The 72,089-nt window shown below is 36.9% G+C and overlaps 3 protein-coding genes across 3 annotated transcripts; 1 reads left to right on the forward strand and 2 right to left on the reverse strand.

Moving 5' to 3' along the window:
- Positions 1 to 20,737: 20,737 nt before the first annotated feature.
- LOC104224823 (cytochrome b561 and DOMON domain-containing protein At5g47530-like) lies at positions 20,738 to 23,697 on the reverse strand. The gene is made up of 3 exons (XM_009776529.2): positions 22,829 to 23,697; positions 21,984 to 22,238; positions 20,738 to 21,315 (listed from the first exon to the last, which is right to left on the reverse strand). The coding sequence occupies exons 1-3, from the start codon at positions 23,453 to 23,455 to the stop codon at positions 20,998 to 21,000; spliced, it is 1,200 nt and encodes a 399-aa protein (XP_009774831.1). The 5' UTR covers positions 23,456 to 23,697; the 3' UTR covers positions 20,738 to 20,997.
- A 16,553-nt stretch (positions 23,698 to 40,250) lies between these two features.
- LOC104224825 (cytochrome b561 and DOMON domain-containing protein At5g47530-like) lies at positions 40,251 to 40,949 on the forward strand. Its single transcript, XM_009776532.2, has one exon. The coding sequence runs from the start codon at positions 40,318 to 40,320 to the stop codon at positions 40,876 to 40,878; it is 561 nt and encodes a 186-aa protein (XP_009774834.1). The 5' UTR covers positions 40,251 to 40,317; the 3' UTR covers positions 40,879 to 40,949.
- A 164-nt stretch (positions 40,950 to 41,113) lies between these two features.
- LOC104224824 (GCN5-related N-acetyltransferase 9) lies at positions 41,114 to 45,923 on the reverse strand. The gene is made up of 6 exons (XM_009776531.2): positions 45,631 to 45,923; positions 44,481 to 44,552; positions 43,919 to 44,006; positions 41,987 to 42,119; positions 41,816 to 41,854; positions 41,114 to 41,496 (listed from the first exon to the last, which is right to left on the reverse strand). The coding sequence occupies exons 1-6, from the start codon at positions 45,803 to 45,805 to the stop codon at positions 41,416 to 41,418; spliced, it is 588 nt and encodes a 195-aa protein (XP_009774833.1). The 5' UTR covers positions 45,806 to 45,923; the 3' UTR covers positions 41,114 to 41,415.
- Positions 45,924 to 72,089: the final 26,166 nt, after the last annotated feature.

The raw sequence follows: 72,089 nt of genomic DNA on the forward strand, positions 1-72,089 counted from the left end.
ACACACATACGAGAGAGAAAAACATACAAAAATCAGAAATTGTTTTCTTCCTGCTGTTTGTTCGATTCTCAGTTTGTTCAACCTGTTCAATCAGTTCTGTTTTCTTTCAAGTATCAGCTAAGTTTATTGGTTGGTTCGTATCGGTTGTTTCTCTTGGAACTGGATTGTCTGGATTTCTGTTTCTATACTACTGGTTATTGCTGTCATTCTGCCATTTTCCATCGGCTCTAGCTGTCTCCTGCACTGGGATTTGTTCTATTTGTTACCTGCTGTCACTGCTGATGTTTGGTATTGCTTCTATTGCTCTAACTGACCCCCTTGCTTCTTCTTTTGTATCCAACATCCAGGTACATACTAGAACTTTGCATCTGATGTAACAATGAAAGCATGAAATAAAAGATATGCGGGAGTTTAATCATTCGTTGCTGCAGTTACAGTTTTTACGAATGTTATTAGATTTGTGTAACTTGTTTAGTTTGTAATTCAATAAAGAAACACATTAGGTAGCCTTGTACTTAATTGCAGCTTAGTTTGTTTTAAATTATGATTTCAGTTGTTTAGTGGGTTGTATGATAAGGAATGCATGAGTGTTTTGGCACACAGATAATTAGATAACTTCTCGGCTATATTCTGCATGTATAGAGCAGAATGCCTTAATCTCGCCAGATATAATGTAGTTTTATTGGATCTTTTTAGGCAGTTCACATGATCACGTTCAAACCCTGTTAGTAACAGTTTCCGAAAAGTTAATTCTACTGACCTGGTTTAAATAAGTGAGTTTCAAATTCGGATTTGAAGAACATTTAACATAGGCTTTTTAGCAGTTTTATTAATCTTGTATATTAATTTCCTCTAGCAATTTAACAACATGTTCATCCATGAAATAAGGCACAAAACAATTCATGCCTCATAAACAACTAATCAGATAATCAAATAAGAATCCGAAGTTGGTCAAGCATGTAATTAGCACGCATTCCTCCTTCTTTCATTTTATTAGAGACGAACACAATAGAAATGTAGTCACTGTAGGTTTATCCTTTTAAATAAAATGAGACGAGCCTCGACAAACAAAATGCACCAGCTGCGGGGCCCTCTAAATGTATACATTAAAATTTAGAATTCGGGACAGGCCGTTTAGCGAATTTTGCGGCCTTCCTAAAATAACAACACGCTAGTTGTTTTAGGCACGACTTAATTAGATTAAATTCTTAAACTCGGGTGCACATTGATGTGACCCAGATCCAAATCTCAACGGAGTCGAAATGTATTAATAACCACGGGTGCATTGATTGTGACGTGGTTCGAGATGCATTTTCACGACGTTGCAATTCTATAAAAAATAAATGATAATTGTAAAAGCGGTTTTAAACTTAATAAAAGCACGCAAGTCATAACATGTATTTAAATCAGATATTTAGCCATTATAACAATTTAAGCGACCGTGCTAGAACCACGGGATTCGAGGGTGCCTAACACCTTCCCTCGGGTCAACAGAATTCCTTACTTAGAATTTCTGGTTCGCAGACTTCATTTGGAAAAGTCGAAAATTTCCTCGATTTGGGATTCAAGATAAACCGGTGACTTGGGACACCAAAAACCAAACCTTTCCCAAGTGGCGACTCTGAATTGAATAAATAATCTCATTTCGAATATTGTCACTTAAATTGAAAAAACTCTCTCGCGCATTTTCTACCCTTCGGGGCGGGCACGCAAAGAGGAGGTGTGACAGGCATGCTTCGAGATGATACCGTTATGATTCAGTAACAAAAAGAGCGTGATACCCGCAACGGTCCGGAGATCACGACGTAAATTTCAGAATTGATTGATCTTTAGCAGTTAGACAGTTGTCAAATATGATTTCCTACTGTAATTAGAAGTGTACGTTATTTAGAACTCCCCTATTATATAAAGGGGGTCCCATTCATTTGTAACACACTGTTCACTGATAAGAAAATAAACGTTCATCACTTTCTTGCTTACTATTCATCAGAGTTGCCTTATAATTTGCTATTCTTACTATCCCACATCGAGACTGTCATAGTTCCAGGTCGAGATTTTGGCTGCATACTGGTTTGACTTATTTCATTCTCTGATTTATCTACTTAATTCCTTGATTATCAATTGGTATTGGACAAAATCGCATATCCTTAAAACCACAATATAAGTTTAATTGTTACTCGAATTTTAGGGTAACACATATAAAGAAGGATTGAATCAACTGCAATATATTATAGTATCAGCATTCTTTATGTTTATTTCTTTTTTCAATTTTTACAACTTTTCGGTTGTGTATGGAGGTGGGATGGGTAAGAAGCTGACTGAACCTGGGTGTGCTTCTTTGTTCAACCAGTTTGAAGTGCTATATCATTTGTGTTATATAGCATTTTTTTTTGGGTTAAATGTTGATTTTGTTCTTATTTTGTTTATATTTATTTTATCATAACTATAGCATTGTGAATCTTTGGAAGATACTGTTCTGTACTCAGAATTCGTTACTTTCTTAATTTGCTTTTTAGGGTTGATGAATGATGAATTACATTTTACCAATAGTTGATGATTTTATGTTCTACTGTTACTAGCTCAAATTTTACATTTTCAAGAAAATTTTAGCTTAAATTGTGAATGCTGCAAGTAAAGGTAATGCACAAATTTTCTCCACTTCCTAATGTGGATAGTAAAATTAATTGCCATATGCAAATTATAAATTGAAACGGCTGATATCTAACTTAAATGGTGCCCATATATATTATATTCTTCTGATCCCAAAAGGAAAAACAATGAGTTCAAAGATGCTAAGTTTCAAAAAATTAAGGGAGGTGTGTGTATAGGGTAACATCATTTCATATTAAATACTCGAATAATAGAGCGACACGTGGAATCGGAGACAAACGGAAGATGAAGCAAGTGATAAACAAGATTGAGGACAGCAGCTTCGGTTGGCACAGGGCAGACCCAGAAAGGAATATTGCTAACGAGGACAAACGAATATTTGTCACCCGATGACATTCAATGAAGAATATTCCTCAGTATTAAATACATAATCCGTTATAGAGAATTTTGGCATTCATAGCCTACCGTTATACGTTCATCAATAGCCTATAATTGTCATTTAAAAGGGGCTTGATCCTAGGACCTTGTTCCCTAGGTGTAGCTATAACTAGTGACTTCAACAGTCATTGTAGGACACTGTCACGACCTGGAATTCCTGCTGTCGGGAACGTGATGGCGCCTAACATCCCACTTGCTAGGTAAGCTGACGTTAGAGAATTATTAAGCTAATCCTTATTCAATTCAGTATATAACAGCAAATAAGCTCAAATAAAATACAGCGAGTGCGGAATAATATAAAAACTTCAATATTTGCTACCACCCGGATCTGGAGTCACAATTCACGAACTTCTAGGATTTACTAGAAATAAAAGTCTGGAAGGAATATAACTGTTTGAATGAAAGAAACAGTCAAAACAGAAAGATAGACGGGGACTTCAAGGTCTGCGAACACTGACAGATCTACCTTGAGTCTCCGATGAACCAGTCCGAGCTGCTACACTTCTCGATCAGCTGGGACCAATACCAAAATCTGCACAGGAAGTGCAGAGTGCAGTATCAGTACAATCGACCCCATCTATTGGTAAGTGTCGAGCCTAACCTCGGTGAAGTAGTGACGATGCTAAGACAAGACACCTACAAATAAACCTGTGCAATTTAACAGTATATGTACGAAGATAACGGCAAGTAAAAGCTAGAGATGAAATGTTGGGAGGGGGACATGCTGAGGGGATCACAAGATAAAGAATCACATCAGTAATAAGAACTTGATCAATCAATATGCCTTGAACCAATAAGAACAAGTAAACACAGTAAAGAAAAATGCACGGACCTTCATGCATTAAGACTCACAATATGGTACGGCATCACCCTTCGTGCATTAACACTCACAATATAACACGACATTACCTTTCGTGCATTAACACTTACAATATGGAACGGCATCGCCCTTCGTGCATTAACACTCTCCCTTACTAAAAAAGCAATGAACAAATCACAACAGGGAGATAAAAATAACAAGAACAAGTCTTACCTCAACACTTGGTTCCACAATACCAACCTCAACTTTGAATCAATACTCAATTATTACCAAAGTCCGATAAAATGATAAGAATGATCAACATAACGATTAACTAGTCTAAGCATGGATGATATGATCAAGGAAAGCAACAATTACAAGAATAAGACTCACTCGCATGCTATGACTCGACAACAACACATAGGTACTCGTCACTTCACCTATGCGTTGTGCGCAACATTCAAACACGAAGCAAATAGGCAAATAAGACCTAACTCCTCAAGCCAAGGTTAACCACGACAATTACATCGCTCCAACGGCCAAACTCAAAGCTCAACCACGGCTTTTCCTCTCAAATACGCCTCCGAACCAATGGAATCTAGCAATTACCAACCAAACAATTCAAATAAAGCCTTAGAAAATACCCACAATTGCAAAGGATTCAATTTAGGCCATTATTGAAAAAGTCAACAAAAGTCAACACCTGGGCTCGCTTGGTCCAAACCCGAAATTCGAACCAAAACCTGATTACCCATTCACCCCCGAGCTCGGATATATAATTGGTTTTGGAATCCGACCTCAATTTGAGGTCTAAATCCCCAATTTTAGAAATCCTCAGTTTCTACCCAAAAATCCCCAATTCCACCATGAAAACCTTTGATTTTAGGTTGAAAATTTATGAAATCTAGTAAAAGATTGAAAGGAGATAGGTTAGGATCACTTACCAACGATTTGGGGAAGAAGGAGTCTTGGAAAAATCACCTCTAAGGTTTTAGGTTTAGAAAATTTGAAGAATGGGAGAAAAATTCCGTCCAAAATCATTTTGATCAGTTGCAGTTATCGCATTTGCGACCTGGGGTTCGCAAATACGAGCCCCGCAAATGTGAAGAATCTATCGCAAATGAGAAGGTCTCCCCATTCCTACTTGCATCCCAAATGCGAAGGAAATCTCGCAAATGCGAGCCTGACCCTTTCCGCAAATGCGGCCATGTGATCACAAATGCGATTACTGTCGTCCCCCCTCCCAGTTCGCAAATGCAAAGATGTGTTCACAAATGCAAAAACTATAAGGCCCAACTATTCTTCACAAATGTGAGAAATAGCCCGCAAATGCGTAACCTGCAGAGGTCGCAATTGCGATGCCTGATCTCATATTTACGAGATCAGAGGCCTACACCAGATATTGCAACACCAGCTATGTTCTAAGTCCTATTTTCACTCTGTAGCCTATCCGAAACTCACCCGGGCCCTCAGAGCTCCAAACCAAACATGCACACAAATCTAAAAATATCATACGAACTCGCTCGCGTTCAAATCGCCAAAATAACACCTAGAACTATGAATTGAACACCAAATCAAATGAAATTTTCAAGAAAACTTTGAAAATTCTAATTTCTCGACCGAATGTCCGAATCACATTAAACAAACTCCGTTTCTCACCAAATTTCACAGACAAGACATAAATATGGTATTGGACCTATACTGGATTCCAAAACCAAAATACGGACCCGTTAACTAAGAAGTCAAATATTGGTCGAACATCTCAAATGCATTTAGCCTGTAACTATCAAATTTCGACAAAGTTCGATATCTCAAGCTAGGGACTTCCGATTTCGACTCTAGGCATACGTCCAAGTCCCAAAACATGATACGGACCCATCTGGATTGTCAAAACAAGAATACTAGTCCGTTTACCAAAAAATTGATTGAAGTCAACTCAAATGAAGTTTTAGGCAAATTTTCTCATTTTTAACAGTTTCTAACATAAAAGCTTTCTGGAAAGATGTCGGACTGCGCACGCAAGTCGAGGAAGGACTAAACATGATTTTTTTAAGGCTTTGAATCACATAATTAGGTTTCAAAACACCAGATGACCTATCGGGTCATCACAGACATGAAAATTCAGATAAACTTGTGCTACACATTATTTTAAGCTCAATAATACTTTATTTTTTGTCTATCAATATTCTTATTGCCATCTTCGGAATCCTTGTTCCCCGAACCAAGTTGTTTGTTGTCTTATCTCGATTTCAATGCTAAATTTTGCATTTCATTTAATTTATTTATTATTTTAGGATAAATTGATTCGCTTGTCTATAAATTTAACTATACCGTTTTACGAGTAAACAGCTTGACGCCCACCGTAGGGCTTAGACAGTTGCATAATTAAGTTAATCCTTGCATCTACTACTAATCTGTTTGATTCTTTGTTTCTTCGCAAAAAATCATAAAAGATGGCATAACGATGTCAACATATCGCACAATGTTGAGGCACAAGAAAATCCGTCTCAACACAAAGATTTGATTAGTGACACCCGCAACAAGGAGGACGTAGCCACATCGGTCCATAGCGGGCAATATCCATGACAAGTACATGAGACGACTCTTGATGATGCCGAAGATGAGCACATTGAACAAGAAAAGTACATCATGGGTCATTTCTCACAGCGATTCCATGCGATCACATAATTCAGGCGAGTGTTGTCGGGTTCTTCCACATGAGATTGAGTCAGTCCTACTGAAGATGTTCGGGTAAACCCTCATGAAGGGGCCATGACATGGTATTCACTTTTACCCGAGTGCTCAATAGATTCTTTTGAGATGCTTGCAGATTCTTTCATCAAGGCCCATGCTGGGGCCAGGAAGGTACAGGCCCCAAAGGCCGACATATTCAGAATTGTGCAAGAAGAGACTAAATTGCTGCAGAAGTTCGTGACCAGGGTTCAGAAGGAAAGGATGCTACTACCGGTCGTGCTAGATGAATGGGCAGTTGAGGCATTTAGTAAGGGGTTGAACCCGAGGAGCTTTGACACTTCTTGAAAACTGAAAGAAAGCCTTCTTGAGTTCCAGGCAACTACATGGGCAAATGTCCATAACCTCTACAAATCAAAGATAAGAATAGCAGATAACTTGCTCGGTTTCCCAGCATCAACCAATGGATCGGGAAAAGAACAAGGATAAGTCGAAGGATTATTTTGTCGCAGATCAACGATCTTCTAAGGCCAGTTTTTGCATGACAAAAGGGTTGAAGGACGCGGCAAAGGTTTTTGGTCGGCGAAAAGGTTTGCTACTAATAGGAGAGCTGATCGCAGCAAGAATAACAGATCATTGCAGGACAAAGAGATATCAGGCTCCCGAGATTCCGCCTACCCCAAACTGTTCGAGTATAGTTTTAATGTCAGCATGGTGTAGCCGGTATTATCGATGAGGAATATTAAGGAAGCACGGTTCCCGAGGCTGATGAGATCTAATTAAAGTCATAGGGATCCTAATCTATAGTGTAAGTATCTTGAGACTAACGGCCACCGGACTGGGGACTGTCGACATCTACACGATGAGGTGGCGATGTTGTTGTAAAATGGACATCTCATAGAGTTCTTAAGCGACCGGGCTAAAAATAAATAAGGTCACAACAGGGATAACGCAGAACCCTCGAAGATAGGAGAAGATCCTCCTCGACTAATGATCAACATGATTTTTGGGGGAACAAGATTAATGGTGTAACCTTTTCAGCAACAAAAAAGACAAAGGTATCAGTGACTCATAGTAAAAGACTCCGAGAAGTCGCCGAGGATGATATCACATTCATAGAGGAGGATGCGAATGGACTCCTACTATGACACAACGATGCCTGGTAATTTCTCTTAATGTTTTAGATTTTAAAATTGAACGTGTTTTGGTGGACCCAGGAAGTTAAGCTAATATCATTCAATGAAGAGTGCTGGAATAAGCCAAGCTAACCGGAAGCATCATTCCGGCCACAAAGCTCATCGTTGGGTTCAACTTAGCAAGTGTGACAACCCAAGGAGAGATCCTGCTGCCCACAAATGCCGAAGGGGTCAAGAAGACTACCTTGTTTGAAGTAGTAGATTGTGACATGGTCTACAACATTATTCTTGGCAGACCATGTCTACATGAGATGAAGGTTGTTCTATCAACTTCTGAAATTCTCAACTCTAGAGGGAATTAAATAAATAATAGGAGATCAACCAGCGACAAGGGAGATGAACGTGATCTCGGTTTCTAGCAGTAAAGGGAAGGAACATGTGGCATAGCAATTACAGGGACCGACGTCCGCTCCCAAACCAAATGAAGTTTCAAAGGGGAGGAGCCATCGGAATCTTATCAGGTACCAAGGTATTTTCAAGTACCGGAAGAAATGGACGCAACCAAATCCATGGCAGAAGATCTCGAACAAGTCGCATTGTTTGAGAAGTTCTTAGAGAGGAATTTCCACTTGGGGACAGGATTAAACCCCGAGCTCAGGTCAGGATTTATAGAATTTCTTAAAATTAATGTTGATTGTTTTGCGCGGTCACATGCAGATATGACAGGTATTTCGCTAGAGGTGGTCGTGCACAAGTTAAGACTGGACCCCAACATCCCTCCATTAAGGCAAAAATAGTGTCCGATTGTGAAGTCAGAAACAAGTTTTTCAAAGAAGAGGTGACTCGATTGCTTGATATCGGTTCAATCCGGGAAGTAAAGTATCCCGATTGGCTAGATAACATATTAGTAGTTCCAAAAAAGAATAATAAATTTCACATGTGCGTATATTCTAAAGATATGAATAGTGCATGCCTAAAAGACTTATTCCCATTGCCAAACATTGATCAAATGATTGATGCGATGGTCGGGCACGAGTTGATGAGTTTTCTTGATGCCTATTTCGGGTACAACCAAATCAAAATGAACCCGGAGGATTAGGAAAAGACTTCATTCATAATGAACTTTAACACATATTGCTACAACGTGATGCCTTTCGGGATTTAAAAATGTCGGAGCCACTTATCAGAGGTTCGTGAACAAAATGTTCGAAAAGCAAATAGGGAAAACAATGGAAGTTTACATAGATGATATGATAGTTAAGTCTTTGAACGCAGGTGACCATCTGAAACACCTTCAAGAAACCTTTGACATCCTAAGGAAATACAACATGAAGCTTAACCCCTGAAACGTGTGCATTCGAAGTCAGCTTCGGTAAATATTTGGATTTCCTGGTGTTGAAAGGGAGATTGAAGTCAACCCTAATAAAATTAAATCCATCGAGGACATTCCCAACCAGCTGACAAATGTGAAAGAAGTCCAAAGGTTAACTAGAAGACTGACCACTCTAAGTAGGTTCATTTCCTGGTTCGAGAAAATGCCATCATTTCTTCTCACTTCTGAAGAAGAACAACAACAACTTTGAATGGACTCCGGAATGCCAACAGGCTTCAAAGACCTGAAAATGTGTTTATCAAGCTCTTTGTTACTATCAAAATCGGAGGAAGGAGGACAGTTACTAATTTACTTAGCGGTCTTTGAGGTAGCGGTAAGTGTCGTTCTAGTTCGGGAAGATGAAGGTACACAATATCCTATCTATTACGTTAGCAAATTTTAACGGGAGTGAAAACTCGCTACACGCACCTCGAAAAATTGGCCTTAGCTCTCGTAGTCGCCTCTCGAAAGCTTAGGCCTTATTTTTAATGCCACCTAATAGCCGTGGTGACAACTTTTCCCCTGCAGAATATCCTTCACAAACCTGAATTTTTAGGTCGACTGGCCAAGTGGGCAGTCAAAATTATTGAATTTGACATCGAGTATAAACAGAGGATTGCGATCAAATCGCAAGTTATGGCCGACTTCATGGCTGATTTCAGTCCCAGGCTACTGCCTTTGGCCACCAAAGAAGCGACATAGTGTCAGAAATGACAACAGGAGTCTGGACCTTGTTCATGGACGAAGCTTCCAACGTGAAAGGGTCCGAGATCAGGGTAGTACTAATTATTCCCTTAGGAGAAACCATGAGGCAGGCCATAAAAATTGTCCCTTAAGTAACAATGAAACCGAGTATGGGGCTTTGATTGCAGGACTTGAACTGGCTCAGGGACTAAACTCCGAGGTCATTGAAATCAAATGTGATTCCTAAATAGTGGTAAATCAGGTATACGGGATCTTCGACAGCAAAGAGGAAGGTATGCAACAATATATGGCGAAAGTTCAGAATTTGATTGCATGGTTCAGGAATGGTCAATCACCCACATCTCAAGAGAAGAAAATGCAGAAGTAGACGCACTGGCCAATCTGGGCTTGTCTACGAAAAGGAAGGGATCAGATTCCGATACGGTCATATAGCTCATGCATTCGATATTGGACGTGGATGGTTATTTTGAAGTAATTGCGACCAACTTCGTAGAGGACTAGAGAAATGAAATCATCGACTATCTTGAGCACGTCAAACTTCCCAAAGATCTGAAGGCATCCCGGGCACTCCGCACTAAGGCAGCTCGTTATAGCTTCTGGGGAGGACAGTTATACAGAAAGATATTCCAAGGCCCGTTGGCCCGATGTTTAGGAGCATCCGAGGCTAATTACATCATGAGAGAGGTTCACGAAGGAATCTGTGGAAATTATTCAGGCGCAGATTCATTGATGTTAAAATTAGTTAGGGCAGGATACTATTAGCCTCGGATGGAACAAGTTGTTAAGGCATTCGTTTAGAAATACAACAAGTGTTAACGCCATGCGCCACTAGTGCACCAACCGACAGAGATACTGTACTCGATATTATCTCTGTGCCCATTCATGAAATGGGGGATGGATATGGTCGGTCCACTGTCACTGGCTCCAAGCAAGGTAAGGTTCCTTTTGATTTTAACTAATTACTTCTCTAAGTTAATTGAATCAGGTTCTTATTAGAAAATTGGCGAGCGCGAAGTAGTCGATTTCCTATGGGAGAACATAATTTGCAGGTTCAGAATACCAAATGAGATAGCTCGCGACAACGGGCCATAGTTCATAGGCGCAAACATCACAAAATTCCTTGAGGATTTGAAACTCAAAAGAATCACATCTTCACAATACCATCCGAGCGCAAATGCGGAGTCGAAAAATAAGGTGATTACTCAAAACCTCAAAAAGAGATTGGAAGCAGCCAAAAGCAAATGGCTCGAAGAGTTACCGAGAGTTCTATGGGCATACCAAACAACAGCCAAGTCTAGCATGGGAGAGACACCTTTCTCTCTCGTATACGGAGCAGAAGCCCTGATCCCCGTGGATGTGGGAGAACCTACCATGAGATACTTCCGAGTGGACGAAGAAATAAATAACGAAGCGTAGCTAGTCAAATTGGAGCTGCTTGACGAACGCAGGGACGTGGCGCACATAATGATGGTGGACCGGAAATAAAAAATAGAAAGATACTATAATCAAAGAGCCAATATCCATTGTTTCAAAGTGGAAGACTTGGTCTTAAGGAAAGTGACTCAAAACACATGAGAGCTCAACGCAGGGAAGCTAGGTCCAACGTAGGAAGGCCCCTACCAGGTTCAGCTTTCATCGGGAAAGGATCATATGAACTAGAAAATAAAGATAGAATAAAATTGCCGATCAACTGAAATGTGGCACACCTCAAAAGGTATTATTGCTGATGAACACCGGTTATACTGAAAGTATGTACTGCACTCCTTTTTTCTTCATCTAGTTTTTGTCCCAATTGGGTTTTTCTAGCAAGGTTTTTTAACGAGGCAACAATGAAAAGCATACCACGAAAGAAATGCCATTAGTAGAAATAAGACCTATAAATGACAAGGCATGGAAACGACAAACCACTGCGGGATGGTTAGATAGTTTTTGGCTCAATATCAAAGTTCCTAACGGGAAACAAAGCTTGCTATCGAACCAAAGGTTATTTGCCTGTTCATGAGTGCTCCTTCCCTACAAGCCACTAGGGTTGGTTAGATAATATTTGGCTCGGTAGCAAAGTTCCTAACGGGAAACAAAGCTTGCTATCAGACCAAAGATTATCCAACCATTCACTAGTGGAATGCTCAAAAGAGCAAAACTTCCAGTGTTCTAATTTGCATTATTCGCATTGGAACACTGGGGGGAATGATATGAGAATATTGCAGCTTGATTGCCACAAAAACCGGGACTATGAAATCCGGGAACAAAAATGTCTCTTCGGTACTGGGGACTGCACCAGCCAGTCCTGTAGAAACAAGTTGTACAAATTTATCACAAGTAATGGCAATTTCATTTTCAGCAAAACGAATGCTCATGTACTTTTGGAGACAGAAGGAATAAAATAAAGTCATTTTATTTTTATCTTGTTTCTTGTCTAAATGATGAACTATTTTTATCATTTAAAAGTTAATCAAGTACTTCAAATGCTAGTGCCTAAATGGACAGGAGACGTCCTCTTCAAGAGCACCATAAATATAAGAGGGCCCTCTTTTATGAAATCCTCACAGTAAAGGGTTGGTTCCGAAAGAGTTTATGCCCGGAACCCAAATGTTATCAGGGAAAAAATGCACCCGAAGCCCTGCACAATTCGATGGAAAAAAAATTAAACTTTACATAATGCTTAAACGAAAAGTACTTTTATATATTAAATGTTTCAAGTAGCACAAGTATAAAAGTATGAAAAGAAAACAACAAAGGAAAAAGAAAGAAAAAACTAAACTACTGCATCCCCAGAACTCGGGAAAAGAGAAGCATCTGCGCCACCAGGAGAAGTAGGTGGATATGCTGCCGGCTCGGGGTCTTGGCCTTCATCATTATCCTCTTCAAGTTCCTCCTCAGTTCTTGAGAACTCAGAACCAAAACCAAAAGAGTCATTTGCATTAGGCCGAGCTGGGAGGTGCCTTCGAGTAGTTGACTCCAGCTCTCGGGCCTTGGCGATCTCGGCATCAAAATTAATAACGCTCGCTTTGTCCTCTTCCAAGATTTTTCTCCTCCTGATGTACATAGAATGTGTTTTCTCAATAGTGAGGGAATTCGCTCGACACTGGATTTCTGATTTAAACCAATCAACCTCGGTCGAAAGACTATCCTGCTCGGATCTCGTGGCCCTAAGGTTGAGATCAAGTTTATGGATAGTGTTTATGTGAACCTTATTATGTACCATTACCCTCTTATACTTATCCTCCATCTGGGCACACTTCTCCTCAGCAGCAGCAACCTCTTCAGCTGTAGAGTTCAAGGTTACCTCCAAGTTATTCAATCTCTCAGTGGAGGCAGCCTCGCACTCGGTAGCATCAAGTACAGCATTCTGGATCTCAAACCATTTTGCCTTGGCTTATTGAAACTATACATTTAACTAGGAGGCTTCTTGGCTGAGAGCCATTACTTCCTGCTCACTCTGCTGAAATCGAGCCTACAACTCACCGGCTTCAGCAACTTATGCTTCCAGTACCGGAAGGCGAGCAGCAACTTGGTCCCTCTCGGCCACAATTAATCCCACTCGGATGTAAGCTTTTCTTTATCAGATCAACTTCTGAAGGCCTCGGAAGCATGGAAGTTGGCATGCGAAGCAAAAGCCCAAGTTAAAAATCTTGTCATAACAAATCAAGAGAAAACAGACAGTAAAGAGAACGATAACCATACCGTTGTTGCGTTGTGCATGGCATTATTTATCATACACTCCCCTAAAAGAGAGTGTATTTTCTTCTTGTCTTTCTCTAAAGCTAGCGGCTTTAGGTAATTGGCGAGTTTCACCATCTGGGACAGCAGATGGCACTCGGTAAAAAAAAAGACGGAGACACTCCTCCTCCTCTGGGGATCAGTAGATGGGGCGAATAGTTGTGCCCCAAATTCCCATGATCCAGGGACTAGGGAGGAATGACATCCTCCTTTCGAGTGGCAGCGGCTGGTGGGGGTGATGTAGCAGTTGTTGGTGACGAAGGAATGACCGACATGGAAGGAGATGAAGCTAATGGCATTGTGGGTTGAGAAGCAGTTGTCCAAAGGCAGTGTTGGTTGTAGGTTGCACACCAACTGAAGATGGAAGAGGCCCGGTACTTAGCCTCATAGTACTGGGAGCAGAAACTGAGACTAGAAAGGGAGAATTGGCATTCTCCACTAGGTCATACTCTCCATAGAGCGCTTGGGCATCGTCCTCGGTTAGGGTTATAAGCTCTTCATATTGAGCATTTTGTTGAGCCGATGAAGGTCGTTGTCTCCTTTGTAGAGAAGCCCCTTCATCACTGGCTTGCTCGTCATCATCAATCACCACATTGACTAGGGCTGGCTCGGGAGCGACTTTCTTTGCCTTTTTATTTTTTCCCTCGGCCGAGGAAGAGCATCGTATTTTTGTTGCTTGCTCTCTGGCCGGAACCACCAAGAGGAAGCATTTGCACCGGAATCGGATCTAATGGTGCATGTTCGGGTGAAGGCCTCCTTCAGCAACCTCGCAGCTTCTGTGGGAACAGCCAAAACATCCTCCTCTAGGATGGTAACAGAGCCCTGTGGAAGACCTAAATTCATTGAAAAAAAGAAGTTAACCAATTTTCCTATACAAAAAAAAGATGGGATGAAGACAATATCAGTTTCACGAGTCAACTTACCATGATTTTTGGCCTTCCACCCGTATTTTAGGGCTAGTTCTTTCCACCGGTGGGTCTCAGGCATGATAATATCTAGAATTTTCTGAACCTACTAGTCCAAGCCTTCAACCCTTGGTAGTTTCCATCGAGTTGCTAAATAATGAAAAGAGAAGGATCAGTAATAACATGAAATAACCTTTTTCAGAGAAAAACTAGGCTTTTAACTTACATGTACGAGTCCAGGAGTTCGGGAAAGATAGAGTTGTGGCCGGGATGATATCCCTAGGGCAACAAAAACAAATTGCTCCATCCATCCACGGTCGTTGTCATCATCCATGCTGGTGAGCAAATCATGATGGCCACATTTGCTAAAATTTATTACTCCCCCACGAAAAATCTTGGAGGAGTATAGATTCGTCATGCGAGACAATGTGAGCTCTTCCTTCATCTCTTGACATAGCCACTGTAGACAAGCTATCGTTCACCACACCGAAAGGCCCAGATGTGCCAAACAAATCTGATATTTGTGGCACTACTCCAAAATCATGGGACCAATTTGCATGCTCAAAGAAAACACACCCAAAGTAAATAGGTACGTATAAGTGTACATAAAACCTTTCTTAGGGAAGGTTACTCGCTCCACCAGTTCGGGAGCGATGATGTTCAGATCATGGCAATGACAATCCTCCTATCACAGCATGAATGCTAGAAGGACGGATGGAAGAAGGATACACGCCAACAGCCCATGTACGAGAACTTGTAGAAGGAAACTTCTCTTTGAAGTCCTTGGTTGTGTTGAGTCTTCTGGGAATGATAGTGCTCCTCGTAGGAGGGTTAGCATTAACAATGTTTTCTTTGTTTTTAAAAGAACTTAGTTCTTAGAAAAGGAAGCCATGGTCAACAGAAGGTAATAAGAGTTCTTTGAAGAAGAAGATTAAAGAACAGTAAAAGAAAGTAAGAGTTGAATGCAAAGGAGGTGAGAGAGTTTGAAGAATTGTGAAGTGTAAAATAATAAGAATGAGGTGTATAAGTAAAGAAATAGGCGGCTAAAATCATGTCCATGATTACCTCGAGAACCGGGGAAAATATTACTAAATCATGGAGTGATGCGTGTTTGGGGTATTAAATGTAGAGAGATGTGCGTCTCTTTGAAGTCCTTGGTTGTGTTGAGTCTTCTGGGAATGATAGTGATCCCCGTAGGAGGGTCAGCATCAACGGTGTTTTCTTTGTTTTAAAAAGAACTTGAGTTCTTAGAAGAGGAAGCCATGGTCATCAGAAAGTAATAATAGTTCTTTGAAGAAGAAGATTAAAGAAGAGTGAAAGCAAGAAAGAGTTGAATGAAAAGAAGTTGAGAGAGTTTGAAGAACTGTGAAGTGTAAAAGAAGAAGAATGAGGCATATAAGTAAAGGAATAGGCGGCTAAAATCATGGCCATAATTACCTCGAGAACCGGCAAAAATATTACTAAAACGTGGAGTGACGCATGTTCGAGGTATTAAATGCGGAGAGATGTACATCTAATCAAGCGCCATAAACTTTTCAGAAGGGATAAGAAATTTCTCGTCAAGAAAGGAATCTTTACCAACTTCCCGATAACACAAAAATGTGCCACCGAAAAGCAGGGGGACTATCTATATAGGCATCGGTTCATATTAAATATTTGAATAATAGAGCGACACGTGGAAATGGGGACACACGGAAGATGAAGCAAGTGAAAACCAAGACTGGGAACAGTAGCTTCGATTGGCATCGGGCAGACCCCGAAAGGAATATTGCTAACGAGGATAAACGAATATTTGCCACCCCATGATATTCAATGAAGATTATTCCTCAATATTAAATACACAATCCGTTACATAGAATTTTGGCATTCATAGCATGTCGTTATACATTCATCAATGGCCCCCATAATTGTCATTTAAGAGGGGCTAGGACCTTGCTCCCTAGGTGTAGCTATAATTAGTGACTTCAACAACCATTGTAGGACATGAAAATTCAGACAAACTTATGCTACACATTATTTTAAGCTCAATAATACTTTTTTTTAATTAATTATTCTTATTTTTGTCTTCGGAAGCCTTGCTCCCGGAACCAAGTTATTTGTTGTCTTATCTCGATTTCAATGCTAAGTCTTGTATTTCATTTAATTTATTTATCATTTTGGGATACAATTGATTCGCTTGTCTCTAAACCACGTTATAAATTCAACTATACCATTTTACGGGTAAACAGTGCATAAAAAAATAGGAGGTACCCTCTTTAGCTCCATGTTAAAAATGGGGAAACTATCATCTATGTCCATTTATAAGTATATCATTACAAAAATTGGCCAATTCATAAAATATTACCAATATTAGCCAACTATTACTAATATTAGCCAATTAGCTATTTGTAACAAAAAAGGTCAATTTTTTATTTTCGTTTGGGTGAGTGTTATTAGAATAGATTGGGTACATCTTAAGGAGCTTGCATCTCAGTTTTGGGATGATTTGGTGAAGTTTTGAGGTAGTTTGAATTAAAAATTCGAAGTAAAAACTGAACATGAAAAAAAAATGATACGTGTATCACACTGTGTATCATTTGTGTATCATATATGTATCATAGTTGTATCAATTGTGTATCATATGTATATCTGTGTGTGAGATACATGTGTGATACATGTTTGATACATGTGTCGCAGAAGAATTTTTTGAACTCAATTTAGTTACGAATTTTGATACAAAACCAGTCCAAATCACCTCCAATCTTCCTCAAATTTTGTATATTGACTTATCTATATGTTTTCAATGAATTTCAACTATACCCATTAAAAAGTTCCTTTTTTGCTTAGATTTTTGAAATATTGTATATTTCTTTTGTATTTCATCACTTTATTTGCCACCTAATCCATGAAATTCCTTTCCATCTTGCATCTAATGTTGCTAATCACGCTTAAAAATATGGAAGGAGAATTATGCATGTGATCTTTGAGAGAAAGAACCTTACTTATTTGATTTTTCAACTTTTATATGTGATTGGCTAGTTTTGGTAAGTGTATGATTAATGGCTAGAGGTTGGTAAGTTAAGATTTATTTGGGACATTTGTGTAAGTTTCCCTTAAAAATGCTACGTTTGTGTTTGATGGGGTAGTTAATAAGCCCTTGGGATGGAAGCCCATGGATGGGCTCATCTAATAAAAACTCAACTAACTGAATTAGCCCAATAAAATTAGATTTTACGTAAGGGAAATTTTCGTTCCTATACCATATAGGAAACTATATTACCAAATATGTTCATAGTTTTCATATTACCGTTCATGCTAACAACATTTCTACAAAATATAGACAATGCATTAAATAAGGAATCGTTGTAGCTGTAGGATTTCTTATTTAGGCGCGCTAAAATTGGGGAATTAAATATTTTTCCAGATCTTCTACAACGCAAATCACGCACATTCATAATTATCGACGAATTCGTTTCAAATTTTCCATACTTTGTTTTTGTGATACACTCTGTTTCAACCTTTTTTTCTGATTTCATAAATCAAAAACGACTAAATCTTCTACAATTCTTCTGCAACAAACGCAATTATGTCCAAATTTCAGTAATATAAAGCAAAGGAAAAGAAAGCAGCAATTCCACCATTAAAAACCTTTGAAGCTTTGAATTCAAATTTGGGTTTTCAAAAATCATTATTTGTTTGGATTGGGTGTTGTTGAAAATAATTGGGAATATGATTTGGATTTTATCTCACTTTTGAGGGGTTTTGGTGAAGATTAATTAGACTTGGTTTTGGCTAAATTTCGGATTGAAACTCGAAGAAGAAGAAGAAGAAGAAGAAGAAGAAGAAGAAGAAGAAGAAGAAGAAGAAGAAGAAGAAGAAGAAGAAGAAGAAGAAGACATGACATGACATGACATGACATACATTATATTGCAGAAATTATAGAAAAATTGTAGACTGTTGTTTATTTATTTTTCTTTTATTCATTTACATATTGTATGAAAGTTGAACAACATTGTATAAAAATTATATTTAAGTGGTATTATATTGTAGTTGTATATAACTTAGTATAAATAATGTACGGAAATTGTAGATAATTTATAGATAAGTTGTATAATATATAATTAGTTGTGTGAAAATTATTTTTACTATGTATAAATCAGATACAAAATATACAAAAGACATATTGTATAAATTTTGTATAAAATTTATATGTAAGTTTTATGTTATTGTAGTTGTATTTCACTGGGTGAAAATAATATATGAAAGTTGTAGAAAATTATAGATAAGTTGTATTCCTCTATAACGGGAGATGTTGGCATATCAAGCAACTTTAGTGTTCGAGACGAACATGCATGAAAATAAAGATAAATTTTGTTATGAACAGTTTGTAGAAATTTTGTAGATAATTTGTAGAAACATTGAAATTCTGTATTTTCATATTAATTTTTCAAATGATATGTAGTTTTATTGTAGAATAAATGTAGAAAACAAGCCATTGTGAGTCTTATTTGACTCATTCCTCACATTCAACCTATTCTACAAATTCACGCCTCTTTAAATACAATACAACCATACTTTTTTGAATTTAAAGGTATAGCAATATGTAACTTAAAAAACATCTTCTCCTCTGCACAAGTTAGCTCCAATACAGACGAAGTGGAATAACAAGCTCCCATCAAAAATTTTAACACAAAAACACAAAGCTCAAAAATAACAGTCTATAATTTATTTACAATTTCTGCAATATAATGTATGTCATGTCTTCTTCTTCTTCTTCTTCTGATTCTTCTTCTTCTTCTTCTTCTTCTGATTCTTCTTCTTCTTCTTCTGATTCTTCTTCTTCTTCGAGTTTCAATCTGAAATTCAGCCAAAACCAAGTCTAATCTTCACCAAAACCCCTCAAAATTGAGATATAAACTTCAAACCATATTCCCAATTATTTACAACAACACCCAATCCAAACAAATAATGATTTTTAAAAACCCAAATTTGAATTCAAAGCTTCAAAGCTTTTTAATGACTGTCAATGGTGGAATTGCTGCTCTCTTTTCCTTTCCTCTTATATTACTGAAATTTGGGATTGCGATATAGAGAGAGACGTGGAGAGAACTCTCAATTCTTTGCAACAACATCCAATCCAAACAAACAATGTCTTTTGAAAACCCAAATTCGAATTCAAAGCTTCAAAGCTTTTTAATGGTTGTCAATGGTGGAGGGGTTACAGATTTTCGCTGGTTTTAGAAGAGGAAAACATGGGTGTTTGAAGAGGAAATCATGGGGATTTGGAGAGAGAAACTTGGGGGGAGTGGGAATATATGGTTGAGTAAAATTAGGAGACTAATTAATACCATTAAAATCCTAAAATGGTACATAAATGGTAATTAGGTATATAGAAGGTAATTATATTAAAAGTTAAGCATAGAAGGTAATATAATTTACTATATGGCATAGGAATGTAAAAATTCCTTTACGTAACTCCATTTAATTGGATTTGAATGAATAATCCAATTGTGTTAGCTTATAATATTTATTTAAAATAACATGTCTTAAATTAAAGAATATAATTCAAACTCTTAGGGATTTAAATCCAATAAAATGTAGATACCTAAACAAGCTTTTCCTTGAAGTAAAGTAATGATTTTAGTTGGTGCTCATTCTCCTATCCATAAGTTCTCTAAAGCATTGGCTTATTTATCTTACCGTACCTCCACAGAATGGGAAGGGAACCTCATAATATTTTGGTGCTTTGTAAAGGACTAATATCGCAAATATTGGTAGATAGATCACCTAAATATTGAAAAAGCCTCGTAATTGTTACAGATAAAAACCAACCTCAAATAGGTTTTGGCTGTTTCCCCAACTTTGAAAACCAAATCCAGAACCAACCAAACACTAGAACCTTTGTGTTAACTTTTGTGAAAACTACCTTTGTCTATTTTGTTAATTTAGGAAAATATTTTCGTTTGCTTTTTGAAAACTAAAATCTTTTTTTTTAATTCACTAAACAAGCAATAATATTAAAGAGCCACATGTTCTTCCACTTGTTCTTGAAACAGCCTTGTCAAGTTTGCCACTTGTTATACCAAGTTTGAATTGATTGTTGCTTCAGTTTCGTGCCAGTATATGGTGGTATTTGATTGAAATAAATACTAAATATACTATTTTTTTGTCATTTTATTTTGGTGCTATTTGACTGGATATAATTTTGTAAAAAGAAAGACTTGGGCATATGCTAAAAGTAGCGGTAGAATTTACAGTATTAAATATGTCATGATATTTTTATAATTATAAGTATACCATAAAAATAAATAAAAAATGAGTTGACTAGTTTTCAAATATATGAAAGCATCATTTTGTAAATAACCTAAAAAAAAGAGTGACATAAAATAAAGTTGAGACAGTACGACCAGAAATAGGTGGTATCTCAACACTATATGTATTACACAAGAATAAATTACAACCATATCCATCTGCAAGAGAATCTAAATCTAGCAACCAAAAGTACAATCGAAAACAAAAAATATGATGCTAAACATCATAAACTAACAATAATCTCAACTAAAACATACATAACATGCCTCTTATCTATTAAGAAGGGGAAAAAACAAAAACAAAAAAAAATCATTATAAAACATTTTTATTTTACACCTCCCTGTTTGCATATGCATTAACACCATTTGCCCCATTCCCATTGGGGTACTTGTCAGAAACTGAAGTCTTTTTCCTTTTAATGACAATGAACCAAGTAAAGGCTTCCAATAAAACTGCAATTGCACCTAAGGCAATGATAACCCCAATGTAAGCCCTCTTCCAGTATTTCTGTCCATTTAAGGCATCAAATCCCTCAAACACATTGATGATGCTAAGAATGATTACAGTGTATCCAATAGTATGGTGGTAGATGTTCCAGTAGAGTCTGTACTTGTGGTCTGGCTTTGGCCTCAATAGCAAGGCAAAAACCTATCATACAAAACAGCAATTAAAACTTGGAATTTGTATGTTAATCAAGTAAAAACAGCTTATTTAAGCGTTATTCTCCGGTACGTGTTGTGTTACATTGAAGCCATCTGTAAGTTTTTGCTTTTTTTATTAATAGCGGAGAAATTATTAAGCATTAATGGCACGTTAACTTGTGACGTACTCTTAATTTATACATTACGTGCTGCCCTCTTACCACTAGACCAAAGCCTCGGGGCCTTAACTGGAGTACTATAATTTTAGTAATTATTTTCCCTGTCCCAACATGGTTGCCACTTTTCAGTTTCTGAGAGTTAAACAAGTAAGATTTTTAAAGTTGTTCTTTCATAGTTTTGACATGGAAAAAATTGGAACTTGTAACCATTACTTCTTGTGTAAAAGGGCAGCCGGTGCACTATGCGAGGGTTCCGGGGAATGGCCGGACTACAAGGGGTTATTTCCACGGTTCAAGCCCGTGACCTCCTGATATGGCAGCAACTTTACCAGTTACGCCAAGGCTCCTCTTCTTGTGTAATTTATGAATATCTGAATTTTAATCTCAAACACAGAATGGTCTATGTTTAATTCATTCGGAAAGCTGGTCCAATTAATCTTGTTAAACAAAAAGTGACAAATAAATGGAGACAAAAAATAGTGCAAAATTGACATACCTGAAGAGTTCCAAGGCAGAAGAGAGTAATGCCAATGTTTCTGTGAGTATTGAATTTAATTCCAACAGAATCACTGCCAAGCTTGAGACCAGTGCCCCATCCAGCAACCCCAACAGCATAAGCAGAGGTTTGGCAAGCAACATGTAGGTAAAACCAAGCTGGATTTGCTGACTTGAACACTTTCAAATACCTTGCAAATACAGCACCCATTGGCATCATAACTCCCCAACTAATTGCATTCAGCACTCCATGTGTCTGTCAAAATTTTCAAGATATTCATCAGAAGAGGACATATTTTCTCCACCTATAAGAGCTCAAGTTGTGACATGTTCATGCTTATTACGTTTAAATACAGATAAACAATATCCATTTAGATATTAAGAAAATAATCGGTCTTAATTATTTAGTATTCAGATGTAGTGACAACATTTTAATATTCTATATTCAGATTTAAAAATCTTAATCTTCATAAAAATAAATAGGGTGAACTATAGTTTGTGGCTCGAACTATATGCACATGTTAAAATATTTTGAAACAAACTAAGTTTTGAGAATCATTAAATTCTGCATACTCAACAACAACAATGCTTCAGATCCAGCAAGTTGGAATTGGTTATATAATACTCACCATCCCTCTATGTTGTTCAATTTAAATCCGTCTCAATCCAATATTATAAAAGTATTGAAATTAGTTACTCTAATACTAAAAGTTGTCTCCATTTTCTATTAGCATATAAAAAAATTTACAAGACCAAAAAAGCTCCTAATAAACATTACAACTACAGGAAGTCACATAATTAAAATCCAATTTTTACATTTAAATTAAGAAAGAATTTAGAACTCACATTTCTTCGACGTTGTCTAGAACTGGCTGAATCACCACCAGCAGCGGCAGAGGTCTGTCCACTGGCAAAATCAATAGTTCCCAAACTCCTCACGTTATCACCAATCCGACTATGAATTTGCAAACTCTGACCAGAAACTGCACCATTTTGCCAAACCTGATTAAAACTAGTACTACTCCCACTAGGAAGCTCCAGAGTTGCAAATATAACCATCTCGTTATTTATAAACTCTGCTGCAATTCTAGGCACCCTAAAGCTCAAGGGACCTTCTCTCAGCTGTGTCTGGTAGCTAGAAATAGGTGAAGTGTAGGCATGAATTTGTCCACTTGAATTTCTAAAAGCAACCAAACACTGAGCTCCTAACATATTTGATCCTCCTATATTTAAAGCCCAAGCAACCCAATCAGAATCTGTGACACCACCATGTCTATAAGCAAGATCTACTGTGTGGTTAGCTGAGTGGTAAGTCCAGTGTAGGACAGAGTTGAGAACAGGGAGAGGGTTGCAAGTGGCAAAAATATTGTTGTTGCTGAATCGATGACTTGAACAGTTTTGAGCATAAGTTGAAGTGAAGAGAGTTAACAAGATTGATGAAAACACCAAACTTGTTAAGACCTTATTATCCATTTTTCTGAAGGGACAACAAAAAAAAACAAGATTTGCTTTTTCTTGTTCTGCAGCAACCAAAGAAGATGAAAAAACAAAAAGTTCAAGGATTTGGGTATGTCCCAGATGGTTCAAGAATTGGTTTTTAAGGGAATTTAGTTTCTTGAATCAAGAAAGTGAACTGCTTGATCAAGAAAATGGGGAAGATTGAATAGAACTTTATAGACTAGAAGATACGTGGTAGAGAGTTGGGTTAGTTGACTGTTTCCTATTTGAGAAATTTGGTGACATTTATGTTTGAAACCAAAAGTCTAAATGGAAAGAAAGAAAGTTCAAATGGAAGCAGCCAGGAAGGTCTTTGAAAATACTTCTACTTTTGTATTTAATAATAATTCAAAGATTTATGACTAATCTTTGGTGCTCCAACAACTACCTTGCTTTCACACCTGGAAAGTCATGAATTATTATTTTAAAAATTGGACTTTAAAAGCATTACATATTTCTACTAACAGTTTGGTCATAGAAGATGTGCTTTTGGTTTGTGTCAACTTGTACAAAAACAACAGTTCATTCATCTTGCGAGAGTGGATTTTGTGCCAAATATCTAAACAGAATCAGTACATTCACAATGACCAGATATTAGTACCCTTTCGTATTTTTGTGTATCAACAAAAAAATATGTCAATAATTAATACTTTGTTTGTCACGCTTCTTACCTCTTTCTCCTTTTGTTCTTTTTTTTTTTCTAGAAATATTCAAATCACCACTCACCTCCACAATGTGCATAGATGCTTCTATTATTTCCTAATCTATGCATACATCCTATGGCCCGTACAATACTTTTGGGTATTTAAATCTAATTAAATAGATTAATATTTAATACTAGTGGACAATTGACCGGTGGTGGACCAGTGATTTTTTCTTTGGAAGCACCCCAAACACACGCTAAAGATAAGAATGTCTTTATTATTCTCTTTTCACTCGCTTAATGGACCCTCCAACCAGCTTCCGAATGAACCCAAAAATAATAGTACGTAGTATTTCTTTTTCTTTTCTTTTTTTGAAATGAAATAGGGAGAGACATTAATTGTTATAACAAAACGTACTAGACAATTGTCACGACTTCGGAATTCCCCTCTTCGAGATTTTGATGGCGCCTAACATTTTACTTACTAGGCAAGCGAACGTTAGAACAATTTTTCTTTTTTTTTCAACAATTTAAATTAAATAATGAGAAAGAATTGAAATAACTGTAATAATCCAAAGCAAAGTGCGGAAGCTAAAACAGCTAAAATATCTGATACAACCCTGGACCCCAAGTTACAAGTACACGAGCTACTAGAATAGTACAAACAAGGGTCTGAATTAAACATAAAGTTGTCTAAAGGAAAATATGCAGCTAAATAAAAGGGGGGGGGGGACTTAGGAGTTGCGACGCTGAGCAGTTGTACCTCAAGCCTCCACAAAGCTGGTCAATCCGAGCATGCTAATAACTGCCGCTGGGACCGACTCTAAAATCTGCACAAGAAGTGCAGAGTGTAGTATGAGTACAACCGACCACATGTACTCTGTAAGTGCCGAGCCTAACCTCGACGAAGTAGTGATGAGGCTAAGGCAGGTCACTTACACTACAACTTGTACGCAGTATATATATAAACAGGAGAAAAAAATACAGAACGAAATATAACAGTTAACTGAAGAAAATAGCTAAATCCTCAAAGGAAACCAATACCGATCAGAATTACCAATCCTTAGAGTTCCGTATGAAAAAAACCGAGAACCAACACAGTACAGAGAAATAGAAGCACATAAATTATTACGGCACGCAACCCGATCCCACCATATAACAAAATCAGTATCATAATTCACTCTTATTTCACTGTATCAATCCACTCGTATTTCACCTGTTATGGCGTGCAACCTAATCCCACCATATCAGTATAAATTTACCCTTATTCCACCATATTAATCCACCCTTATTTTACCTTTTGCGGCGTACAACTCAATCCCACCATATCAGTATAAAATATTCAATGAGCACAGTCAAATCAATAATTCAAATCACAAGAACCTCTATGATCGATGAATACAAAGTTGAATTAGAAAGGAAATGTTGTGCAACATAGAAATTCACATATGTAATATTACACGGCATGACAAGTTCAGTAAATAACAACTAGAAAGTGCAAGTAAGCCAATTAAGACAAATAGCAGCGAGTCATGAAAGCATGAAAAAATTTAACATTTTTAACAGGAGAAACAATGATTAACAAGTAGCAAATAAAGCATGAAAGGTATTTAGAGCATATAACAGTTAAGGCAGGGAAAGAGATAACTAAGGAAAAGCAGATAATCAGGGAAACAACTAATTCGGCGGCGTATAAGCACTCGTCACCTCGCATGTACGCTGCAACACATGAAATTCACATAACACATAGTCCGAGGATTCCTAGTTCCCATAAATCAAGGTTAAACTCAACACTTAGCTCACTCCGCAGTCAACTCGGAGCTCTACTTGGGCCTTTCCCCTAAAATCCTCCTCCAAACCACTCGTATCTAACCACAATTGACTCAATAATATCAAATATTTCTAAAGGAATCAATTACAATGCATAAACTTAGAATTCTCACACTTTTTCTCAAAAAGTAAAAAATCGAACCCGGGCTCGCTTGGCTCAACCCGAAATTCAGACCAAAACCCGATTACCCATTTACCTCCGAGCCTGATTATGTAATTTGTTTCAAAATTCGACCTTAATTTGAGGTCTAAATTCTAAGTTTACAAAAATCCCTAATTCTACCCAAACCCCCAATTTCTACCTTGAAAATCCTAGATTTTAGGTTGAAATCTTATGAAATGTAATGAAAGATTGAAAGAAAACAGGTTAGAATCACTTACTAACAAATTGGGGAAGAAAAGCTCTTGGGAAAAATCGCCTCTAGGCTTTTCTAGTTTTGAAAATTTGAAAGAATGAACAAAATCCCGTTTTTCCCTTCTTTTACCGGGCTGCAGTTATCGCAATTGCGACACAAAATTCACAATTGCGATAATCGCCATTGCGATCAATTCTTCGCAAATACGAAAAACCTTTGAGCCTGATATCGTCTCAAATGCAATATTTTTGTTGTAAATGCGAGCCAAGGCCTTCGCAAAAGCGAACTTCTGACTCGCAAATGCGAGTTTGCCTCGGTCTGCTTCCAGTCGCAAATGCGACCATTTGCCCGCAAATGCTACCATTTGCCCGCAAATGCGAACCCTGCCCCCATCGCATTTGTGGACTTCTCTTCGCAAAAGCGAAGTTGACCCAACCCCCTCCCTCTTCGCAAATGCGAGCCTGACTTCGCATTTGCGATCAAGTCCTCGCAAATGCGAGATCTGCATACCTGATGCACCACCAATTTCATTTAAGTTCAAAATCACTTTGTAGCCTATTCGAAACTCATCCGAGTCTTCAAGGCTCCAAACCAAACATGCACACAAGTCCAAAATTATCATACGAACTTGCTCGTGCGATCAAATCGTCAAAATAACACATAGAACTACGAATCGGACACCAAATCAAATGAAATTTTCAAGAAAACTTTGGAATTTCTATTTTAACAACCGGACGTCCGAATCACGTCAAACTAACTCCATTTTCACCAAATTTGACAAACAAGTCATAAATATAGTATGGACCTACAGTCGATTCCGGAACCAAAATACAGACCCGGTATCAACGAATTCAAATATTGGTCAAACCTTTAAAGTCATTAAAACTGTAAACATTCAATTTTTAACAAAAAACGATAACTCAAGCTAGGGACATCCGAAATCGATTCTAGGCATGCGCTCAAGTGCCAAATCACGATACGAATCCACCGGGACCGTCAAAACACGGATCTGGGATCCGTTTTCTCAAAACGTTGACCGAAGTCAACTCAAATAGATTTTTAAGGCAAAATTTCATATTTTATCAATTTTTAACATAGAAGCCTTCCGGAAAAATACCCGAATTGTGCACGCAAATCGAAAAAGGCTAAAATGAGATGTTTGAGGTTTTGCAACACAGAATTAGAATTTAAAACTCTAAATGACCTATTGGTCATCACAACAATAATATTAATTAAAGAGAAATAAACAGTAACAATTAATAACTGGAAAAAATGGTTACGATCTACGGAGCACTAATAGTCAATAATGAGCAAAAACCTACACATGATGCTAGTTGGAGTTGAATCCGTAACTAAAACCTTAGCATAAGTATAATTGTTGAAGTATAGCCAAAGCACATATATCAAATAGATTTACAATAATTAAACGCGATTGAATAAATATAAAAAAGAAAAAAAAAGAAAAATAAGGAGGAGGGGCCTAACTCGTGCATATGTTGAATAGAGTGTCATATAAAAGGATATTTAGTTAGGGTAGTAGCGTCTCATTGATTCTTCTACTAGCTTTTTTTTTAACATTGAAATATTCATACTAAATATAGGCAAGACAAAAAATACACCGAATACCAACCCATACCCATATCTTGAAACCAAAAAATTTGCAACTAGTGACAACTTTGTTCTATTAGTGTTTAAGAGTGAACACATTTTTGACTGGGTAGTGGGTACCTCTCTTAAATTTTTGAAAGTTTGATATTTAACCTTCAAATATATATTATTTCTCCCAAACACTTTTGCCAAAGTTTTTCTACTCCTGTTATATAATAAGTTTCCACTCTTTTCCTCAATTTTGTCATTTATGCATTATTGTATAACTGAAAAAAGAAACTTGAATAGTCAAATATATCTCTTATCAATGAATTTGACAAGAGATAGAGAAAGAAAAGAGTCTATTGCTTAAATAGTAATTCAACTATCCGAAATTACCTGCTAAAGTTATTTTTTTCTTTCGCCTATAACAGCAAAGTCACTTAGCTATGACTTAGCACTCACAAGGTCACTCAACTAGGTTTCTCAAACTTTTAATTTCGAAATACATATTTTACCCTCTAAATTATCAACTTTTGTTTTCTTTTTATTTTTAATCTTTTTAATTATATTAAGGACTTACATATTGAATAAATAAATTTTATTTATAATTTGAAAAATAAAAATAGCATTTAAACATATATAATGTTAGAATAATAAAATATTGAGCATAGTAAAAAAATTAATTAGAACAATTTGTTCGGAATAATAATTTTGAAATTAACAACCAAAACTCAAAAATTTATTTATGAATTGAGAATGTAAGAAAATAAAAACTTTAAAATATATATTCCAGCACGTGCTACTCGAGATCTGAGAACACATAAAATATTATCGTAACCAAGAATCGTACCCCAAACCAAACTAATTAATTTCTAAACTTCAAACTTCTTCCAACTAACTCCGAACGCAGCGAATCATACTTAGACAAATTGGAATGAAATCAAATTTCACACACAAGTCCAATATGACAAAATGTAAAAATGTCAAACGGAGTCTGATAACACCAAGGTCCATCCCAAGTCAAACTTAGAAAACTCTCAAGCCTTCAAAATGCCAAGTTTTAACAATAGGTGCTAAAATGCTCCCGGGCCATCCGAAACTCGATCTGGACATACACCAAAGTCTGAAATTACCTTACAAACCTATTGGCACCTTTATACCCCGATTCTAAGGTCGTTTAATCAAAGTATTGACCTAAGTCAAACTTGACCACCTTATGCCATTATTACAGAACTAAGTGTTCCGAATTCAATCCGAACTCCTCCAAAACCAAACCAACCGCCCCGCAAGTCATAAAACAGGAGAAGCACGTACGGAAAGTCTTAAATAGGAAAACGCGATTCTAAAAAACAAAACGACTGATCGGATCATTACAGGAATCACAATGATACAATAATTATCTTCCATTGAAAAGTACAATTATCTTAATTGTTTACTTTTACATTTACAAGTTAAGAGTTACTTGTAAGTGTCAGACAGTCGTGGGACTGTTAGAGTCTGGAATTTTAGATTGCAAAAGTTGTAACATAAACATTTTTGGCTCATTTATTCTAGTGTTCATGAAAGTTAAATCCTACGGAGTAGGTAGTGATTTTTGTCTTCTGAGTGGGGTCACGTTAAATCATACTATGTCCTTCACTTATTCGTACTTTAGTTTTCACTGCACTTGAAGAGATTTAAGTAAAGAACCAAGAACTTAGATAAATTCTAGGAAGTACTGAAATTAACAGCTTTTAAACCGTAGTTGTGGTGTTTCATTTACATTCTAAATTCTGTTGTACATATTCATCAAAATAACTACAAAAATTTGCCTTTCTAACAAATTAAGATACTCTTTTCTATTAAAAATAAAAATTGCATAGTTAACTGGAAACGGAAAAAGTTCAATTAGACATTAGTAACCGCAGGACTAATGGAATTCAAACTCGTTCACTATATCAAGGATTGTAATTTATTGATCAGAACTGTCCCTTTGAATATATAACAAATTAACAATAAAGTTCTTGAAAATAATCCGATAAATTCTCTAAGGGTAAAATTACTTGAATGACGTAGGACCTACGTCCAATGATGCTTCCACAAGATTCTCAAGGACTTTCTGGAGAAACTAATAAACTATGATTAATTGGACTTTTCTCCACTGTAGAAAATGAAAGTTAAAGCAAAAGGCAAGAAACAAGAAGCCAGACGGGGCAATGGACTGTTGACCCATTTTGGTTGACAAAGGTGAAGAAGTCATTTCCCTAAGGAATTTTTCAATTATGAAGTTTTGAAAATTGGGGAATTACGTATGGGTGGAGCTACGGGCGCAGGATTGAATAGAGCAAGGGGTGCATTACATAAAATAATGTATGCATTAGCTTTGTGTATTAATAATATCATGTTTGGTAGATATTTTGAGCCTATGCATTAGTTATGCAAGCATTACTTACATCCTATTTGGTATTATCCTATGCATAACTAATGCATAGAAAACCATGGTATTAGCAATGCAATGAGTTTTAATGCATGCATTAGCTTAGTAATTGTCCTTCAAAATTTATGCTTGATTAAAATATGCTAATTATTATATTAATGCAAGTTTAAAATAATCCAAATATTGAGAAATAAAATTATAGCTCTAGTAAATAAATAAATACTTAACATATTTCTTTTTTTTTTATAAATCGATATAGGTAGACAAATCTAATAATTGTTTTTTAACTTTTTCATATAAAAACATTTCTCAACATATGTCTCTTTTAAAAAGTTAGAGTGATGGACTGGTTTTGAGGGCATTTTTGTAAATAAGCAATTTTTAAAGAAATTGTGCAATGCTTTAATACATCAAACCAAGCAATAGATAAGAAATATATCACCATAACTAATACCAGCATTACTAATACACTCTATTGAGCATTATTCTTATGCACCCTACCAAACAACCCCTAAGTTTTTGAGCTTTGAGCGTCGGAAAATGAATTCGTACTTAGAGTAGGAATATGCTTAATCGCGCCTTGTTTAATTATTAATAGCATATGAATTAATAATATTTTTTTGTTAATTCTTCCATAAGAATATAAATATTAGGTTAATCTGAAGGGGTTCGTCTGAACTTCTTTCGTCATAAAATTACACTCCATATATATATATATATATAAAGCTTCTTCGCGTATTATTTTTTTTCTATTTTGAATCTCTAACTTAAAATTATGGCTCCGCTATTAAGTTAAATGCATATATGAAGGTCTTTTTGTAGGTTTCGTGTGATAAGAGGTGATTCGCTGTCGATATCTTCACCATTTTTAGCTCTGGTCAATACCCAAACTTTACCTACCATTTTTTTATTATTATTTATACATACAACTCATCATTTAATAGCAATAATAATTTATTAACAACTACCACCTTCTATCTCTTCTTCTTCTCCTTTGGACTACTGGAATATAACTTTCAGTTATATATGCAAAAACGAATTTGAAAGTTTAGATCAATAGGTGTGAAGTATTTTTAATAAAAATATAACTATATGTAGTAACTTTTACTAACTATAGCTTTTACTGTCCATACTTGCATGTCCCTGTATATATGCTCCTGTCCTGGATTTTTTTACTTAGTGACAGAAACAATGTATTAGAAAGGTATCCTTGCAAATCATGATCTTACTTCTCGAATGATAAAAGGTTAAGGCACAGGAGCGATTCAACAAAATTAGTGGTCTAAACAAAATTTTGATAAGAGACCCAGTTTTTTTTTCAAATCTGTTAGAAATAGAATTCTATTTACGGTGAATGTCCATATTCAGAGAGATTCTAAGGTTTATTACTTGGTGGCTAAGTCAACCTCTCCCTATAAATAGAGGGTTCTATTCCATTGTAATCCATCCCAAAATCAATAAGAATTCTCTCTCCCTACTTTTCTCTGTAATACTCTTCTTCTTTTATTGTTTTATAACACGTTATCAGCACGAGACTCTAACCAATTGGGTAGAAGTTTTGGGATTGAGCATAATGATTGTTAATTGTTCTATGAACTTCCTTCATGATTAAATTCTGAATTTAAGGTAAGTATTTTACTTTTCTCTTTCAAATTCTTGACATTCTATAATTTGATTTTAAATACAAGCAAAGACGATAAATTATGATTGTAACTCTAATGGAGTTTGAAAGAAATTATAACCACCCAAAGTGGTAAAATTTCTATGCCTTGCCATGATCAAATTCATGTATGATTGTGGGCAAAGAATTAAAAATCCGTCCCATCGAATTTGCTCAATTCTCATTCCCTTAAGAGAATGTGATAGCAATATGTAATAAGTCTGAAAGAAGACAAAATTATTACTATGAATATATCAACGAATGTGGACGTGGCAATAAACGAAATTATAATCATCATTATTGTGACAATGAGAACAATAAGGATTCTCAAAATAATCCTTCACTATGTGAAAGTAATATTTGTCATCGATTTGACATGAGATTTTGTAAAGCACATATAGATGATTATGGTCCATTCATGATGTGAATGTGACAACATGTGATTTATGAATACATATTCATTATTGGAAGAATATGAACGTGCTAGTGGTAGTGAATATACCACACTCACATCTAGAGGAAGGTTTGAGATGAAATAAGAAAATAATGTCATGATTATGACATGAATGATCACTAGTCATGTACCTATTGTACGCTAAAATAATCTGGTAATGTGATTATTTAAGGACAACAATAATGCAAGAAACATATCTTGCATATAATTTTGACCATGACTATAATGGTATAACTTTCCCCTTAAAAGAGATATTCACCATATGGATGTTGATGATTATGAGGGACTACAAAATTAATTGGGAACTCTGCAAGAGCCAATTATACTATTTTGGAGAAACACAATTGATTACCAATAATGTAGTATGTTGTAGTAAGTCTCAAAGAAGCTTATTCAGTTTCCAAAGTATACGCAAAAGCGGTTGATTATATTGAGACTATAAATAAAGGAAAGATTTGATATCTTCTATTACTACAACTTGTAGCGGAATAATATGTATGTGAAAAGCTACCCGCTTTATTCTCCAGTTTGTACTACACAAACAAAAAAATACCACAATAAAGTAGAAGTTTATTGATATAAAAACTCATATCATAATAAACTTGGTGTTTATTAATAATTGCACACGTCATGGTGTAAATTTGAAGTTTATCAATATTGATAATTTATTCAGTTGGCATTTGGGTTAGCCATATCAATTTAAGTATGGTGTGCAAAAATAATAGAGAATTCACATTGGTAAATATTAAAGAACTAGAAAGTTCTTTACGAATTCTTTTACATTGCTTGTTCTTATTAATTAGTAGACCAACTAAAACTGGGATTGAATCCCATGAATGATGGAAATATAAAAGGTGAATATGGACTCATTCACCTGCCATGTATACCACATAAGATACATCTATGAGATGGTTACATGTATAATTATAATTAACTCGCAACATGGTGTTTTGCGAGGTAACTGCTCAATAATTTAATTTAGAGCATATTCCAAATTTTTTTATTCAAGATAGTTCATCTTGATAAGTTGGTTTACATCATAGTTGGTTTAGCAAAATGATTTATTGAGTGCCTCCACTTAATAGCTAAACTATTGCTTATGAGAACAAAGTTATCTATATAAGTTTGATATAGTTTATATACAAAAGTATATTACATTTTCCCCTCACAAATGGTTCAAGGTCAGGAACCAAATAATTTCATCTTATTATTATTGATGTGCGGTGTATATTTTGATTAACACCATGACATACAAAGATGGGCTTTCAAAGTTGAGGAAGCAAGTTAGTTTTTCTAACATGAGGGGGAGACATGATAAACAGTTCAGAAAAAGTTACGTGGAATGAATTATCATTTGTATATCTAGATCCTCGAATACGATAATATGAACTTGAAGTTCATAAAAAGATAATCCATCTGCAATATATTGCAAAGTATGCTAGACGCATTTGTTGACCCAAAGAAAGTAACTATATTCTCATTACAAATGCTCACATTAAGTCCTAGAAGGACAAAATCTATGGTACGCTTAAACCATATAGACAAATCGGTTTCAAATGCAAGTGATCTAGAAGATCACATGACATAACACTTCATAAAATCTCACGAGAGATTCAGGTACCTGAATATATGAATGAAGAGATCTCTATGTTATGTCTTTATGAAAAAATATTGGAACCGATATAAAATATTCGTCGACGACATCTATCATAGCGCTAAGTATAGATGAGGATCTTAAGTCTATCGAATATAGACATAAAAGTATTGGCCAAATGGAAGAGACATAATTCAAGTAGAATTGATTCCATATGAAAGACATATAATTTTATCTATGTTGTTCAAATACTTGAAAGTATAAAATCAATGATATGTGCAATCAGTTTTCGATATCTTATTTGTCTAGCATGATATGAAAACTTGATATGCATCTAATTAAAGTCTATTATATGACTTATATGATAATCTTTGAAGGATTTATATCGCTTAAAGCATATACAATTCTTGGTCTTGAAGTACTACATCCTAAGTGCAATTTGTGCACATATGTATCTTGCTATAACTATAAGCATGATAATGTGATAGCGAGAATACCTCTATGGAGATATTGAAGAGTCATTCCACGATATTTATGAAGACATTATATATGTATCACGAATGATGATTTCAAGGTGCAAAATATTCATTCAAGTTAATATGGTTGATTTATTTATCAAATATCTACCAACGATCTCTTGAAGATGGTGCACAAGATTGGAATGTGAAGACTCAAAGATGTAAATTGATGCTCTCATCAGGGGGAGTTAATGCGCGTTGCACTCTTTTTCCCTTACAAGGTTTTGTCCCACTGGGTTTTCCTTGCAAGGTTTTTAACGAGGCAACCAAAAGGCGTATTGTTAGATATGTGTACTCTTTTTCCTTCTCTAGAAATTTTTTTTCCATTGGGTTTTATTTTAGTTAAGGTTTTAACGAGGCACATTACTTATCGAGTAGACATTCAAGGGGAGTGTTATAAATAGAATTCTATTTATGGTGAATGTCCATATTCAGAGAGATTCTAGGGTTTATTACTTGGTGGCTAAGTCAACCTCTCCCTATAAATAGAGGGTTCTATTCCATTGTAATTCATCCCAAAATCAATAAGAATTCTCTCTCCCTACTTTTCTCTGTAATACTCTTCTTCTTCTTTTATTGTTTTATAACAAAATCGTATATATTTTTATTTAAAGTTTATTTTATGAACTCCTTAAGATGAAAAGTTATTTATTAATAACATTTAAATTTGTTTTCTTCTAATCTCTCTCTTGAGATAAATTTTAGGTAAAATTTTATTAATTCTAATTTTTAAAAGTTTCTTTCCGCTTATGCGACTGTTATAAGAATTATTAATATTTTTTTATATGCAATATATGCATTTCAAAAAGAAATAATTCTTTTTATTTCATTGAGTACATCGATTAAAATATTGTTGTCTACTTGTACTATTTTTTTAAATACTTTTAATTTGAAAAATATGTGCGAACCATCAATATTGAGTGACTATTATGTGTAAAGGAATTTTCGCGTCTAGGCGATGTTTCTTTATATTCTCATCACTTAGTAATCTCAATTTCTTCTCCTTTCTTTAAAAGACTTGTACTTTTTACTTTAAAATATTTATTATTTTTTAAAAGAATTAATTCCTTAACCTACTACCAATAAAAAATGGGACCCCAAAAATTTTGAGGCTTAAAGCGCTTGTAACTTAGCCTTGCCCAAGAGCCGGCACTGGTAAGGCATATCACAAATTTACACTCATGTTGTCTCTGATTAGCGAATTTGTTGTTGTTATGACTTTCGATTTTTCAGAATTCAGATTACTCCTATTGCTATTTGTATAATTATTTCGTATCCATTATTCACTAATCTGACCCATTAACTCAAATCATAAGGTCCACTTAAAATCCTTGCCTACCTTTTTCGTAACGGGTGACCTTTGACGTGACCTAGTGCGTATCATTTACTGGTCCCATGTGGTAAATAAATCATAAATGTATTAGGAAGTCATGTATCGACAAGACCTCTTCATCCAATTACCAACCACTCATGTACAAATTTCTTCTTTACCTTTGAATTATAAAACTTTAGTAAAAATTCTAATTAAATACCTTCATCTATCTTAAGAAATTTGTACCTTTTGCTTCTCCGGAAAAAAGGAAAAACCCAGATATTCTGGGGTAGAAACCTTAAAATAATTTTTAGGCGTTTGAGAAACAAAGATTTAACTTATATATATATATATATATATATTGTATATTGTGTTACATTTAATTTTATAGAAAGGCAGAAATATAATATTCGGGACCTCGGCAACTTTTGTTTAGTTCCTCCTTAAACTTTACGTGGTCTCTAATACCCCCCCCCCCCCCCAAGCTTAAAAATTTGATAGCCTCGACCCCCTAGACGATGATTTGGCAAAGAGCGTGAATACACTCTCTTTTATGGGCGTGGGAGGGAAGAAAAATCAAGAAATCAGCTTTCAAGTGGGGTTTTTTTTTTCAAATATTAATTATCACAATCAAATATAATGATTATTTGTTTCAATTGTAATTTGTTGTTGTTTCTTGCATATTTTATCTCAATTGTGTTGTTCTAGATACAATGAATATCTGTTTCAACTATTATGACATACCCATGTTCATTATCTAGCTTGCATATAAATATGCTAAGTACTTCTATTGCGTATGCAATATCAGGCCAAGTGCAATCAGTTAGATATCCCAAGCTTCCAATTAAGCTAGCATATTCCTTTTAATCTTTAACATCATTGTCACTTTGTACTGGAAATAAGTGAACATTTGAATCAAAAGGAGTTACAACATGCTTGCAGTCACTAAAATTATAATTTTTCAGAATTTTCTCAACATAATATATGTGACTGATCAAGGAAAATTTCATTATATAATCTAGTAATTTTCATTCCAAGAATGAAATTTACCTCTCAAATTTTTCATGTCAAAATGGCTGCTAAACATGCTTTTAGTTTCTCCAATTATATTTATGTTAGAGCCAAATATTAACAAATTATCAATATAAAGGCAAACAATAACATGTGAATTATTCCAAGACTTATGATAGATGCACTTATCACACTCTTTTAATTTAATCAACTTTAACTCATGCATGAATGTTCAACATTCTCATGCAAAACTTTTTTATTTCTTTTACCCCCACTTTTTCTAGAGTTATAAAAATTCATAATCACAAATAATATAATCATATAGTCAAGAAAATATATGGTAATTTTTTTTTTACCTTTCCTCCACTTGAGTTAAGCAAATAGAATTTTTTTTACCTTTCCATCATAAAGAGAGTGAACTTCTGCCTTAATATTCATTATTTTGTCAATCTGCACAAAAAATTGAATCTTCTTAAAAATTGTTGGTGAAAATACAATTAGTTACAGTTGAAAAATAAGATGAAGAAAAATAAATAAATATTCTTCAGGTTGAGGCGCGGATATCTCGCTCTCTTTAAGGAGATTCAAGCCTACTATGGTAGCATCTTCACTGGTCCAGCAGTAATACTCTTGACTTGTCCCCTCCAGGATACAACAGCCCGACAACATTGTATGACTCGAACAAACTCGGAACAAGTTATTGAATCCAAAGCTTCACCAAAATGAACATTTTCCTTCAACATAATAATATTCTTTTTTGTAGAGAATAAGTTGGAGGCTTAGATTTTTTCTGTGGGAGATCCTTTCTAGAAGTTGTCCATCTACGAATTAGTGATCCAACTGGGCATCTTACATATGAATTCATTCTCTTAACTCTCTTTTTCACTGCACCAATTTAAGAGTTAATTAAAGTACCTAGCTACTATTGACCTAATGGTATCATCAAAATTATCATTTGCTTATATTTGATCAAACAAGAACCAAAATTGGAGGGAAAAATATCTTAAAAAGTTGAAAATGAGAAAACTGGAGTTGTGTTGGAATTTAGTTGGTTAATAAATTTTTAATTCGACGTAATATATTGGTCTACTTGAAGGTAAAAACCTATTGAGCAATTTGTAGGTCAGACCTAACGAGCTTACATTTTGTGATTCTGTTTCTTGCCTGCTTTTAAGATGGCATCTTACACTTTGACTCGTTAGTTACTATGGACTCATTTTCTCTCGCGAAATACTAGTCATATCATATCATAAAATAACCAGACATCTTACTTGTCTCCTTTCAACAATAACGTCTTTAATTTCTTGATTGCAAGCTAGGGACTGATTGTATTGTTTTAGTTTTAACACGCGTCAAAGATTACATTCTAGCATTTACAAGAATATCTTGAATAAGCAATGCTATTGGTAATCTCAACTATCAAATCTACCAACAAAAAAAAAGGGAGGTGCTGCTTTTGGAGGGATTTATAGAGATGACCAAGAAAAGTGAATGCTAGAATACTCAAGTAAGATGAAGTCTACCTCAGCATCAAATGAGAACTAAAATTAGCAAAAGGTACGAGATATAAAGAAAGTTGAAATCAACTGTTTACTTGTTGTCAAGCTTAGCTTATCAAAGAGGAAATACAGTGTTATCCTCTTAGGGCTATAATTAAAGAATGTAAATATTTGCTGGAAGCCAACAAGATAATTATCAAACATATTTTGGAGGGGGGCGAACCAATGTGTAGACTTTCTGGCGAATGAAGATCACAAACACGAGGAAGTTTTGAATATTGGGGAGAATGCGCTAAAAATGGAGTTTCTTCTCCTGACAAATTTTGAATTGTGTGGCTTATGAAAAACTTTAAGAAATTTATTTAATCGGTAGTGACAAGTTGTAAGGGTCTGTTTTAAATTATATTTTTGTTTTAAAATTGATCTGGTGGTTCTTTTATTTTAGGTAAATGGCGAATGTGTTTGGGTTTCTTTTTTTTTTTTTTTTTGGTTGGAGTAATCATTGAAAAGATATTTTTGTAATTGTCTAGGCAGCAGCTTATTTTGACGCACAGCTTCATCTTCTATAAATAGGTGAGTCATTAAACCAGAATTATTTCAAAGTAAGGCGCAACATAAAGAAATATGAGAATGACACTTTCAAATTCACACCTGATCCTTCAAGGGATTTCTTTGGGTTGGTTACAAATCTAAATCATGGAAACACTTGGACCATAACTTGTAAAAGTCATCCCTTGCTAGAAATCCTCTTGAAAACTCTTTTCTTTCTTCTTTGTGTGTCATAGCGAACCTTTGTATTAGCAACTTCTAAGTTTAATTGGGAAACGGCAGAGTTTTGTAAATCAAACTAGTATATTTTTGAAAAAATTACAAGGAAGAACACATCGAATGCTTCCCCTACTCATTTAAGCCCTAATAATAAATTATAAATTTCTAACGCATAAGTGGTATCTAAGTTCCCTAATTGTCGTTTGGTAGGGTGTATAAGAATAATACTGAATAAGGTGTATTACTAATGCAGGAATTAGTAATGCATGAGTTAGTAATGCAAGCATTAATTATGCGGAAATTATTTCTTATCCACCATTTGATGTGTTGTATTAAAAATTAAAATGCATTGTATAATTTTAAAAAAAATTAGTTGTTTACAAAAATGCCCTCCATATTCTTTAGTTTTAAGGACAATTTTGTCTTTAACCATGCTAATGCATGCATTAATAGCCTTGGTATTACTAATACCATGGTTTGTTAGATATTAAGTATACATGGGATAATACTAAATAGGTTGTATAACTAATACTTGCATTAATAATACATAGATTGAAAAACTATACCAAATAAGGATTAATAATACCAAAAGCTAATGTTTGCAGTATTTTCTCTAATGCATCCTACCAAAACGACCCCTAAATCTTTTCAACTTAGTGAACTAAAACATCTGAACAACCAAAGAAAGAAAAGTCTATTGAAACCACATGTGATAGTGGCTTGAGAATTCGATGAAAAACGAACACAAACATTGAAGACAAAACGGTTGAAGACTGATTGTTGGGTAAAAACTAAGTAGATGTATTGGGGGTTTGATAAAAACGAAACACAAACATTGAAAATAACAATGTTAAAGAAGTGATTGTTGTATAAAAACTAGGTATCGAAAGTATGAAAAGTCACTGAATCAGTCAACAAAGTCATTACTTAATTCTCCTCTGTTGCTATGATTTATCTTGCATCCCATTTTCTACCTGATTTATCTTAGGTGTTCTTTTGAGACACATTAGTAGTACAAAATACTTGCCAACAACCGCAGTAATTGCTATTACTGGCCTCAGTCCTAGTTTCCGGAAAGAAACGCCTTTCTGTTTCATATTGAATCCTCAAATGTGCAGCCCGATTGGTCTTGCAGTGCTTTCCACAGGTTTTATTTTTAGCGCAGGGAAAGAAAATAATCTGGCACTATGGCACCAAGCTTAACACCAGTACTGCTATTCAGCCTTCTTTTTCTTGTTACCTCTGCTCAAAACTGTTCAAACTACACTTTCACAGCCAATAGAACATTCACCTCTTGCAAAAAACTTCCATATTTAGAAGCCTACTTGCACTGGAACTACAATTTCTCCAGCACAAAAGTTTCAATTGCATATAGAGCTAAACAAGATTCTACGGGTTGGGTAGCGTGGGCTACCAACCCTACTGGACAAGGCATGATTGGATCACAAGCATTAGTTGCTTTCCATAACTCAAATGGCAGCACAATAGCTCATACAACACAAATAACAAGTTATAGTCCATCAATGCTGAAAGCAAATCTTAGCTTTCAAGTTTCACATCTATCTGCAGAATACTCGAGCAGTGAGATGATTATCTTTGCGACTATAGGGCCACTGGATAATGGAACTACAGTAAATCATGTGTGGCAAGCTGGAAGCTCAGTCTCAAGTAACATCCCTCAGATGCACTCATTATCATCCCCACACCTTCACTCATTTGGCAAAATAGATTTTCAGACAACTGCCTGAGAAAATATAGTCATCTTTGTTTTTTGACTTATCAAAGAAATGAATAAATAGCCATCTTTTGGTTTCATCCAGTAATTTATATCAGGTCCAAATAAAAGTTTTCACGCAAATTGCTGTGAAAGAAGTTGCGCCTATTTTTCAGGCATAAAAAGGTCATCTCTATAATCATCCGACTCTGCTCATGCCTTCTTTGTCATCTAACTCTTGTTTGTTTAAGCACGAGGCAGACACAAACTAGTCCACATTCTAACATTTGGTGTTTTCATTTTATCATATGTCAAGGTGACTTTCTGAAAAAATATAACAGGGAGGAACACCTGGATAAGATTTAACTAGTGAAAAATCAGTAGAAATCGCAAACGTTGATTCAACAATCTTTGGATGAAACTAATCATCATATAATATACTCAACACCCTCCAAGACTGCAGGAGATGGTTTATCTGGGTAATATGAACGTATAACCATGTTGTCAATTAACCGATGCAGCTCACCGCACATTGACTTTGTCATCAGCACACACAAGGTGTCTTCGGGTGCTATGAATGTGTAACCATATTGCCAATTAATTGATGTAACTCACAAATCTTTGACTCAGTCATTGACAACTCCAACGTCATCTGCACAACATATTTTAATTTAGATGTCAACAACTCAACTGAATAAGCCAAAAGAACAAGAGGGCAACTTGGCTAAAAGGAGATTTTAATTAAGCCTCCTTTTTGGACTACGTTGACAAGTATAAGATTTACAAAGCCTGAACTCCTTTACTAACATAGACGCAAAACAGTTTAAGTTGTAATTTTTGCACAAAGGTGTTAAGATTTCATCCACTGAACTTTCATTTGAGGAGTATTTAACCCACAAGGGCCCGAGGATGTCTCCGGATCAGCCAACAATTCATTATTGAGAAAATGAAAAAGAGAACTCTCCACTCACCTCGTTGAAGATTTTACTGTAAGAGGTCTCCTTGAAACCCTGCAAAAGCATTTGAGTTTTCTTGTCAGACTGTCAGCTCTGTACATCTAAATTTACATGTTCTTTTTTAACCAAATTTACATGTAAAAGGATCACATTGATGTGCATGAGTTGGGGTTCACAGAGAGATACCAATTTTTGGAATAGACCGAGAGAGGCTTGATTTAACTCTCCAATTTTGACGCGGAAGGTATGTATCTTGAAATTGTCAACAGCAAATGCCATCATCATGAGAACAGATTCCTTCCCAAGCCCTTTGCCACGACTGTACTAGCAAAGAGCACCATAAGAAACTGAAAACTAGTCAGAGAGATACAAAATCTGTAGGGACATTGACAAGATACAAGCAATTAAATAAAAACAAACTTGTGACATGCACAGAAGTGTAAGAAATACATCAAACTTGAAACATACAGGGAAGTATGAGAAATACATCATTGACAGAGATTACTGTTAAAGTTCAACATGTCATCTAAAGATTTTAAGAGACAACTGAAAGCATGCATTGAAATCATAATAAATAAAAGGCCCACACATAAAACAACAACAACCCAGTGGAATCCCACAAGTGGGGGTCTGGGGAGGTTAGTGTGTACGCAGACTTTACCCCTACTCCGGAGGAGTAGAGAGGCTATTTTTGATAAACCCATGAAAAGGCCCGCACATAAGAAGGATGTAAATGACGAACTATCAATAAGAGCAACAAAATAATCATACGCGTAACGTGTGCTGGAGCCAGGAAAAAAAGAGATACGCAAATAGTTTCTCATGGATTTCCAAAGAAATGAAATTCTAGTAGTGGTGATTCAGTCTTTGAGCTATCAGAAATAAGTTTCAGAATCAGAAAAAGCAATACAGATTTCAGCTGCTTCATACATTACAGATGAAACAGGAAACTGATGTGCATGAGAAAGGATGAAGTGGAGATGCTTACAAAAAAAAAAGAAGAGATAACAAGCCGAACAAGTGAACCTCTGATGCACTTGAGAATCCAGCGTCGGCCCGAAAGTAAGAACTATTAGCCAGAGGCCTAGAAGCACTAGAAAGGCATTCTAGCTTCTTACAACAATAACAACATACGCAGTATATTCCCACAAGTGGGGTCTGGAAAAGGTAGTATGTACGCAGTCCTTACCCCTACCTTGCGAAGGTAGAGAGATTGTTTCCGGAAGACTCGGCTCAATAAAGCAAAATCACAGCAGTTATGACAAAGAACTACAGAAAACGAAATAGTAACAACAACCAGAAAAAATAAAAACGAATCAAAGGAAACATTAGGTATATTGATCTAAAAATAAGGAACACAAGGATAACACTAGTACTATAGCTAGGGAAGGAAGTACATGTTTGGAAAGGAAATACGCTCGACTACTAACTAACCTACAACCCTAATCTTCGACCTCCACACCCTCCTATCAAGGATCATGTCCTTGGTAAGCTGAAGATATGTCATGTTTTGTCTGATCACCTCTCCCCAATATTTCTCCGGTCTACCACACCCCCTCCTTGAACCCGCCATAGCCAACCTCTCACACCTCCTCACAGGAGCATCTATGCTTCTCCTCTTCACGTGCCCGAACTATTTCAGCTAGCTTCCTGCATCTTGTCCACCACACAGGCCACTCCCACCTTATCTTGAATATCTTCATTCCTAATCTACTCCCTCCTAGTATAACCACACATCCATCTCCGCATCCACATCTCCGCATCGTGTCCATCCACTTCATACATTTTCCATGCTCAAAAGACACAAGAAAATTTCATGCAATGATTTGTGCAGTTTTCTCTCAATCAAAGAACAGAGAGACCCGGGACAGAGGCTAAGGAAAACCCAATAGCTAACCCTGTAAATGCTTTTTCGTCTTAATCCTTACTGGTGAAATAGCTTTTGAGAAACAAGTCATAATTATCCCTCAATGACAGACCAATTTTCACTCCAAAATCAAAACTATAGGAACCTAATATTGCAAAAGAAAAAGTGCTTTTAAGGTAGAAGAACGGATCAACTAGTGACACAACATTAAAAGACAATGAAGCAAATCGGAGATATAAAAGCATGTGTACCTCTTCGGTTCAGCTATCATAATCTCAACTTCAGCCATTTGGGGATCATCCAAGTCATTCATGTATATGTTCACATCACCAATCATGGCTGTCAGAAAGCAAACAATTAAGAATCATATATCAATACAGAAGAAACAGGTCCTCTTGCACTAGCGATCATTTTCGGACAACCAATTGGAACCAACAGCAATTTCCCTACATCTCTATTAACTTTACCATATGGACATTCACATGAAATTGGGCGCACATATAGTCAACCTCCATTCTTTTCATTGTGAAAATATTATTACCTACTTAAACTTGTAAAAGCCACTTTATCAACAAAAAAAGGTTGCAAAAACCATTAAGAAAATATGAAAAGAAAAAAGTCAACTAGTTGCAGAAAAATTCAGATCCTAATCGAAAGAGCTTCATATCTTAGTATGCCATATACAGTAAATGATCACACGTCCCGTGCTGATCAAAAATCATATAGATAAAACCAATATAACATTAACGTTGAAATAAAGCTACATGGAATGATTAATCTAGTGGTAGTTGAGAATTAAAGAAGAAATGCAACCTTCAACATGGGGTTCTCCAGGAATGAATTTTCCAATAATTAGTTCCTTGTCCAACACAATGAAAGTCTGCTCTGCCATTAAGAAAGCATTTCCAATAATATTCATAAGAACTACATGAAAAAAAATAAACTAAAAACCCATTAAATTTCCAGCATATCACTATTTAGTCCTTCCTGGCCCAATCAAAAGCCGAGAAATGCCACAGTTCAGGAATGAGTTACCACTTAAATCTACCATCCGACTTAGAGTACAAGGTCAGCAAGCAAATCTATAAATCAAACTTATAATTGGTCCTGACATTGCATTTTTCCTCAATTCAACAAAAAATAGTAATTCAGGTGCCTTATAGAAAAAATTTAATAAAGTAATTTGGGTTTTTCTTCCCTAATATAAAAAGGGGTCACCGTCTCTCAGCATTAATACATTCCAAAACGTTAAAAGATCACAGTTTCTATATTTGGAACCAAAAAGGAAACAAGGAAACAGAGAAAGCGAAATTTCATTCAGAAATAGAAATGAAAGCCATACTTAAGGGGTATTAACCTAAGGGCTTTACTCTAGTGGTAAGAGCACCACACGAGATGTGTAATAGGCCCTCGCCATAGCTCGAACACTGCCGCACGCAAAAACCGTTGCATTTAAGTGGAGAAGGATAAAGGATGAACCCTATTATCCACCGTGTTTCGAACTGTGCGCCACTAGCCTTTTGGCATTTTTTGGTTATCAGAAAAATTTGAGGGGTCTTGGGTAAAGGTATTCTTGATTCATCTAGAAACAGTAATTCAGGCAAAGATATTTTCGTCTTCAATAATGCACTATCTTTCAGTACCAGATTACCCTCCAAAACGTTAAAGATTAGCACTTTAATTTTAGAAACCCAAAAGAAAAATCAACAAAGATACATGGGAGGTGAAATTTCAATCGGAAACAGAAAGCCGCATATCATATTCTTGATTTAACTAAGGAAAGAGTATTTAAGGCAAAGATAGCTTCCTTTTTTTCATTAATAATCAAAAGGGTAAGTAAAAAACAGTAATTCAGGGCAAAGGTAGCTATTTTCTTCAGCAATAATCAAGAGGGTATCTATCTCTCAAACATAGAGTAATACAGAAGGTGAAATTTCAATTAAAAAATGGAAGGCATACATACTTAATGGGTCTTGGGTCCAAGAAAGTTGCATTTCATATTCTTGATCAAGGGAGAGGGGTTCGGAACCAGTAGCTTGGAGGAGAAAAGGGTCTTGCATCCATTCATGGTACTTTGGGACATGCTCTCTCATGTAAGGTACCAGTGTCACCTTCTCTACTTCTAGACTTGCCTTCATCTCTCAGTCTCTCTCTCTCTCTGTCTCTCCGAGAACGCATAGAGTTACCAGTGAGCAGCTTAAAGTTAAAGCCAGTATTCAATGGGCTGCTATAGGGAAGTGCACAGATAGCCCATTTTGGTACCCCCTAATTAAGGTAAGCCGAAATTTATATATTTTTGCATGTTTAGCCACTTTAGAATCAATTTAGACACGTGACTAAAGTTGCAAAATTCCGTGTATGAAGTTGCAAATTTTGTAAGTTCAACATACTTCTTGTGCCAGTAAAGTTCAGTCATTTTTGTTTGAACTTCAGATATAGTGAAGTCTTGCTTTATAGCTGAATATTAGATAATTATGTCTAAACTTCTAATATTTATGCCTAACTTCAGCCAATTTTTGAGTATTCTCAATGACAACTTTTTTTTTTTCTTTTCTTCATATCTAAAGATCTCTTTGAGCTTACATTTTGAATCCAAAAAGTTACATGCTCGAACTTGTTGATTGATAAATTACTTTCGAGTACCAACCCATTATTCTCTGAGAATTTCCAAAAGGTTTATTGCCCGTATCCAAGGCCTAAATTTCATCACTCAAGTCTCTCAGGCGGATCAGCTTGCAGCCCCAAGCCTCCCAACGTTGACGAACCAATTGTCCAATTTGCTATTTAATTTTTTTTAATAAAAACTAGATATTCATGGTAAGAACATGACACACTAAAGATGATCGACCAAAATAAATCTTAGCCAAGTGTAATTGTTGGAAATTGAATTTTGATGATTAACAAACATGTAATTTGGTTGAGTAGGTGCGGTGAATCTGAATCCCTAATTCTGGTAGTTGGTTCTTGTACTGCATCCAGCATGAAATTCTGGCGATTGTAGGATTCACTTTCGCACTAGTTGTGATCATTTTTCAATCATAATGAGCTGGCATACGCGTATGTTTGTGGAGAATCTTGGCAAATCGTAAACATTCAATCATAAGCTAAGTTTTGTTGAAATTGGCAAAATGTTTGTCCCACATCGGTGGGAAAACAAAAGTTGGGGGGATTTTCCCCCTATAAAAGAAGGCTTAATGTTTAGGATTTAAATACACCTCTCATTTGCCTTCTCATCTGTTTAAGGCATTTGTATCTTCTCTCTTTAGTATTATTTCACTTGTATTTTTGGAGTGGAATAAAATATTGGTTGTGTCCGAGGAGTAGGCAAAATTAGCCGAACCTCGTAAATTCTGGTGTTCCCTTTATTGTTGCTTTATTGTCTTATTTATTATTTGGTGGCTGTCATAATTTTTGGTATAGTAGTTGTGACTTATTCACACTATATACATTTGACTTCCGCAACAATTGGTATCAGAGCCAAGGTACTGTCTAAGTATGCTCTGTGGTTGCAGCATAGTCTGATCTTCCACATCAGAAAAGATTTATCTTGGTAACTGAGTCAAGGTTCTGTCTGAGTATGCTCTGTGGTTGCAGCTTAGTCTGATCTTCTACATCAGAAAGGAATAATCTTGATTTGTGTCGTCAGCTATTAAATAATATTTGTGTCAAATATGGGAGACAATAAACAAGAAGAATCTACATCAAGTGTCAACAATACGTCATCATTGGCATCTTCGCTTATGACAAGAATTGTGTCAAATGCGAAATTTGCGGTAGAAATTTTTGACGGGTCCGGGCATTTTGGGATGTGGCAAGGCGAGGTTCTAGATGTCCTTTTTCAACAAGGGCTAGATCTGGCCATTGAAGAAAAGAAACCAGATGTTATTGGAGAAGAAGATTGGAAGATTCTCAACCGTGTTGCTTGCGGTACCATTCGATCCTACCTTGCTAGAGAGCAGAAATATCCATACACAAAGGAAACTTCTGCAAGTAAATTATGGAAAGCACTGGAGGATAAATTTTTGAAGAAAAACAGTCAAAATAAATTGTACATGAAGAAGAGACTGTTTCACTTCACCTATGTTCCTGGTACCACGATGAATGAACATATCACCAGTTTCAATAAGTTGGTCACAGATTTGCAAAATATGGATACAACTTATGATGATGGTGACTTGGCCTTAATGTTGTTGGCGTCACTTCCTGATGAGTACGAGCACCTTGAAACTACTCTACTCCATGGAAATGACGAAATTTCTCTCAGAGAAGTTTGTTCGGCTTTGTACAGCTATGAACAAAGAAAGCGAGAAAAACAGAAGGGCGGAGAAGGAGAAGCACTATTTGTGAGGGGTCGTCCTCAAAATCAAACGAGGACAAAGAAGGGAAGATCCAAGTCAAGATCCAGACCCAGCAAAGATGAATGTGCCTTTTGTCGAGAAAAAGGGCACTGGAAGAAAGACTGTCCGAAGTTGAAGAATAAGGCCAAATATAATAATGGAAAGGCCATTATGGATTCAAATGTAGCTGATTGTGATGATTCAGACTTCTCATTAGTTACAACAGAGTCATCAACATCATCAGACATATGGTTGATGGACTCGGCTTGTAGCCATCATATGTGTCCCAACAGGGACTGGTTTGTGGAATTTCAAGAAGGAGAATATGGAGTCATCCACACAGCGGATAACAGCCCTCTTACCTCATATGGCATTGGTTCAATACGATTAAGGAACCATGATGGAATGATCAGAACATTGACAGATGTTCGATATGTACCGGATTTGAAGAAGAATCTCATCTCTGTGGGAGCCCTGGAATCAAAAGGGTTCAAAATCATTGCAGAAAATGGAGTGATGAGAGTATGCTCCGGTGCACTAGTGGTAATGAAGGCTAATCGGAAGAATAATAATATGTACCGCTATCGTGGCAGTACAGTTATTGGGACAACGACAGTGACATCCAGTGACGACAAAGAGGCAGAAGCAACCAAGCTATGGCACATGCGCTTGGGACATGCTGGAGGAAAATCCTTGAAAACTCTATCAGATCAAGGATTGTTAAAAGGAGTAAAGACTTGCAACTTGGAGTTTTGTGAGCATTGTGTCAAAGGGAAACAGACAAGGGTTAAATTTGGTACAGCGATCCATAATACTAAAGGCATTTTGGATTATGTACACTCTAATGTTTGGGATCCTTCCAAAACACCTTCATTGGGTGGGAAGCACTATTTTGTAACCTTTGTTGATGATTTTTCCCGAAGAGTATGGGTGTATACAATGAAGAGCAAAGATGAAGTGTTGGAAATTTTTCTCAAATGGAAGACGATGGTGGAGAATCAAACAGGCAAGAGGATCAAGTGTATTCGCACAGACAATGGAGGTGAATACAAAAATGATCATTTCAATAAGGTCTGTGAAAATGATGGCATCGTCCGACATTTCACTATTAGACATACACCACAACAGAATGGAGTGGCAGAACGTATGAACCGGACCTTGCTGGAGAAGGTACGGTGTATGTTGTCCAATGCTGGCATGGGCAAAGAATTTTGGGCTGAGGCAATTACATATGCATGCCACCTCATTAATCGCTTACCATCTGCTGCTATTGATGGCAAGACACCATTTGAAAAATGGTATGGAAAGTCTGTTGTAGATTATGACTCTTTGCACATGTTTGGCTCAACTGCATATTATCATGTGACAGAGTCAAAATTGGATCCAAGGGCAAAGAAGGCTATTTTTATGGGAATTACTTCTGGAGTCAAAGGATATCGCTTATGGTGTCCTATGACAAAGAAAGTAATATTCAGCAGGGATGTTACCTTTGATGAATCTGCTATGGTAAATAAGGTAACAGAAGATACCAAACAAAATGAAGGTGCTTCTAAGCAGGTGGAGTTTGAGGGAAAATTTATTTTTCCTACACAAGAAGCAGAGGAGGAAACAAATGAAGATTACCCTCTGGAAGGAGAGCCAGTAGAGGAGATTCCAACTCAGGAACCTCAACAACAACTTGAATCAATAGCAACCAGCAGGCCAAAAAGAACAATAACGAAACCTGTTCGTCTCATTGAGACGGTTGCTTGTGCAACCTCAATTGTAGCTGATGATGTTCCTACCACTTATAAAGACGTTGTCCAAAGTTCAGAAGAAGATAAGTGGAGGATTGCCATGAATGATGAAATACAGTCCCTTCATCAGAATCATACATGGAGATTGGCCAATCTCCCGAAGGGAAAGAAAGCAATTGGGTGCAAATGGGTATTTGCAAAGAAAGAAGGATTTCCTAACCAAGTAGATGTTCGCTACAAAGCAAGATTGGTGGCCAAAGGATATGCTCAAAAGGAGGGAATTGATTACAATGAAGTGTTTTCTCCAGTTGTAAAACATTCCTCCATTAGAATTATGTTGGCTTTGGTAGCACAATTGGATTTGGAACTAGTTCAGATGGATGTAAAAACTGCGTTTTTACATGGAAACTTGGAGGAGGAAATCTACATGACTCAGCCAGAAGGATTCAAAGTTGCTGGAAAAGAAAATATGGTGTGCAAACTTGAAAAATCGTTGTACGGATTGAAACAATCTTCTAGACAATGGTACAAGCGATTTGACGAGTTTATGTTGCGGCAAGGGTACAAGAGAAGCAAATACGATCATTGTGTGTATTTGCACAAGCTTAAAGATGGTTCCTTTGTATATCTTCTCCTATATGTTGATGATATGTTGATAGCTTCCAAGAATTCGGAAGAAATTGATAAGTTGAAGATTCAACTGAAGAAGGAGTTCGAGATGAAGGATCTGGGTGAGGCAAAGAAAATTCTTGGCATGGAGATAATTAGAGATAGACGTTCAAAGAAACTCTGTTTATCTCAGAAAGAATATTTGAAGAGAGTACTACAACGTTTTGGCATAGATGACAAGACTAAGCCAGTTAGTACTCCACTTGCTCCCCATTTTAAGCTAAGTACTACTATGTCGCCAATGGATGAAGCTGAACGAGAGTATATGTCAAAGGTACCATACGCAAATGTTGTTGGTAGCTTGATGTATGCAATGGTTTGCACAAGGCCTGACATTTCACAAGTTGTTGGAGTTATTAGCAGATATATGCACAATCCAGGGAAGGAGCATTGGCAAGCTGTGAAGTGGATTCTACGGTATATTCATAATACTGTAGATGTCGGGTTAGTTTTTGAGCAGGAAGACAATCAGTTTGTAGTTGGATATTGTGACTCAGATTTTGCGGGTGATATGGACAAACGAAGATCAACTACTGGTTATGTGTTTACTTTTGCAAAGGCACCAGTTAGTTGGAAGTCTACTTTGCAGTCAACAGTTGCTTTGTCTACAACAGAGGCAGAGTACATGGCTATTACAGAGGCTGTGAAAGAGGCAATTTGGCTTCAAGGATTGCTAAAGGAGCTTGGTGTTGAACAAAAAGGTATCACAATTTTTTGTGATAGTCAAAGTGCTATTCAATTAGCGAAGAACCAAGTTTATCATGCAAGGACGAAGCACATTGATGTTCGGTATCATTTCGTACGAGAAATCATAGAAGAAGGTGGAGTCACGGTGAAGAAAATTCATACTACGGAGAATCCTGCTGATATGCTGACAAAGGTGGTGACTGCGGTCAAGTTTCAACATTGTTTGGATTTGATCAACATTGTTGAACACTGAAGATTGAAGATGAAGACACAACCAAAATTTGTTATAGAGAGAAAATTGAAGACGTGGAATTTTTGCCAAGGTGGAGATTTGTTGAAATGTCAAATATTTCAGCTTCCCACATCGGTGGGTTAGCAAAAGTTGGGGGGATTTTCCCCCTATAAAAGAAGGCTTAATGTTTAGGATTTAAATACACCTCTCATTTGCCTTCTCATCTGTTTAAGGCATTTGTATCTTCTCTCTTTAGTATTATTTCACTTGTATTTTTGGAGTGGAATAAAATATTGGTTGTGTCCGAGGAGTAGGCAAAATTAGCCGAACGTCGTAAATTCTGGTGTTTCCTTTATTGTTGCTTTATTGTCTTATTTATTTATTATTTGGTGGCTGTCATAATTTTTGGTATAGTAGTTGTGACTTATTCACACTATATACATTTGACTTCCGCAATAAGTTTATGAGGAAGTAAAGTTCATATGAGAATGAACAAAATCAACATGATCTTTATTTTCTTTATTCTCTAGGATTAGAAGATTTTTCAGGATTATTATCTCTTAATTAACCCTACTGCTAACTGTATACTATATACGTGTAGCGTTTGACTTATTGTAGGTTTGCACATCTACACTGAGAGCTTTGAGAGAGTAGGAGAAAGATAAACTAAAGAACCAAGTTCCAAGAATTAAGTCAAGTTCAGTTTATGTTGTCTTAATCTTGTAGTAGCTGTTTCGAATTATAACTTTACTCTAATTATTCTAGAAGCATTTTTATAAGAATTGTTTTCGAGAAAGTTATTTAGGCCTAGACTAAAGAATTAGCGCTGGGTTGCAGTCGGTTGAGTGACTGGGTTAGTCTCTTAGGTTATAAAAGCACTTTTTAGCTTAAAACGACTCGTTCTTTTTAGTGAAGTTTGTGAGAAAAATCTAAGAAGTTTACTCCCTTAAGCAAGAAGGTTTTTCACGTAACAATTCATATCTTCTTATTTTTCACACTTATTTGTTACAGGAGTTGCAAGAATCGATTGAAGAACCTAGTTCTTGGTATAACGAGGGAATTTCTGGTAGAAAAAATTAATAGGTCGATATATTGTTCACCCTCCTCTAGTATATAAGTAGTATACAAAACTAACAATTGGTGTTAGAGCAAACTCACAATTACTAGACTAACACCTTTGAGAGATTTACAAAATAAGTGCACCGCCTGGGATGAATGAGGGACAGTCTACTACACATCCACCCTTGTTCAATGGCCAGTACCTATATATATATATATATATGTGTGTGTGTGTGTGTGTGTGTGTGTGTGTATAGCTGGTGGAAAGTAAGGATGGAAGATTTTCTAGTTACTGAAGATTACGAGATGTGAAACATTGTTCTAGATGGACCAAATGTTTCTATCAAACTAGATGTTGAGGGAAATGTGATTCCCAAGGAGAGGAGTGAATTCAACAATATTGACACAAATCTTATGGAGAAAAATACTAAGGTTAAAAAAATATTTATTTGTAGCCTTAGTTCTTATGAATACAACATGATTTCTGTATGCACTGATGCAGAAGAGATTTGGGACACACTACAAACTGCTCGGAAAAGGATAACTCAAGTGAAACAGTCCAGAATTGAGATTCTTTCTACGAATTAAAGACAAATTGAGGAGCACGGTCAATGGCTTCTTGTTTCACTTACAAGCAGAAGCAGAGCCATAATGTCGACTACGGGTTGCCGAACCCAGTAGTTTTGGTTCAAATTATGTATTTGTCTAATAATTTTTATTAAATATATGTAAATTATTAATTTAGAACCCAATAATTTTAAAAGGAATAAGATCCTGAACTCATAAGCTTAAAATCCTAGCTTTGCCTCCGGTAACAAGCATATATGAGCTTTTATACTAGTTTTTGATAGGCCAAATAAATTAAGAATTCTCTCTACTTTCCCCCTCTGATATTCATAATTCATCTATGGCAATACTTGCTTTCAAACGAACACTAGGACTCTAATTCCAAGTTGGGACAAAATGTGGCAGTATTTTTAAAATAAATTAAATAGCCAAGTGTCTTTATTTTACAAATGTCCTATATATTTCTAAGTGGCTGCTATACATGTGGGAAATTCCACAAGTGTCATTGATCTATTTCAATATCCACCATGTGGCATCCTTTCTCTTGGTTTTGGGTCAGTGGCATAAGCCAAATACCAAGTGGCAGAGGAGACATAACACTTGTCTCAGGCAATTGTCATTGTTGAGTTTATAAATAGGCCTTCAAGTTTTACGGATGAAACACTAAGAAAAGTTAATCATTAGCTTCAAATTACTACTTGCTCTCTTTCTTTTATTCTAGTGTTCTTTTTATGTCTCCACTTTTTTCCATCTTCAATAGATACTTTATTGTTTCTTTTAACAACTTGCTGGTATATTCATTTTGTTGATTCATGTATCCTCTAAATAAATAGAGGTAGGCTTATTTAATTCTGGAAAAATATTTCACATTGCTTAAATAGTTTCTTATGATAGTGCCCAGCACAACTCAAGCCAATTCGTGTAATTTTGCTCACAAATAATATTATTGTATTATTGTTGTTATTTTTCCATGTTATTTTTCTACAATCTAAGAAACTATGACAAGTAATACCGCTACAAAAATTTTTGTTGATGCTACCAATTTTGGTGTTGTTCCCGCTGCTACTCTTCCCATTGTCCTGCCAGATATTCATGGTGTTGTAAGTACGTTATTGCATCCACAACTTTGGTAGATAATAATGTCAAAATATAGGTATGTAAATAGACATGGTTACATATTCAATACTAATATTAAAACCTTCAAGAAAAATGCATCTTAGTGCAAGAGAAGAGTTGGGATAAATAACAATCTCGCTAAGTCAAAATTAAATTTGACTAAAGCGCATAATATAATTATTGCGGTCATTTTTCAAATAAATAATGTGGCTAGAATGAAAAATTGGGTGATAGACTCTGGTTCTACTAGGCACATTTGTGCAGCTTACACCCAAATTGAGGAAGGAGGAGAAACTTTTATCTTGGTGACTCAAGAACAACTCGCATTCATGTGAAAGAAACAATTCTTCCCAAACTCACATCTAGTAAAACTCTAGCATTGAGTGATGTATTACATGTTTCTAATATCCAAACCAAATTGGTTTATGTGGAATTATTAGAAAAAGTTGGAGTGAAGGTTTCTTTCGAGAATGATGAGGTCGTATTGACCAAAAATAATAATTTTGTAGGCAATGGATATTGTAACTGTAGTTTATTTGTGCTTAATATTTCTGATACTAGCAATAAAAATGCATCTTCTTCTACTTATATGGTTGAATCAATTTCTCTGTGGCATGCTGGACTAGGACATATTAACATCACATATATAAGAAAAATGCACTCACTAGGCTTAATATCTGGTTTAGACTCAAACAATATAGACAAGTGTGAAATATGTGCTGAAACTAAAAGTGCTAGAAAGACTTATTTTTCTGTAAATAGAGAAATTGAATTATTATCCTTGACTCACACTGATTTAGGTGATTTAAAATAAACCATGAATAGAGGTGGTAAAAGGTATTATGTGATATTTATTGATGAGTTTTCCAGATATACTAAGTTATTTTTGCTTAGAAATAAAGATGATGCCTTTAATGCTTTTATTTCTTATAAAATCAAGGTTAAAAATCAACTTAGTAGAAAAATCAAGAGAATTAAATCTGATGGAGGTGGAGAATATTTATCTTTGAATGACTTTTGTGAAAAGAATAGAATAATTCATGAAGTAACTCTGCCTTATCCACCTGAGTCAAATGGAGCAGCTGAAAGGAAAAATAGAACATTGAAAGAGATGATGAACTCTATGTTAGTTAGTTTTAATGCTCCTGATAATTTGTGGGGTGAAGCTATACTATCTGCATGTCACTTACAAAATAGAATACCACATAGAAGAACTGGCAAAACTCCACATGAATTGTGGAAGGGTTATAAACCTAACTTGAAATATTTAAAAGTATGGGGGTGCCTTACTACAGTTCTTTTGCCTGAACCTAAAAAGAGAAAAAAATAGGTTCTAAAACTGCTGATTGCATGCTTATTAGATATGTTGAACATAGTGATGCATATAGATTTCTTGTTTCAAAAAGTTATGTGCTTGATTGCAATACTATAATTGAGACAAAGAATGCTGAGTTATTTGAATATATTTAGCCACTGTCTGATAAAATTTGTTATACACCTGTTAAAATAAATAGTAAAATTACCTCTAATGAGGAACTAAGAAAGAGCAAAAGGCCTATGAAAGAATATTTTTCTTATGAAATGATTTTCAGACGTTTCTTGTCGATAATGAACCATCAAATTATTTTGAATTCTTCAGAAGCTAATTATTGGAAAGAGGCAATAAAAATTGAAATCGATTCTATTTTAAAAAATAAAATATGAATTTTAACAGATTTACCTTCTGGTGCAAAGCCTATTTGTTATAAATAGATTTAAAAAAAATTAATCCTGATGAATCTTTAAATAAATATATAACTCGGTTAGTAGCAAAAGGATTTTCTCAAAAATAAAATATAGATAATTTTGATATATTTGCATCAGTGACTAGAATTTCTTCTATTCGAGTTTTAACTACTTTAGCTTCAATCCATAAGCTTTTTATCCATCAAATAGATGTCAAAACAGCTTTTTTAAATGGTGATTTAGAAGAAAAATTTTATATGGTTCAACCTGAAGGTTGTGTCATTCCTGGACAAGATTAAAGTGTGTAAATTAATTGAATCTCTTTATGGCCTTAAACAAGCTCCTAAACAATGGTATGAAAAATTTGAACAAGTCTTACTGAGAGATGATTTTTCTTCAGTGGAGGTAGATAAATGTATTTATACTAAAGTGATAGACAGTGATTATGTAATAATATGTTTGTATGTTGACGACATGATTATATTTGGTACACGTTTAAATATTGGGCAAAGTACTAAATTATTTTTGTCTGCTAATTTTGATATGAAAGATATGGGTGAAGTAAATATGATATTGGGAGTTAAAGTTATAAAGAGTGTAGATGTCATAATGTTGTCACAAGAATATTATATTGAGAGACTTCTTAAGAAGTTTGAATATTTTAATGTCACGCATGTGAGCACTTCATTTGACGCTAACTCTCAGTTGAAAAAGAATAATGGTGACCCAGTTGCTCAGATTATTGGGAGTCTAATGCATTTAATGAATTTTACAAGGACTGATATAGCCTATGTTGTGTGTAGACTGAGTAGATATACTCATAATCCCAACAACGAGCATTGGTCTGTATTAGCTAGACTAATGAAATATTTGAGAGGAACCATGAATTATAGTATCCTATATAGTAGATTTCCTTCTATTTTAGAAGGATACAGTGATGCAAACTAGATCTCTGATTCAAATGAGACAAAATTCACTAGTGGTTATGTATTCACTCTTGGTGGTGGTGCAATATCGTGAAAATCAACTAAACAGACGATCATAGCTAGATCGACTAAGGAATCAGAGTTTGTAACTCTGGAGTTAGCTGGTTCTGAGGCTGAGTGGCTAAGAAACTTCTTAGCTAATATCCCTTTAATAAAGGATGTATTGCCTTTTGTGTCTATACATTATGATTGTCAAGCGGCAATAGCTATTGCAAAGAATAACTCTTATAAAGTAGACACATGAAATTGAGACATGAAGTCATAAATCAGCTGCTGAGAGATGGAATAATTTCCATTGATTATGTGAAGTGAGAAGTTAATTTGGTTGATCCTCTAACTAAACCAGTAGGAAGAAAATTAATTTTTCAAACCTCAAAAGAGATGGGGTTAAGACCGACATGTTGTCAATAAAGATGGTAACCCAACCTATGTGATTGGATATCCCATGAAGTAGGTTCATATGGGTAATAACAAGTCAATATCGATATTGAAACACTAAAAGATAGTGCTTGACTGCTACTAATTGAGAGGTTGAGTTATAACTCTTAATGAATTCATATTCCTTATGGATGATGTATTTAAAAGTAGTAGATACTTGATGAATTCGCCTATATGAGAGTGGAGTGGGCCACTCCTATGAGATTTTGGCCTAGTCTCTAGAGCTCTCATGAATTACCGGCACACGCATGGCCTAGTGGCGCAAAACCGCATTGAACAACAAAATTGTGAGCGTCAAGATGTGATTGATAAAATCTCTGACTTACAATAAGAATTATTGGTTCATAGAAATATTATATTTCACCAGTAATTCTGTGAGTTAAATTTTATTGGTCTAAGTTTGATTCATAGTCCTGAAGACACCAAACCTATTACATTTGGACCATGCAAATCCAACAAGTTGTTAATTCTTCCATTCCTTTATCCTTTTCCTATAAATTTTTGAAAATATGTGGGGTTGTGGCAATATTTTCGAAAAAATTTAAATAGCCAAGTGTCCTTTTATTTTACAAACGTCTTATCTATTTCTAAGTGGTTACTATGCATGTGGGATTCCACAAGTGTCTTTGGTCTATTTTAATATCCAGCATATGGCATTCTTTCTCTTGGTTTTGGGTCACTGGCATAAGCCAAGTACCAAGTGGCAGAGGAGACATACCACTTGTCTCAAACAATTGTTATTATTGAGCTTATAAATAGGCCTTCAATTTCTACGGATTAAACACTAAGAAAAGCTAATCATTAGCTTCAAATTACTACTTTCTCTCTTTCTTTCATTCCAATGTTCTTTTTATGTCTCCACTTTTTTCTATCTTCAATAAATACTTTATTTGTTTTTTTTTAATATATTCATTTTGTTGATTCATGTATCCTCTAAATAAATAGAGGTAGGCTTGTTTAATCTTGGGAAAATATTTCACATTACTGAAATAGCTTCTTAGGACAGTGCCCAATACAACTCAAGCCAATTCGTGTAATTCTGCTCACAAGTAATATTAAAGTAATATTATTGTAAGCACGTGATTTTTTCCCTATGAAAGAATTACTCCCAAAAAATTCAAAATAAAATAATTTTCCTTTGTGTGCAATTTTTGTTATTTTTGTGGTATTTTTGTATAATTATTTGTATTTTTATGAGTGCATGTTTATTTGTTTTAATTAATAAAAATATAAAATATATCACATTTTCATTTAGTATTTAATTAAGTTTGTTTTACAAAAAAATGAAAGTCACAAAAATAGGAATATTTTGCATTGTTAGCATTTAATGTCAAATTATGCAATTTTGTTTTAATTGGTGTTTAATTGTGTATGATAATTTTTGTTAGGAGTTTAATTAGTATTTTTGGAGTTAATTTAGTTTGTAGCTCAATTTAGAATTTTAGTTTTATCAAAAAAAAAAATAAAAAAATAAAAGAGGGCTACAAAACGTTAATATTTGAATTGAGTCTAATATAGCTATTTTGACTATTTTACCTTATTTCGTCACAAAAGAAAAATTACAAAAAAAAATATATGTAAATTTTAGCTTATGTATTTCTCATAAACTTGAAAAAATACAAAAATAGTACCTTATTTTTTATACTTTATATAATTTCGAAAATTATAAAATATGTAGTTTTATTAATGTTTTGTAGTCATTTTAAACTTAAAAAAATATAGAAATAGTACTTTATATTTTTATCGTTGTATAATTTCGAAAATTATAAAAAAAAAAGAGTTATTAACGTTTTGTATCCATTTTAATCTTGAAAAATACAAAAATAGTACTTTATATTTTATCTTTATATAAAAACGAAAATGACAAAAATAGTTTTATTTATGCTTTGTAGTTATTTTAATCTTGAAAAAATACTATAAAAAAACAGAAAGAAATAGTTTTGTTTTAAATAGTCTTATTTGGTAGTATTTTGCTTACATAGGACTAAATGAATAACATCGTGTTTTTATTCTCGGGTCTGTGCAAAGAATAATATTTGGGTTTAAACTACCCGTTTTTAGGCCTAATTTTCGGACCTGACCCATAATAATCCGAACCCCACCGCGCATGGGGGACACATGTCTTGGACCCCTACACACGTTGTCCTTTGATATACGGACAAAGCATGACATGGGGGAGGAATTAAAAATTGAAAAGGCTGAAAATTGTTTAAAGGAGAAAGGGGGACAACACGTGAAGGGGATTGAATTTTCAAAGCAAAAGGTTTTTAAAAAGGGAAAGGGGGAAAGAACGTGCGAAAAGAAGAGTATTGAAAGAATTTTAAAAGCCAACAATATTTTAAGAAAAGGGAAAGGACTTACGTTTGTAAAACAAAAAAGGAAAAGAGGGATGCACATGCACGGACCAAAGGAAAAGAAAAGGAGTTTTGCAACTGTTCATCTTCTTCTTCATTTTTGAAGAAGAAGAAACGAAACCAAAAAAAAAAAGGCTCACCCCCCCCCCCCCGTCGAGCAGCAGCAACTGCTGCTGCGTCGTTCGCCATCTCCATAACCAACGACCCTACCTCCAGCTGTTCGACCAAACCCCGCTGCCCCCGTCGACCTCGACACCACCCTGCTGTTCCCCGTCGCGTCGCCACCATGCAGCGAGCAGTGCTGCTGCTGCTGCTCTTCACGACCACTGCCATTGTCGCTGCTCCTCATGACCTGTCGTCGTTGCTGCTCCTCGCGACCTTTCGCTGTTGCTGCCCCGTCGACCATGGCAGCAACGAGTCCAGCTGCTACCGCTGCTGTCCCCCTCACAATCACCACCCTCGTCCCTCCATTTGCGTTGCCAGTCCAAAACGTCCAGCTGATGCTTCGTCTTTTTTTTTTAACGTCCACAAAATAGTCCGTTCGACTTCCAATAGTTCAACTCCGAGTTTGACTTGGGTTCGTTCATGTTTTAGATTTTTTTTTCAAGATTATTTAGTTCCTTTGATTTATTTCTGTCACACCTCCTTTTTACGCGCCCGCGGGGGCGCAGGGGAGTTTTTTCCAATTAAAGGACAATCGAAACGGGATTGGTTTAATTATTCAGAGTCGCCACTTGGGAGATTTAGGGTGTCCCAAGTCACCAATTTTAATCCCGAATCGAGGAAAAGAATGACTCTATATTATGGTCTGCGTACCAGAAATCCGGATAAGGAATTCTGTTAACCCGGGAGAAGGTGTTAGGCATTCCCGAGTTCCGTGGTTCTAGCACGGTCGCTCAACTGTTATATTCGGCTTGATTATCTGATTTTATACAAGTGTGAACTTATGTGCAAAATTTAACTTTTAACCGCTTTTATCATTTACTGTTTTTATCAAGAATTGCAACGTTGTGAAAATGTATCTCGAACCGCGTTACAATCAATGTACCCGTGGTCGTCGACACACTTTGACTCCGTTGAGATTTGGATTTGGGTCACATCAATGTGCACCCGAGTTTAAGGAAATTAAATTATTAAAGGCGCGCCTAAAGCGACTAGCGTATTTATTTTGGGTAGGACCGTGGAATTTTACTAAACGGTCCATCCCGAAGCCTAAACAATTTTTAAAGCAATATTTATTGAGGGCCCCGCAATTTGTATTTTTATTTGGCGAGGCTCACCTCGTTCTTTATTTCTAATGAATTTGCAACGTCATGGACATGCATCTCGAACCACGTCACAGTCAATGTACCCGTGATTAGAGAGGCATTTCGAATCCGTCGAGATTTGGATTTGGGTCACATAAATGTGCACCCGAGTTTAAGAAGGTAAAGTTTATTAAAGCGTATCCTAAAGAGACTAACGTGTTGTCATTTTAGGAAGGTTGTGAGATTTGCTAAACAACCCGTCCGGGAAACTAAATGCTTCAATGATTTACATTTAACAAGGGCCCCGCATCTGCGTGTTTTGTTTATTTTCATCGAGGCTCATCTCGTTCTTATTTTAAAAGGATATCCTATAGCAACTACGTTTCTTGTCGTGTTCGTCTCTATCAATTGAAAACGGTAGACAGTCCTAATTAATTACATGATTGCGAGTTTACTTATAACAGGATTTAAAATGCTTTTACAGAATAATAAAATGTGACTGCGATTATGGATAACTAGCCGAAAATTATGGGCCCAAACCTAGCTCATGCGAGATGGCCAGACTTAGGCCCCCTTTTTCGATATGGGCCTAACTGATTTGTTTCGATTTGGGCTCGGCCTTCATGAGATTGAGGCCTAGGACTGATTCTTTGTTCTGTGAAATGAGTTTATCAATTTATATGGGACAATCTGGCAAAAGGAGAAAGAATTTTAACTAAAGTGGATAGTTTTCCTATTTGGCTTACATTAGAGAATATATTACACCCTCAGACTAAGTCTAAAGGTACAACTTATTACACTGGGAATGTTTTTTTCACCTAACAGCACACATACATGACTAGCATGCATTAACCTGCATTGATACACTAAGCATGTAGGCTACTTCTATTATCCAAACAAAAATGTAACTACTATATACTACATGACATTTAACACAACAGTCCACGTGTATATAAACAATCTGCAGGTCCTCTCTTTTGCATTTATGTTCAAACTCTCAGTTACATTAGTGGTATCGATTGTGTACCTGGTAAGGAGGACAAAGAAGAAAGGAATGATCAGCTAAGCAATATGCAGTGAATACAGCAACAGCAGATAACACCAACAACACAGCAACAACAACCAGCCACAATGATGAAGCTCACAAGTGGTCGAGCAACAAACAAGCAGTCCCAGAAACAGAATGATGAACCAACAGAAAACCAGAGTATTCAATATAACAGCACCAGCAGTTCAACAATCACAAACAGCTCGGCAAATAACCAACAACAATTAGCAAAGACAGCTTGGCTAACTTGAACTCCTAAGCAGTTTTCAGACAGTGTTTTGTTACAATATTCTGAAATTTTCTTTTTGTTTTTTTTTTCTTTCTCTCCAGACTCAAAAATGTCCAGCCTAAGACCCTTAAACTTCAGCCCCTGTTTTAGTTATCAAATGGCCTATTTATAGGCCAAATGCACCATTACAGCTGAGCTGCCCTGCCTGCCAATTGGCAGAATGCCCATACTCTTTAAGCCCATGCTCAGCATGCTTGGTGTCAGCTCCCTTTATTCCCCACGCCTGGTTTTGTTTAATCCAGAATTATGGGCTCATTTGTTTATTCATTTTGAGCCCCCATACCCTTGTGTCTTGTTCCCCCATTGGTATTAGTTTAATCCTAAGTTAGTACCCTTTTTGTCAGCTCACTTAAACTAATTACTTCTGTTCTTTTTAAACACCCCAGAATACCCCCGTTAACCTTGATTATTACTGCCCCTGCCTATTGCAGCATTAGGGCATTTTTGCACTGATGAAAACTCGAACTCAGGACTGCCTAGACTGAACCCTTTTAGTCATTTTTATAATGCCAACAGACCATTTCAAACATTACTAGGTCATCCAGCCAGTGTCCGAGTTTAATTAGTTATGTGAAACTCCTAGCTCCTTCGATCCATTAGTTATAGAAAACTAATCGACGACATTTATCGAGTCGACTATACTAATTATAGCAGGTAATAATCAGTCGCTCATATAAACAACACGTTCGGGGACCTAAAGGGTATCAGACAACTTTTATTAAATTACTGGGCCTATATGAATTAGTTCCTTTGACGATTAATCTAACTGACGATCATGTTTATCACAGAGTGTATTCAGAACAAACAGAAGACAATCGACCAAATAAAGGGTCTTTAACAGAGATGAAAGAAATCTGGAAGAAGTAACAAAATAACAAACAACACAAAGAGATATGCTGACAACTTATTTGGAAATAAAACAAAAGAACGGAAAACTTACCAAAATGTTTAAACCAAACAGACCCAAATCAAACTCGACTTCGAACCTTTGAGGCCGAACAAACCTTAATCAGGGTGTTCTCACATGAGAACACCTTGGTTAAGGTCTATTAGACCTCAAACCTATGTCAAAACTGGCCGGGTTCCCCAGGTGCATGTGCTTCAGAAGTCTGGATTTCCAGATCTGGATTTTTGGGAGTTGTGGGTGGATTCGGACCAAACCAAGCTTGGTTTGGTCACGAGGAAGGTCAGGAGAGTGTCTAGCATGAAGATGGGGTGGTTTGGCATAGGTCCAGGTTCGACTCAAATCTTCAAACGAAGATTCGAGACGAACGGAAGTGATTCGAGGCTTGTGGTTAGTGGATTCGTGTTCAGGATGGTCGGGTGCATCGGGGGTGTTATTTTGGTGGTCATCGGAACTGTGGTTGCCAGGCTTATGGTGGGAAACCTAGGCTGCTAGGGTTTGAGAGGAAAGGGAGCCTGGGGAAGATGGTGAATAGTGGCCGAGGGGGGGGTGTGGCTTGGGGCGTGGGGTAAGGGGGTTAGGTTTATATATGTATTGAGGGTTTAGATCCTGGCCATTGGATCAATTGAGATCAAGGGCCAGGATCTAACCATTGAGGAGGGACGACGTCGTTCGGGAGATGATAGTGGGTTATGACCGGGTAGGGGATTGGATCGGGTCATGTTGACGGGTTTAGAGGAAGGCCTGGATCCGTTGGATCAATGGGAATGAACGGCCCAGATTAACTTGCCTGAAACGACGTCGTTTCGACTTAGCAGGGGCTGTATTGGACCGTTTGATTGCCATGAATCAACGGCTCAGATTGAGGCGCTGATACGACGTCGTTTGGGACGTGTCCGGGCAGCCTGTGTTTGGACTGGATCTGTGTCCTGGTCTTGGGCCTATTTTGTTTCATTTCTTGGCCCAAACCGATTTTCCCTACTCTTTTGCTTTTGTTTTCTTTCTTATTATTTTTTCTTTTCTTTTAAACAAAATAAAAATAACAAATAATAAGGTAACGGAATTAAACAACAATGCAACATTTTAACACAATTATCACAAAAATATTTACGTAGGTTAGCTAAGAGCCTAGGGCGAACGGTGCACATATATATTTTTTGAATTTTCTTTTACTGACCGAATTATGGTTTAACCATCCTAATACATATATTTTGTATTTTGTTTGTTAATGATTAAATGCAAAAAAAAAAAAAAAAGAATGGACAGATCCACAAGTGACTAACAACACATGAAAACTCGAACAATTGTACAACGAAGCCATTTGTCACTATTTTTATTTTCTTTTGGAGCGAATGTCCGTAAAGCAAAAATCACGTGCTTACAGCTGCCCCTCTTTGCACGGAGACACGAAGGGTTTTCGCGCAAAGATAAAGCGAGCGATTTTTGCCCGTCCGAATACTCCGTGTGAAGCATTTTTGAAAAAGATTTGACCGAACCTTTGCTTCGGAGGTTTCCTACATATCCTGGGCTGAACAGGAATCAGGTCAATGTAGTTCGGGAAATTTTGGTAGCTGGGACTACCATGTGACTGTATTGCTTGCTGTTGTTGTGCGCTGTTGCATGCTGCTGTAGGATGCTACTGCTCAACCGATCTCCCTATTACATTGCTCTAAAAGGAAAAACAAGAAGTTAAGCTAGAGTATGAGGTCTCATCTATCTCCCACTTGTTCTTGTTGTCTTGCTTTCTTGTCGGCTAATGCTTTCCTCTGACGCCTGTATTTTGTGAACTTGGAGATGATGCTGATCCTTCGCTGACGTTTGAATGCCAGTTTTCGTCACTTTGCTTGACCCGCTGGGGATACGACTTTCTTCTTTAAATCTTTCAATGGTTTCCTCAGTGGTATGGCTTTTCATCAGAATTGTTATGTTGGGCATGCCATAGCGTTCCCAAACTGCTCTTTTGAGACGCGTTCCTTCTTCCCTTTGAATGTGCGCTTGCTTTTGCAGTTGTCTGCTTCTTGGTGCTGAGGATTTTATTGTTTCCCGTTTGGGGATCTCTGTCGTAACCTTCCGTCTTCAGGTGGGGTGACTGATTCCAAAATCTAGAGCTGAATGTATTCCCGCATTATACTGGTGGGCGACCTAGAACTTAAATGTATTCCCGCGTTATACTGGTGGGCGACCTAGAAAAAGTATTCCCGCATTATACTGGTGGGCGACCTAGAACTTAAATGTATTCCCGCATTATACTGGTGGGCGACCTAGAACTTAAAAGTATTCCCGCATTATACTGGTGGGCGACCTAGAACTTAAATGTATTCCCGCATTATACTGGTGGGCGACCTAGAAAAAGTATTCCCGCATTATACTGGTGGGCGACCTAGAACTTAAATGTATTCCCGCATTATACTGGTGGGCGACCTAGAACTTAAAAGTATTCCCGCATTATACTGGTGGGCGACCTAGAACTTAAATGTATTCCCGCATTATACTGGTGGGCGACCTAGAACTTAAAAGTATTCCCGCATTATACTGGTGGGCGACCTAGAACTTAAAAGTATTCCCGCATTATACTGGTGGGCGACCTAGAACTTAAATGTATTCCCGCATTATACTGGTGGGCGACCTAGAACTTAAAAGTATTCCCGCATTATACTGGTGGGCGACCTAGAACTTAAAAGTATTCCCGCATTATACTGGTGGGCGACCTAGAACTTAAATGTATTCCCGCATTATACTGGTGGGCGACCTAGAACTTAAAAGTATTCCCGCATTATACTGGTGGGCGACCTAGAACTTAAAAGTATTCCCGCATTATACTGGTGGGCGACCTAGAACTTAAATGTATTCCCGCATTATACTGGTGGGCGACCTAGAACTTAAAAGTATTCCAATTGTTTCCCCGTTCTTCCGAGAAAATTTTCGACAATCGGCAGAAAATTTTCTGCCCCGGTTTTTGGTAACTTCCATGGCATTGCATCTTGTTGCCGTCATCAATTCTTTGCTCTCCTGCAAAAGACAAAAGGTTTTAGTCAGTTTTAATCGTGGGGGTAGAGGGTGCCTTTCTGGCGAGCCATTTTTCTCTCTCCCCTTTTCTTGCTCTTTGTCCCCATAATGGGTTGGCAGGCAAAGTTGCCTGTTGGGGATCTCTAGCCTGCTGGGGATATGGTTTTCAATTTATCCCCTTTTCTGCTTTCTTTTAAAACACATGATGTGGGAGTCTGCTTCTAACTCCCGAAACCACTCCCTTTGGAGCTTACTTCTTCCAACATTTCCGAGCACAGTCCCTGCATCGCCTGGGGCCGGCCTTTTAAGACTGTTTGTATTACCCTGCATTGGGTGAATTTCCCTTCGGTTTCTGGTAGTAAGCTTTGAAAAATCCTTTAAAGAACACTTTTTTAGGAAAAGAAAATAAAGATATGGAAAAGAGAAAATCTTTCTGAACCAATCTTTTGTGGGAGGAGACAATCAAAAGAACTTATCTGGATGACACAACTGGTCCCCGTGATCATGACATGCACCATAGATTCCCGACCCAGTCTATTTGTATCAATTGATTTGTCCGACGGGCTGACTTGCTGGGGATGATAAATGGATGTTCATCTTGTTGCGAATGTGGTAGGTTTCGCTGCTCTATCTTGTCGCCTCATAGTGCCCTTCGAGGGGTTTTCACTAATGAGACTCTCTCTTTTCTCTCATCTCCCGGCGCCTTATGGTGCCTGTGAAGGTTTTCACCAATAAGACTCTCTCATTTCATTTCCCTCATCTTACATCGCCTCTCGGTGCCTGTGAAGGTTTTCACCGATGAGACTCTCTCATTTTATTTCTTTTCGAGGAATCGGGGTGTTGTAGATATGATCCTCTCTTCTGGAGATTCTTTTGACTATCAACTCATTCCCAGTCTTACGATCCTTTTCTTTGCTGGGGATCGGTGTATCATTCTCGGCCTTATTTGCCGGATTTGGCATCTCTCGAACATTGATCGGGAGGTCTTTTGGATGTCGATGTTGGTTTTGGTGTGGGATTGAAGGAAGGCTAAAAAAAAAAAAAAAAAAAAAAAAAATGAAAACAACTTGGAGGGTGATGTGCTACAACTTTTGGAATCAAACCTTTGTTGGAACTTAAAACATAACTTCTGCCCCAGTTTTCTTGCTTGGGGAATTTATTTATTTTTTACTTTTATGTTGTGCTACGTGCATTACGCACGCTGTGTCTATTATGCATACTATGTACATTATGCATCCTATATTTATTATGATGCATACTATGACCGAGCCGTGAGGCGCCTACGTATCCTCTTTGAGGAATCAGGTCAAACGTAGTTCCCACGGTTTTGTATTTCTTTATGATTTCATCTTCTTTTTCTTCTTCTTTTTCTTTTTTTTTTTTTTTCATGTCCTTTCCATTAGTGATTCCAAAAGAGGGGTATGAAAGGATTACTTAAGGCTCAAAGGGGGAAGCAAGGGTTAAACAGTGTTTGGATAGAAGAAAGAATTGCCTCCGTCATCTCATTATCCATCAAATGCCAAATACAAACAAATAAACCAAAAATTGCCATAATTAAAGAAATTACGCATAATATCTCTTGACTGCATCTGAATTGATAGCCATGTCGACACATCTACCTTCGATATCTGTCAAACACAGAGCGCCGTTGGACAATACTCTGGTCACGATATAAGGCCCTTGCCAATTTGGGGCGAATTTGCCTTTTGCTTCGACCTGATGTGGGAGGATCTTCTTTAACACCTGCTGCCCTACCTCAAACTTCCTGGGGCGCACCTTCTTGTTATATGCTCTTGCCATTCTCTTCTGATACAGTTGACCATGGCACACTGCTGCCAATCTTTTCTCATCTATCAGGCTCAACTGTTCCAATCGAGCTTTTACCCATTCATCATCATCAATCCCGGCTTCAGCGACAATTCGGAGGGATGGAATTTCGACCTCCGTTGGTATCACGGCCTCAGTTCCATACACCAACAAATAAGGAGTTGTGCCTATGGAGGTCCGGACGGTAGTGCGGTACCCCAACAAAGCAAAGGGTAATTTCTCGTGCCATTGTCTGGACCCTTCCACCATTTTTCGTAGTATCTTCTTGATATTCTTATTGGCTGCTTCGACTGCTCCATTCGCCTTGGGACGATATGGGGTGGAATTGCGGTGTGTAATCTTGAATTGTTGGCACACCTCTCTCATCAGGCTGCTATTAAGATTCGCGCCGTTATCCGTAATGATCACTTTTGGGATCCCAAATCTGCAGATGATATGGGAGTGAACAAAGTCCACCACCGCCTTCTTGGTTACCGATTTGAAGGTTTTAGCCTCCACCCATTTGGTGAAGTAATCAATGGTCACTAGAATGAACCTATGACCGTTGGACGCTGCTGGCTCGATGGGCCCAATGACATCCATGCCCCATGCTACAAACGGCCAGGGTGCTGACATCGTATGTAACTCTGTTGGCGGAGAATGAATCAAATCTCCATGTATCTGGCACTTATGGCATTTCCTTACGAAAGTGATACAGTCGTGTTCCATGGTTAGCCAATAACACCCTGTTCGAAGGATCTTTCTTGCCAATACATATCCGCTCATGTGTGGCCCACAAACTCCGGCATGTACTTCCGCCATAACCGTCGTTGCCTGCCCGGCATCTATGCATCTCAACAACCCCAAATCCGGGGTTCTTTTGTACAATACTCCTCCACTGAGGAAGAAACCATTCGACAAACGCCGAAGGGCTCTTTTTTGGTCTCCAGAGGCATGTTCTGGATATATCCCCATTTTGAGATATTCCTTGATATCATGAAACCAGGGTTCGCCATCTGCTTCTTCTTCTATGGTATTGCAGTAGGCGTGCTGATCACGGACTTGGATATGCAGAGGATCAACATACATTTTGTCAGGGTGGTGCAGCATTGATGCTAAGGTGGCTAAAGCATCTGCAACCTCATTGTGAACTCTCGGGATGTGTTTGAACTTCACCGATCGAAATTGCTTGCTCAGATCATGCAAGCATTGTCGGTATGGTATGAGCTTCAGATCTCGTGTTTCCCATTCACCCTGAATTTGATGTACCAAGAGGTCCGAGTCTCCCAAGACCAAGACGTCTTGGACATCCATGTCAGCAGCCAAGCGCAGACCCAGAATGCAAGCCTCATATTCGGCCATATTGTTAGTGCAATAGAAGCGCAGTTGGGCCGTAACAGGATAATGCCGTCCTGTTTCAGAGATGAGTACTGCCCCTATTCCCACCCCTTTTGCATTTGCCGCTCCATCAAAGAAAAGCTTCCAACCCGGTTCCTCGGGTAATTCCAACTCATTTGTATGCATCACCTCTTCGTCAGGAAAATACGTTCTTAAAGGCTCGTATTTTTCGTCAACGGGATTCTCTGCCAAATGGTCTGCTAGTGCCTGGGCTTTCATGGCCGTCCTTGTTACGTAGATGATATCAAACTCTGTGAGCAGAATTTGCCACTTTGCCAACCTTCCCGTGGGCATAGGTTTCTGAAAGATATACTTCAATGGGTCCAAGCGGGATATGAGATAAGTAGTATATGAGGACAGGTAGTGCTTCAACTTCTGAGCTACCCAAGTCAGGGCGCAGCATGTTTTCTCGAGTTGAGTGTACTTGACCTCATGCACTGTGAATTTCTTGCTAAGATAGTAGATGGCCTGCTCCTTCCTTCCTGTGTCATCATGTTGCCCCAGTACACAACCAAATGAATTTTCCAAGACTGTCAGGTAAAGGATTAGGGGTTTCCCGGGCTTAGGCGGGACCAACACGGGTGGATTAGACAGATACCCTTTGATTTGGTCGAAAGCCTCTTGACACTCTGTCGTCCAACCTTCTGCAGCATCCTTTCTCAGTAGCCGAAATATGGGCTCACAAGTTGCTGTGAGTTGAGCGATGAACCTGCTGATGTAATTGAGTCTACCCAGCAAACTCATTACCTCTGTTTTGTTCCTTGGCGGTGGCAAATCTCGGATGGATTCAATTTTGGATGGGTCTAACTCAATCCCCCGTCGACTGACGATGAATCCTAGCAACTTTCCTGATGGAACCCCGAATGCGCATTTGGCCGGGTTAAGCTTGATATCATACCTCCGGAGTCTTTGGAAAAATCTCCTTAGGTCTGCCACATGGTCCTCCTGACGCCAAGATTTGATGATCACATCATCGACGTACACCTCTATTTCTTTGTGTATCATGTCATGAAACACAGCAGTCATTGCTCGCATGTACGTTGCCCCAGCGTTCTTTAAACCGAACGGCATTACCCGATAGCAGTAGGTTCCCCATGGCGTAATAAATGCTGTCTTCTCAGCATCCTCCTCATCCATTAGGATCTGATGATAACCCGCATAGCAATCCACAAAGGATCCGATCTCGCGCCCAGCGCAATTATCGATCAGGATATGAATGTTGGGTAACGGGAAATTGTCCTTGGGACTTGCTTTGTTGAGGTTGCGGTAGTCGACGCACACCCTGATTTTTCCATCCTTCTTTGGGACTGGTACCACATTGGCCAACCATTCGGGATACCGAGTGACCCGAATGACCTTCGATTGTAATTGCTTGATCACTTCTTCTTTGATCTTTACACTCATTTCTGTTTTAAATTTCCTTAGTTTTTGCTTGACCGGAGGGCATGCCGGGTCAGTGGGCAATTTGTGAACCACTAAATTGGTGCTCAATCCAGGCATATCATCATATGACCATGCAAAAACATCTTTGAATTCCCTGAGAGTTTCGATCAATTCTGCTTTGACATTTGGCTCAATGTGGATGCTAATTTTGGTCTCTTGGATGATATCAGCGTCTCCTAGGTTCACAGCCTCAGTGTCATTTAGGTTAGGCTTGGGTTTCTCTTCAAATTGGCACAGTTCTCGATTTATTTCTTCGAAGGCTTCTCCTTCGTCACATTCGGATTCATTATCACAAACGACCTCTTGCATTGTTGAGTCAGATTCAGATTGATTTATTAGACTAGGTCGAAGATCCGCTGTGCATGCCATGTCATTAGGACCAGTAAAAAGAGAACTGTTCAGAAAGAAAAAGAACAAAACCAGAAATTAAAATGGGACAAAAGAAAAGAACTTTATTAAATTTGCAGGATAAAAAGGGTTCACACTTTTACAAAACGAAAGTAAAATTGGGATTACACCCTTGAATAATCCGATCAAACAAACAAACAAACAAAACATTAATCAAAGCCTACTACCAAGACTCCCCTCGGACAGGAAGAGGAGTAACCGTCCAATTGTTGGTCTTGGCCTCAGGCCCCACAAATTGTATCTCTGCCCTGCTGGAACCCTCTCCAGCTTCCACCACACTGACATCCGCGAATAGTCTCTCAAAACTCTGATTCAGGTCTTCATTTATGCCGATCAAAGGTCCTTGAATCTTTGGGATCGCTGACCCCTTGGCACTAGCTTTAACAAAAGACCTCGAGAGTCGTGGTACTGGTTTAGGCAGAAACCAGACCCTCTTCTTCATTTTTCGCGCTTGCTTCCTGTCTGCTGGGGTTGGTTTGAACCCCAACCCGAAAGTTTCCAGATTCTTAGGAAGGGAGACAGGTTGGACTATCCCTTGAAGTTCAACTCCCAGGCCTTTTCCCGGCACAAACCCATTACCCAGCATCTCCGATACCATCATGACTGTCGCGGCAGCTACCCTAGGGTGCGGGATGATTTCTCCTTCAGAGATTTTGTTGGCCGACCCTGTATCGAGAATCTGGTAGACCCAAGGACCCTTGTCATCAGTGGTCTCTATGAAAGGCACAATGGTTCCGCCCATGGTGCATGTTGTATCCTCACCGTGCAACACGACCTCTTGTCTTTCCCACTCGAACTTCACTGCCTGATGTAGGGTGGAAGGCACCGCTTTAGCTGCATGAATCCAAGGTCGTCCTAACAGCAAATTGTAAGATACCGTGGCGTCCAATACCTGGAATTCCATGGTAAACAGGACCGGGCCAATGGTTAGTTCAAGTACAACATCCCCCACAGTGGCTGTTCCGTT

The sequence above is a fragment of the Nicotiana sylvestris genome, chromosome 5 (assembly GCF_000393655.2).
Source record: "Nicotiana sylvestris chromosome 5, ASM39365v2, whole genome shotgun sequence".
NCBI lineage: Eukaryota > Viridiplantae > Streptophyta > Magnoliopsida > Solanales > Solanaceae > Nicotiana > Nicotiana sylvestris.

Excerpts from the sequence above, each read along its gene's own strand:
- LOC104224824 (XM_009776531.2), bottom strand. The coding sequence starts at position 45,805 with ATGAAGGCAAGTCTAGAAGTAGAGAAGGTGACACTGGTACCTTACATG. Across the intron at positions 44,553-45,630 it reads TTGGACCCAAGACCCATTAA|AGCAGACTTTCATTGTGTTG; the intron begins GTATGTATGCCT and ends TCTTAATGGCAG. Across the intron at positions 44,007-44,480 it reads TGGAGAACCCCATGTTGAAG|CCATGATTGGTGATGTGAAC; the intron begins GTTGCATTTCTT and ends GCTTTCTGACAG.
- LOC104224823 (XM_009776529.2), bottom strand. The coding sequence starts at position 23,455 with ATGGATAATAAGGTCTTAACAAGTTTGGTGTTTTCATCAATCTTGTTA. Across the intron at positions 22,239-22,828 it reads CTAGACAACGTCGAAGAAAT|ACACATGGAGTGCTGAATGC; the intron begins GTGAGTTCTAAA and ends AAATTTTGACAG. Across the intron at positions 21,316-21,983 it reads TCTGCCTTGGAACTCTTCAG|GTTTTTGCCTTGCTATTGAG; the intron begins GTATGTCAATTT and ends TTTGTATGATAG.
- LOC104224825 (XM_009776532.2), top strand. The coding sequence starts at position 40,318 with ATGGCACCAAGCTTAACACCAGTACTGCTATTCAGCCTTCTTTTTCTT.